A 72,089-nucleotide genomic window follows, 5' to 3' on the forward strand; every position below is an offset into this window, starting at 1 on the left:
CCCGGAGGCGCTCATCCCCGAGTTTTTGAATTTTTTTCACGACAGTCCTTTAGGTGGTCATCTTGGCCGGACAAAAACCCTTCTGAAGATTCTGGGGGTGGTGTGGTGGCCATCGGTCCGGACAGATGTTTGCCGCCACGTGAAGAACTGCCACATGTGTCAACAGCTGGAGAACCCACCTGGTAAACCATCAGGGATGTTACAATCGACTATCGCAGTTGGACCGGGAGAAACTTTGGATTCTAACTATCAAGTTACTTATGTTTTAGTGCTAATGACTAACAACAGAGATGCAGTATGTACAGTTAATCAGCAGCTCTAGTCAGGATATGCTAAACTGAAGTAGTGAGTCTTCAGCCGGGATTTAAAAGCTGGGACCAAAGGGGCATCTCTTATAGTAGCAGGCAGACCATTCTACTGTTTAGGGGCCCTGTAACTAAAAGCTCAACCTCTCATTATTTTATTAATCCTTGGAATCATAAGCAGACCAGCATCTTGAGATCTTAATGTGCTCTCTGGTTTGTAAGTCATGATAAGTTCAGACAAGTAAGCTGGACTTCGGCTATTTAATGCTTTATATGTTAAAAGAAGGATTTTGAAATCTGCCCTAAACTTAACCGGGAGCCAGTGTAAGGATTTAAGAACTGGAGTTATGTGTTTGTATGTTCTTGTTTTTGTAGTAATTCTTGCAGCCGCATTTTGTATTAACTGGAGGCTGTATAAAGAACAGTTTGAACATCCAGTGAACACTGCATTGCAGTAGTCAATCCTACTAGAGATAAATGCATGAATTAATTTCTCAGAAGCCTGTTTATTTAGAAAGTGCCTTAATTTCCTAACATTTTTAAGGTTCACTGTATTGTCTTTTTCATTGAACTCTTAACAATTAAAATCAAACTAAATGAGTAACAGTGAAACAATGACAGTATGTCTGTGGGAGCCCCTTTGTGCTAAATTTTTGTATGGTTAAACCAGATTATCGTATCTGATAATTAATCATATTATTGGAGTACTGGAACAATTTTGAAAAAAAAGAGGCCATTCCGCTTCAATCCTACTAATCGAATATGTATGCTAAATTTACTCATAACATGTTTCCATCTCTGTCTTTGTGCTCTTCTTGAAAAAACTTTAAAGCAAAATCCTGGATCCAGCATACGAATTTCCTTAATACTTTAATACAATTTAATAATGTCACCTCTTTATTTTTGTTTGCTTAAACAAAAATATTCAGCTCTTTCGGTCTTTGTTTATAGATTATACTATGCAGTCCTGCCTGCTCTACTGACTCTGTACTTTGTCTAGAACTGTTTTGTCTTTTTTGTAATGGAAATTCCAAGACTGCACACAATACTCCAGAAGAGACCTCACCATTGCATTATATACCATTTATGATGTCCCCTGACATGAACTTCTCGCATCAGGCCATATTGTTTAATTAGCAGTTAGCCATCTCAATTGCTTCTACACACTTTCTGGATGTAGAGATAGTGAGGAGTTCACTATGGCAACTAGGCCCTTCTCACGAAGTCTGTTTTCAGGTTTCAAACCTCACATTATGTATTAAAATGTAACATTTTTATTTTCTACATGTAATATGCAAAATCTCTAATTAGAAAAACAACTCTAATACTGCAAAGATAATTACACAGTTTTTAAAGGATCACAACTTATCAGACCCCTGGAGGTTTCTTAACCCAAACTCAAGAACATACTCGTTCTACTCACCAGTGCATTATAGCTACTCAAGAATTGATTATTTTTTTATAGATAATAATTTCCTGCCTACAATTAAATTATGCAAATATGACACAATTGTTATCTCTGACCATGCCCCTCTAGTCTTGGAGCTAAAATCAATAAGCCCCTCGTACTCACCTCGCAGATGGCGTCTTAACCCTCTTTTATTGGCAGACGAGAACTGCACAGAATTTATATCCAAACAAATCAGCTTCTTCCTAGAGACAAACATGTCTACAGAGGTTTCTGCAGGAACACTCTGGGAAACTCTAAAGGCCTTCCTAAGAGGCCAGATTATTTCATATCTTTCCCATAGAAATAAATTAGAAACCAAGAAAGTGTCAGAGCTAAGAAATGAAATTACTAGAATAGATGAAGAACAAGCCAGGCGTCCAAGTGAAGCTCTTCACAGGAAAAGGCAGGCCTTGCATACAGAACTTAACATCTTAACAACTAAAGAAACTGAACAACTTATTTATAAGTCTAGACAGCATTACTATGAACACGGAGAAAAAGCTAATAAGCTTTTAGCTCAACAAATTCATAAACAAGAAGTTCACAATGCAATACCAGTAATCACCAACAAGAATGGAGAAGAAATCATCGACCATAATAAAATAATGCACACATTTAGAGATTACTATAAGTCTTTATATTCCACTGAGCCCAAAGAAGACAACACGCAATCTAATGCATTTCTGGATAATTCACAAATACCACAAATAGATGCTTTAAGTGCTGAGGAACTAGATAAACCTCTAACGCTAACAGAATTACTAGACGCTATAAAGTCACTACAAAGCGGGAAATCATCAGGCCCTGATGGTTACCCCGTAGAGTTTTATAAGAAATTCTCCACTCAGCTAGCTCCACTCTTATTGGTAACATTTACAGAAGCTAAAGACCACCAAATACTACCTCAAACATTTCGACAAGCATTAATCACCGTCTTTCCTAAACAAAATAAGGACTTGTTACAATGTGCATCATATAGACCAATTTCACTCCTGAATAATGATGTTAAGATACTCTCAAAAATCCTAGCTAGAAGGATGGAGAAAGTGCTGCCCTCGGTAATATCAAAAGATCAAACTGGATTTATTAAAGGCCGACATCTATCTTCAAATCTCCGACGCTTGTTTAATGTTATATATTCACCAGCAAAATCAAACACCCCAGAGATATTACTATCATTAGACGCAGAAAAGGCATTTGACATGATCGAATGGAATTACCTTTTCACTGCATTGGAGAAATTTGGGTTTGGCCCGAATATTTGTGCTTGGATTAAACTACTGTATACCAGTCCAGAAGCTTCAGTTTGTATTAATAAAATTTGCTCAGACTACTTTAAACTAGAACGTGGTACCAGACAAGGATGTCCCTTGTCGCCACTGTTGTTTGCAATCGCTATTGAACCACTGGCGGTTCACTGCCGAAATTCTCATCAGATAAAGGGGATTGTCAGAGAAGGACTGGAACAGAAAATTTCTCTATATGCAGATGATATGGTCTTATATATATCGGACCCAGAAAACACTGTCCCTGCTGTTTTAACAGCACTAACAGAATTTCAAAAGATATCTGGTCTTAGAATTAATCTGAATAAAAGTATACTCTTTCCAGTGAACTCACAAGCATATAATATTAAATTAGACACCCTACCTTTTACCATAGCAGATCAGTTTAAATACCTAGGGGTAAATATCACAAGTAAACATAAAGCTCTTTATCAACAAAATTTTGGCGTCTGTATGGAAAAAATTAAGCAAGACTTGCATAGATGGTCAACCCTTCATCTCACTCTAGCCGGAAGAATTAACATTGTTAAGATGAATATCCTTCCTAAACTTCTCTTTTTATTTCAAAACATTTCAATATATATCAATAAATCGTTTTTTAAACAGTTAGATTCAATAATAACCTCATTCATTTGGAACTCAAAACACCCACGTATCCGAAGAGCGACCCTACAAAGACCTCAGGCAGAAGGTGGCATGGCTTTACCTAATTTTCAGTTTTATTACTGGGCAGCAAACATACAAGCCATAAAAACCTGGACACAAATAAATGCACATACACAGGCTTGGTCTGCAATAGAAGTAAAATCCTGTAGTACTTCTTTATACTCCCTGCTCTGCTCTCCAATAAATGAAAGTTATCGCAAATATACTAATAACCCAATTGTGCTTTACTCACTCAGAATATGGAACCAAATTAGGAAGCATTTTAAGATGGAAAATCTTTTATCAGTGGCACCTTTGCAAGGGAACCACCTCTTTCAACCTTCGCAAGTATATCCAGTTTTTAATACCTGGAAAAGTTTTGGGATTAAAATGCTCAGAGATCTTTATATAGACAACATATTTACATCTTTTGAACAATTACGTTCAAAATTTAACCTCCCAGCTACACATTTCTTTTACTATCTTCAAATTAGAAATTTTGTTAAACAGAAATTGCCCGATTTCCCCCACCTTGCACCCTCCACAATGCTGGAAAAAATACTGCTCAATTCCGAGGAAACAAACACTATTTCCGCAATATATAAAATCTTATTAGAGTCCCTACCTTTCAAAGATCCAAGAGAACATTGGGAAGAAGATCTCTTAATCAATATATCAGAAAAGGAGTGGAAGGTAGCAAAGCAGAGAATTCACTCAAGTTCTATATGCGCAAAGCATAGAATTATTCAACTAAAAATTATATATCGAGCTCATCTGTCTCGCTTAAAACTGTCCAAAATGTTTCCAGGCCAGGATCCGACCTGCGAGCGCTGCAACCAAGCTCCTGCCTCACTGGGTCACATGTTCTGGGCCTGCACCAAACTAACATCATTTTGGACAAAGATTTTTAAGTGCCTCTCAGACAGCCTTAGTATCACAATCCCTCCTAACCCACTAACAGCTGTGTTTGGTGTCCTTCCAGATGGACTTGAATTGGAGAAGGACAAACAAACGGTGATTGCATTCACTACACTCTTGGCACGCAGACTTATTTTGTTAAATTGGAAGAATCCTAATTCTCCTCTTATAAGTCAGTGGGAAACTGATGTTTTATATTATTTGAAATTGGAAAAAATCAAATTTTCAGTTAGAGGATCTGTACAAAATTTTTTCAAAACTTGGCAGGATTTAATCAATATTATTTTAGAATAAGAGAATTAACTATTATTGTATTTAACTCCCTTCTCCATCTCTTATTTATATAGATATTTACTTCTCCCCTTCTTTTGTCTAATGTTGCCTTATTAAAAAGCTTAAAGAAATTTTCCTTTAGCTAAGCTCTCCTTCTCAGGGATGGGGTTTGATTTGTTTTCAAATTTGTTGGGTTATAAATGGATCTGTTTGTATGGAATGATTACAATGAAAATTAATAAAATAAAAATATAAAAAAAAAAAAAAAAAAAAAGAAAAACAACTCTAGCATTAAATTAAAAATAAGCAGAAGAAAACATGTCTCCGTTTATTAACCATTTATTAACAGTGTTTATTAACAAATATAAAGAAAACATAACTGCAATTCCATCCATCCTTCCCTGTGACTGGCCAGGTTCTGCAATCCTGCAGTAAACCACCCATCACTTTACTTCCTACATTGTTCATTACAGAACCACAGGTTACCAGTGCCAACCCAGACATCTATTTAATACAAAATTGATGAGTGGAATCCTAGTTGATAGCATGACACACACTGACATAAACTCACAGATTGCCAGTTTATTCACCAATGAATAAAATAAAAACATTTCTGAGATGTGAAAGACCAGAGTAACTGGACTGAAACGAAGAAGAGAAAATCTTTAAAAATGTAAAATAAACAGCATAGACACACTTAGAATTTTCTGGTAATCTGTTTGTTCATAGAATTAATTTCTCCATACTAGTTGCAAATCAGCACCTTAGTGTACTTTTCATTTCCCATTAAATGTCGTAAATGAATTCTTAAATTTGAAATTATGAGCTATTGAGCAGGGCAGTCTATTCTCGATGTGTGATTGTTACTGAATCAATTCTTGGAGTGCTGGAAGGTTAACTGACTTCTTCAGGAGATGCAGTTGATCAGCGAATAAACTTGCTGAATTGTACATTACTTCTTTGTTCAAAGCCTTTTTTCACTGAGGGTCAATTTTATTCAGATTCATCCTGTCTATGAATAATGTACATTCATTTCCTAAACCCACTATGATAGCTCAATGAGAATCTTTTTTTTTTTCACACTAATTGCTGATAATCTTTTAAAACATTAAAGGAATAGTGCACCCCAAAACTATGTTTTTTATATGTTACTTATCCCACATAGTTTATAGAGATGGCTGAGAAAAAATTTTAATTTATTGATTTCATGCAAAACAGACATAAAAAAGTTTCTGACAATTTTGGCGTCAATAGACCAAACAATTACAAAACATTCATAATCCACATGCCAAGCTTACGTTTCCCCAATACATCTACTTTTATTACAATATTGTTCAATAAGTAACTATGGTAAAATGCACTTGTGAATTAAAACAGAATGTGCTCAAACTCTAGTGAACATTTCAACTGAACAGCAGCCTCCCATCATTCACTGGTCCCAAATCCGGATTAGTAACATCTTATTCATTGGCTGCACTTCACATGATATCAGCAATGCTAGTTTTCTAAGAGACATGTACAACTAAAGATTAACAATTAAAGAAAAGAGAGTGAAAACATTATTAGGAAGACAATATGCCTTGTATTTGCGCATGTCTTAGATGGTTCAATAAGCAATTCATGTGTTTAGTTTCAGAGAGCACATCTTAATCCACACATGCTCCAGTTGTGGATTATCAATATAAATGTAATGACTGGAGGAAAGCCTATAATTAGGAAGTCACTGCACACAGGGGAAATTGCGAAGGACTACAAAATGGAAAATATTATCCCGTTATATAAAAGGGGTGACCCGGCAGATTCAAGCAACTATAGGACAATAAGCTTGATGTTCATCACATAAAAATTAGTGGAAGGAATTATTACAGATAAAGTTGAGCAACACATGGCAAGAACAAGAGGTTTACTGAACAGTCAGCATAGGTTCAGAAGAGGGAGGTCATGTTTTACCAACATGCCGGAATTCTATGAGGAATCAACAGCAGGATATGATCAAAGTGGAGCATATGATATTATTCATCTAGACTTTCAGAAAGCATTTGATAAGGTGCCACATGAGAGGTTGGGCATCAAACTAAAAGAAGTGGGAGTTCAGGGTGATGTTTGTAGATGGGTGCAAAATGGGCTCAAACACAGGAAGCAGAGGGTGATGGTGCGAGGAAGAACCTTATCAGAATTGGCTGATGTTAAGAGTGGTGTTTGACAGGGGGCAGTGCTAAGGCCGCTGCTATTTTTAATTTACTGTATATAAATGATTTGGATAGGAATATAAGTAACAAGCTGGTTAACCATTTCGGCCCTGACATCCTATTGCTAGTACATAAATATGTAGCCATTTTTGTAAAGCACAGGTATGTTTGCAGCCGTTGGAACCAGGCGTGCTACTATTAGCACAGACTGGAGAGACTGGTATACAGTTCATGAAACACGGAAATGAAAATGGATGCTTCCGGACTGTGCGCACCACATAGTAAGTAGCTCCACTTTCAGTTTTATTTCATCAAGAAGATTGGAGTATTTGGCAGTTATTGTATTATAATAGCGATTTTTTTTTTTTCATTTTTGAGCTTCCTAGACACCCCAAAGTTAGAATATCTCACAAAATAATTTTTCAAATAAAAACAGAAAATCCAGGGCCGAAAGGGTTAAGTTTGCAGATAATACCAAGATAGGTGGATTGGCAGGTAATCTGGAATCCATTGAATTATTACAGAGGGACTTAGACAGCATACAGGCTTGGGCAGATTTGTGGCAGATAAAATTTAATGTCCATAAATGTAAAGTATTAAACGTAGGAAGTAAAAATGCTAGGTTTAAATGCACAATGGGAGGTCTGAAAATCAAAAGTACAACTTATGAGATGGATTTAGGAGTTGTAGTGGTCTCTACACAATCAACTTCCATACAGTGTTCAGAAGCCATTAAGAAGGCTAACAGAATGTTACTGTATGTTACATAGCACGATGTGTGGAGTACAAGCCCAAGAAGGTTTAGAAGCTTTATAATGGTGAGGTCTCATCTGGAGTACTGTGTACAATTTTGGTCTCCAGGCTACAAAAACAACATAACTGCACTAGAAAAAGCCCAGAGAAGAGCAACTAGGCTCATTCCAGGGTTACAGGGGATGAATTATGAGGAAAGATTAAAAGAGCTGAGCCTTTTCAGTTTAAGCAAAAGAAGATTAAGAGGAGACATAATTGAAGTGTTTAAAATTATGAAGGAAATCAGTACAGTGGATCGAGACTGTTATTTTAAAATGAGTTCATCAAAAACACAAGGATACCTTTGGAAACTTGTTAAGGGTAAATTTCACACAAACATTAGGAAGCTTTTCTTTATACAGAAAACCACAGATACATGGAATAAGCTACCAAGTAGTATGGTGGACAGTATGAGTAGGGGCTTTTAAAACTAGACTTGATTTTTTTTTTAGAGGAACTGAGTGGATAAGACTGGTGAGCTTTGTTAGAATGAATGGCCTTGTGTTGTTAAGATTGTTGTCATGTTCTTATTAAAATGTTCGCATTCCATTTTTGTTCACAAGAATGCTTTTTGGAAATAGTAAAAATTAATTTGTTATGAGCATGTTTGTATAACTGCGGTAGGTTGGCGCCCTGCCCGGGATTGGTTCCCTGCCTTGCGCCCTGTGTTGGCTGGGACTGGCTCCAGCGGACCCCCGTGACCCTGTGTTCGGATTCAGCGGGTTGGAAAATGGATGGATGGATGTTTCTATAACCCAACAGATGGATTATGCGACATGAACAATGCACAGATTTGTCCGTGGACAGTTTTGATATTATTTGCTGTTTCCCATGTTGGACACCAAAGACATTTATTCTATCAGAAACTGTTATCTCTATTCTACATGAAAACATTAGGTTTGAAACTTTTCTTCACCATTTTCAGGTTTCTTAAAAATAAATATAAAATTCCTTGTTCCTCTTTCTTTTTCTATTTAAAGATTAAAGTCATTCTCAGGAAGTGTGGAATAGGTTTTTCTGCCCCTGTTCCCAACCATCAATTATTTGACTATTCTTTTGTGTCTTCATTTTTCACTTAATGCATTTCCTCTTCATATGCCTGCCTCTGTGATTCTCCCTGTCAACACATTTTTTTAAAAACAAAACATTTCTTCCAAAATTCTAATCTTCAAGACATCCTATATAAAGTTTTTCATAGAGTTTATCCTTATCCTACCAAATGTTTCGTAATGGGTTTAGCTACTGACCCACTCTGCCACCACTATTCCCTTAATTCATTGGGTGCTTTTCTCCACACATTCTGGGAATGTCCCACTGTTGCAGTTCTTTGGGCCTCAATTGTTTTCATGCTCTTCCCCATTATAAGTCACTATTCCTTACTCTCCTATTACTCTACTCCTTTTAGGTTTCTCTACTCCTTCTCTCTGTTCATCAAAAGTGCATTATTTCAATAGCAATTTCAATAGTAGCGAAAGTTCTTACAGCTTCTCAATGGAAGAGTCCTGACCATTTTACTTTCTCTGGTTCTCTTTTAATAACCTAGTTCTGTCTGCAACATGGATCAATGGTGTAGCAGCTCAAACCATCAGCAGGTGGAAAGACTATATCCAATTGATTAAGTCATGGATGACAGCAAGCCTATGATCCAACTTAATTTGTAAATTTTATTTTTTTCTTGCTCAGCCTGATGTGTGGATATCTGGGCTTTATCAGTGACATGTGTCTTTTCTTAATTTAAATTTTACTCTTTTGCATAACTTTATGGGTGCCGGGGTTGGTTGGGATGATGAATTACTTGGGGTGGAAGGGGTACAGATTTATATATGAAAATGTTTTACTTTGTTACATTTTTCCTCTTTTTTGAAACCAAATGAAAACTGGTTTCAAAACAACAAAAATCTAAGAGATTACTACAAAATACACGAGGCTGAGTAACAAATTAAAAATATGTTTGGGTGGGGTATTCCTTTAAATGGGACTGTTAAAAAAATTGCTCTAAAAATTTGCATTGCAATACCCGCCAAGAAAAGTGCTTAAAGTAATGATTAGAAAAGCGAGATTTTAAAGAATTTTTGGAATAAAATAATTGTTGGTTATTTTAATGTGTTCTGCCACTGTAAATATATTAATCCTTTTAATCAATTTGAATTAATGCATTTAAGCAACATGTAATATTTTTTGCACATAATTCTTGCAGTGAACATATTCACATTTTTTACTTTGTCATGAAATCTAGAGTGATTTTCTGTGTCTTATCAGTATTCAGGTCAGTTGCTGTGGCCTTTATTTCGGTTAAACCAAAATTGATTTCCAATTTGATTCTGTGTTCTTTACTGGAAATGTTACCAGGTATCGGTACAATAATAGACCCAACTTCTTTTACTCCTTCATCATCTGTATATTGGGCATTTTCCTTTTCTGTAGAAAAGAAGGAAAATAAAACTTCTACTTGATCCCCATCTATCGGATTAAAGCAATACTCTGCTGCCTCATTTTGCTCAACACACTGACCCCTTTCAACTAATTTCATGAAGACATCCGTGCAATAAACAAATCCACTTGCGGCAACTCTGCGCTTTTTCCAATGATGTTTGTAAGCAACAAATTTTTCAGACACTCCCAGGCCATAAGTGAGAGCACTCACTCGAGATGTAATTATTTTGGGATCTACACCAAAGAGAATTGCTCCCTTTGCAATGGCCAGCTGGGAGTCAATGGGGCACATGATTTTACATTTTGTTCCAAACATTTCATTCACTTTATCTTGTAAAATCTTGCTGGCTGCATAGCCTCCTACCAGCAAAATATAATCTATGTGGACCTCTGGCTGTTTTATAATGTCTTCTATTACATCAATAATGCTTGTTAGACTGTCTTCAAAAAAGCTCTTCAGCTTTACATAGGCAATGTTAATATTTCCATCACACCACTTGACCCCATCTATACCTTCGAAAAATGATGATATCTCCTTTTTCTGCTCTGCCAATTTTGCTAAACTAAAAACACATGAGAAATAAATATCCGTCTTTTCAATACATTTCTGAATGGAGAAATTATACATCATCTTCTGTAGTTCAGAAGGATGCTGCTTTTCAAAGATGTCCCACACATCAGCTCCAAACAGCTCTCTCAGAAAGACAATAAAGTTTCTGTCTACAGATGATCCTCCCCAACCCCCACCAGAAGCTTTCTGAATCTCCTTCAGATGGTTGTTTTCCAGCACTTCGTGAACTGTAATGTCAATGGTGCCACCTGCAGAAAAGAGTGAAATTATAAAGTTGAGTTATCTGTATGTGAAAGAGGCTGGATAAAGTGGTAGACCAGGCCAATCCATCAAGGCTTTAGAGTAGAGGTTCCCATCCCACCCTAGGGTACAAATTGGTATTTTAGGTGGTGCAACAAAGAGAAAGGTTGTTGTCGCCTTTGCTAAAATTGAGTGAGGTGTGTTGTCCGACATTATCATGGTGCAATCAGTTTGTTGCAGTGTGCTGTCATTTGTAGTTCATTTATTAGTTAGTGATCCTGTCAATGAGATGAAAATAATCAAGCATTGCACACACACTTATCACCTTTAAATGAGCCGCAGAAATGTGTATTTTTGTGGGTTCCATGCTGCGGACAGAGCATTTGTAAAGTCAAATAACTGTTTTTAAGAGAATGGGATTTGGACCTTTCAATGATCCTCCAGTTAGCTGTGAGCCATCCAATCTCACTGAGATTGCACAGGTGGTGAACCAGCTGAGAGTAGGGAATGTTGCAGGGATCTGTGGTATCCGGGGTGAACTTCTCCAGGCAGGCTGTAAGGCTGTCCTTGTGGCATTGCCAATGATCTTTGTTTCCATTTGGGAGACTGACGTCATCCCAACTGACTGGAAAACAGAACTTGTTGCCCCTATCTGGAAAGGGAAGGGTGACCACCTGGATTGCGGCAACTACAGGGGGATAACATTGCTCTCTGTGCCGGATAAGGTCTTTGCTAGGGTTATCCTCAATAGGATCCATGATCACTTGCTCACCTATTAGTGACTGGAGTGGTCTGGTTTTATGCCTAAGATGTCTACCATCGACTGCATCCTGTCCCTGAGGGTTCTCATGGTGCTCAAACGTGAATATCAGCAGTGTTTCTTTGCAGCATTTGTTGATTTTCACAAAGCATTCAACTTAGTTGCCTGAGCTGCCCTGTTGGACATTCTGAGACTTCGCAGGATCATATCAAAGTTGATGGATATCATGGCCAGCCTGTACACTGGTACTGTGAGCGCTGCACAGAGTGGAGGCAGAACCTTTGCATTTTTCACAGTTGATTCTGGGGTTTGTCAGTTGTGTCTTCTTGCTCCTACTCTGTTTAATGCTTGCATGGACTGGATGTTGGGCAAGGTCATTGGTCCAGCGGCTGTGGGGCAGCTGTTGTTGAGGAGAGATTCACTGATCTTGACTTTGCCGACAATGCTATGATCTTCACTGACTCAATGTAGACTCTGATCAAGGCTCTCAAGAGACTGAGCGAGGAGTCTGAATATCTGGGCTTGCGGGTGTCCTGGATAAAAACCAAGATCCAAGCCTTTAATGACTTCTTGGGCACAGCCATCAGCAGTGTGTCATTCTGTGGAGAGAGTGCCAACCTTATTGAGAGGTTTACTTACCTGGGCTGTGACATTCATGTCTCTAGTGGCTCTTCCTATGAAGTGTGGTGTAGCAGGTCCACAGCTCAAGTCAAAAAGGCCACTTTTTAAATAAGTGATAGCCGCACTAGCAGCTTAGTGAGAGGGCGTGGTAGTGTGGCCGAGCGGTTCCCGGGTGATACGTGATGCGGATGTTCCTCACTTAAGTGCACAGGTGAGGAGTCGTCCACATCCGTAATTAATGCTGGGAGCTGCTAATTGCCACATCTGATCCACGTCCCCGTAATAAATAGAAGCACAAGGCAGCTGGAAGGGAGGAGAAACAAAGAACGGGAGGTTGCAGGAGAAGGCAGGAAGCAGGAGGAGAAAGGCGGTGCGTGAGCAAGCGAAGAGGGCAGCTGAGCAGTGAGCCTGGGTGCTTGGCCAGCACCTAAGGAACAGTAAATTGTGGTCGCTCCCGCTGAGCATTTTGTGAAGAGCAGGAGTGACCGGAAGAAGGATGGCTCGCCGCAGAAGACAGCAGGAATCGGGAGGCTTGAGAGGTGGATGCCCCAGCGTGAGCATCCTGTTCCCTTGGAAACCCAAGTCTCGGTCTGGGAAAGCAGAACCGAAGCCAGGGATTGGGAAGCCTCCAGACCAGAAGGTAGAATGAAGGTCAGCTGCAGGTAGGGTGGCTCCCCTGGTGCATACCTGGATGGGAGAAACAGGGGAATCACCAGTAAAAGAATGCTTTGTGTTTTTAAAAGGACAGCTTCCAGCCATTGTTTTAACCTCGTTGTTTTAAAGGATTTTTCTATTGTGTTTTTAGACTCCACGATTTCACCTTGTTTTATTGGATTATTTATTTGAAGAGTTTTTAATACACTGCACTATTTATTTGGACACTGTCTTGTTGTTGTTTATGTTAAAAATAAAAGCACTTTGCACTTTTTGCACCATCCCCTTGCTTTGTTGTGCGTCACTGTCTAGCTCATCGGTGACATTACCGACGGTGTAGGGTTCAAGAGCTCCCAGAGGTCTGATGGGAGCATGGAGTGAACCCGCATCGTGACTTGAAGTCAGTAGACGGATTGGGAAAACATGGGGGATCATGAGGTTGCTGGAAAGGGATGTGTGGTGCTCCCAATATCTATGCAAAAGGACACAGGTACAAGTCTTTAGAGTCCTGGTGCCTCCTCTTTTGCAATATGGTTGTGAGACATGGACGCTGTCCAGTGAACTGATACAAGGACTGTACTCCTTCGGTATTATGTGCCCTAGGAGAATCCTTGGGTACCGCTGGTTTGACTTTGTGTCCAATGAGCAGTTGCTCATGGAGTCCCGAATGAGGCATATTAAGTACATTGTGAGGGAGTGTCAGTTACGGCAGTACAGCCATGTAGGTGATCTGGCCCACAGGATCCTCATTGTTGAGGACCGAAACAGCTGGACCAAGCCAAGGGGATAACCACGTAACACCTTCCAGATAAATAGCCATTTCTGGAGGGTGGGACTAGACTACGTGTTGGCCTGGGAGGTTGCCAACCAGGATTCTGAGCTGTTATGTTATGTGGTGGGCGCAGCACCATGCTGTACCAGTGCATGCTCCCTGACCTGACCTGAATGATTCATATAGAAGGGTGAAGACTAGTATTGATTTCTGCACAAGCCCTTGTGAAATGTCAATGATTTTGAAGTTTCATTGACATTTTTGGCAGGGGGAGACAAGGGCGACTGAATTGAATGCAACACTTGCTGCTTACATTCAGCCTATCTCTCCTGGTGGCAGTCCTGGCAGTAATGCAGCATTTTTACCTGGATGGCACATATGTTTTTGAACTGCAGTGAAGGTGTTATCAGGGAACAAAGCTCGCTAACTGTTTTTTATTGGTTAGTGGCACACTGGCACCCATTGCTTCACAGGAGTCTCCCCCCAAACCTCTCAATAATTGATCCTATGTCATTTTCTTTCAGTGCTTGATGTTTTGTGAGATACTCCTACTCCCAGGTTGTTAATCAAGTGTCTAAACAGGCAGCTGTTGCTTCATTGGGGTCTCCAATCCACCAAACCTCTTGATAATTGATCATGTGTCATTTTTTTGAAGCACTTGATGCTTCACAGGACACCCCAACCCCCAGGTTGTTAGTTGAGTGTCTAAGCTTCATGGGGAACACATTTACAAGATCACTGAAATTTATTAAAGTTAATTGCTAAATTTATATTTAAATATTATGCACTGAGTTTAAAGCTTATTTTTTGAGTTAAATTTGTTCTTCCACGGTCCTGGATATGGTTCAAAAATAAGACTTGTTCGTCTTCACATGTGATATTTCTTTTGTAGGGAGTGCAAACAAAAAACATTTCCTAGGGGTACAGGGCACAGAAAATTGTTGGGAACCACTGCTCTAGATCAAATAATTGGACCACTGATTTCCTATTATTTATTAGGTACATCTATGTACCACAAACTGAATCACACTTCTCTCCCTTCCTCACTAAAGAACATCTCATTATCAAAATGAGAAAAAGACAAATTGTAAAAGACAAGTGCAAAGTAAATTATCTGAAAAAATGTATATATAACCAAAAATATTTCACTACAAATACATTAGAATAACATGAAACAATGAATAATACAGAATATTAGAGACTGAAGTGGAGCATTTATACTCTTCTGAACGTTGGGATTGTCTGTTCACGTCATCCAGTTCTGGGTAAGATAACTTACAAAGGACCACAAATTTCATTCAAACAAGTAGTCAGCTGCATTGCTTCTCTGAAACACCAATATCATCAACGGAAATTGGAAAAAAAACCCTGTAAACTTTCATCAGGCTGACACAGACCAGTTAGGGTTTCAGGATTCACTGCTGAGATTATTTTTAGTTGACTTTTTGGAATAGCCCTGTTTGAAGTGGTTCATTCATTTTCATTTACATCTCAGGAACTTTCTTCTCCATTATGTTCCACCTTCTACAGTAACTGTGCACTATTTTTGACTTTTTGGATGTTTAATTGCTTTCTTATTCATTTTGCAATTAACTGTAATATTAATTAGGACAAGGGAGAACAGGGATTTGGTAAGTTATTATTAGCACTGTATATATGTACTAGCAGTGTAAGAAATCAATATACACCTCAGCATTAACATTTGCAATGCACCATCTATTGGAATGTATTTTGTAATGCATGTAGTAATAAAACATATTGCATTTTTCACTCCAAAAGACAGCATACCACAAACATTTGTAGTAATGAAATGTGTTACAGAAAAGAGGACAAAACCTTCAGCAGCTGCAAAAATCACCTGCCTACACTCTTGATCCCGAAACTTTATTTTCTTAAGCAAAATGAGTTGTATGTCAATATTCTTTTGAAAGATGTGAAACTCTTCCAAATTGTTCTGCCTAGATTAAAAACAGAAGGCAGGTGGAAATGTATGATTGGTGGAAAAGATGAAACATAGCAAAGAAAACTAAGCCAAAAGTCTAAATCAGATATCTGTCCTATCTTATACCTAAGCCCAAATAGGAACCAAAATCTGTTATCAGCAGCCACAACTCAACATCAGTCTCTAACTCTGTAATCTGTAAACTCTTTTTTATTTGTAGTCCCATAAGCCCTGGAAGTGCAATATGTTTTCACATTAATCAGTTGCCAAGTCATATTGTAGTATCAGACATTTATATTGTTCAAGCTTACCTCCACAATCCACAACCACATACTGAGTTCCTGGGGCATTCTGAATGGTAGCACCACTGTTGTTTTCAGCTACAAATCCAGAGCTGGGTAACTGCCTGCACCACAGGGATGCTGCTTCAGGTTCAAGAGCTAGGAGGAGCTTTTCTGAATTGATTTCATTAACCAGTCCTGCCTGCAAAATAAAATAAAAAAATATTGTTGTGATAAGTGCATTTTTTAAATTACATACAATAACTGAAAAGTTATTTTGCATTTTCTAGCTTTAGATTGATGAAATTGAAACTCCACTCTATCATTTCAGTGAAACAAGAGTAAACTCATTGTAAGCAAGCAAACCATTAAGATTCTGTTCAAACAGTATGCCCTACCAGAAAATACATTTTGAACTGTAAATATTACATACACATCATGTGTCTAATTTACATACTGTCTTTAAAAATTGTAAGAAATATTTTATTTTAAAAGTTTCAAATATTTTAGAACTGCAATTCACACCACTTCACAACCTTTCAGGCTTCCAAGCATCAAACAGGACATATGTATTTCAAAGATGTCAGCAATTGACATAGTGCTCATGTTTCTGATTTTTCACATATACTTTTATGTATATACTGTGGTGGACAGCTGGCGATCCAGCCCAGCCAGGATGCCTGGAAGGATTGGGAGAAGGACAATACCTCCCCTGGACCGCGAGAGGGCAGCCTGTATCGGTGTCTGCATCAGAGCCACAGGATCAGAGCTTAGGCCCATGGCCATCACCAGGGGGCACCCAAATGATTACAGAGCTATGGACTGCAGCACTTAAGACACACCCAGAAGTGCTACCTGAAGTCAACCCGCAGGCACACCAGGAGTGCTTCCGGGTACTCATGCAGCACTTTCACCACACCAGGAAGTGCTGCCAGAAGATCATTACGGAGCACCTGGAGGCCGCCTCACTCCATTAGCCGAGCCGGAGTTGGGTGGAAAAGCACAGAGCTTGCATGTGGAGGAGTGAAGGTGGCAGAAAGAGAAGAAGACAGAGAGAAAGAAGAGACTGAGTATTTGGCTGGTTTGAGCATTGTGTGGTGAGTAATAAACATGTGTGTTTTTGGACATCTGGTGTGTGACTGTCTGTCATTGTCATTTTGTACATTTTTTTAAATTTGTGAAATATTATTATGGTGTCAGTCACAGGTACATTGTCTAGTAAAAGACCCATAAGTTTGTAATGTGCATATTCGGTTGGAAATGGTAGGCGTCTTTTAGGACAGAACTTTGAAACTGACAGGATATTTAGAGAAATGTGCAAAATGGGTGCAATACCCAAACCTTATTTCATGTTCAACTTCAAAATTGCAAAATGCAGTAAATATATATATTTGGGTTGTGGAAGCTCTGCCCCGGAACACAGACAGGTACACACCGATGGTTCCTAAAAGCACACGTTTATTTACAATTTGTCCACATAACGCACAGTGTCCCTGCACCAAACACCCTCTTTACAGATCCTCCAATGGTCCTGCACCGCCTCCACTCCTCTCCACCGGGCTCTGTCCCCTTCCTCCCAACTCCAGTTGTCGACTAAAGGGAGGTGGCTCCTTTTATATTCACCCAGATGTGCTCCAGGTGCTTCCTGATGTCCTTCCGGCAGAAGTGCCGCATGAGAACCCGGAAGCACTCCACAGTACCCCACCCTCCGCTGAAACCCGTAGGGCAGATCTTCCATGGTGGGGCGCTGACACACTCCTGTCCAGGGTCCGATCCTGTAAAAAACAATCTATGTCAAGGGGTGGAGACGTTGTCTTCTCTTGGTGTCTCTCGCTAGGTAACGCTCCCCCCTCTGCCCGGCACCCTGGCACTCGTAACTCTGGCACCTCCTTCGATCCTTTGTTGCCCCTACCACTGGGACATCCAGCGGGTCCACTTGCACCCCTGTCTTCTCAGCCGAGTTCGGGGCTCCCCTCTACACCCACAGAGGGCGGCCTGTCACCGGATGTGAGCTTCCAGCCTCACACCCTCCTTTGTCGCAGTAGCCGGCTTTCTTTCTCCAGGTCCTCCTCTTACATTGGGACGCCCTGATGGTCTGAGTCTCCTTATGGGAAAAAAGGAGAGCCCGTACCATCTGCATCCCTGTAGAGCTGCGTGAGACTGACTCTGGCTCTGGGAGCAGGGCCCCTAGACCCCCCAGCACACAACAGCCGGCGTCTTACCTGCCCTCTTGCTCGTTCCGCCCCTGCCACACAATCGGCCCTCGCCGCGTCCACTGTCGGAGGTACAGCTACTCGGTACCCAGAACCGACCGATACTGGGCCCCCTTCACACGACCTCCTTTTTCCCTTTACGGCAAAGGTGTCACTTACCTGCACCGCCGTGTCCCTCCAGCTGGAGAATCCAGTGTTGTGCCACTTCATCCACTGACGTAGTGTCTTCAGTGACGCAATCGCCTTTCCCTCCAGCTCCTCCATCACCTCACGCAGGACGTGCATGACCTGGAGCTACATCTCTGTGGGCTGAAAACAATCCTCCAGCTCGCGCAGAGACGCTAACAAAGACAGAACATCAGCCGGCGGAGGACTTGCTCTATGTTCAGCCCTATTAACCCGCTTCCGTTCCCGCATCGGGTAAAGATTACGTTTCCCAAAACCACAGGTGGTCTTTGGGTGAGTCGCCTTCTCGCGGTGTGTGTCTGTGCCGCTATCAATGGCGCATGTGCGCGGTGTCCTGCTGTTCTGGGCTGACCACAATATTTTTTTTTTTTCATGGGGTCCCCATCTTGCACCAGGCAGAGAGTCCCATCTGGGGTGCCAATTGTGGAAGCTCAGTCCCAGAACACAGACAGGCACACACAATTTTACAATTTGTCCACATAACACACAGTGTCCCTGCACCAAACACCCTCTTTACGGGCCCTCCAATGGTCCTGCACCACCTCCATTCCTCTCCACCGAGCTCTGTCCCCTTCCTCCCGACTCCAGCTGTCGACTAGAGGGAGGCAGCCCCTTTTACATTCACCCGGATGTACTCCAGGTGCTTCCTGACGTCCTTCCGGCGGCACTTCCTGGTGTGGCAGAAGTGCTGCATGATCACCTGGAAGCACTCCGGGTGTCCATGGAAGGTCTTCCACCAGCACTCCCAGGTGTGGCAGAAGTGCAGATATCCCGGGCTCTATGAAGCTCGGGGTTCCCCCTGGCGGTGGCCACGGGCCCCAGTGGGGTTGAGCCTTCATGCTCTGTTCCCGTGGTCCCCACACTAACCAGGGCGGTTGCCTCCTTATGGCCCGGTGGATGTATAGTCCTCCTCCCGGTCCTTCCAGGCGTCCCAGCTGGTTCTGATCCCCAGCCACCTGCCACAGGGTCAAACAAAAGTGATGAAGAATTTATGTGTTTATATCGTTTTGTAATGCCTATTTTGTTTTTTTTATTGATTTTAAACTAATCCTTTGCAATTTTTTTTACAAGAGTGCTGCAGATCAAGAGTTTTCTATATAAAACTAAAGTTGTTGGGATGAAAACTAGCTTCCCATCATTTAGGATTAATAGATACTCTAATGGCCCATGTTCTTGCTGCCTTATTTTTGTATTTTTGGTGACCTGGATTAGGGTTTTTAACTATCCTGATTAGAACAAGTATTTAAAAAATGGGGCCAGGTGCATGCTGCATCTTTGTTGTTAATCGTTAATACTAAAATATAAGTAATATATTTATAAACCATTACTAACCCTCGCCTATTCTGTTTCTCTTCTCAGTATCCTCATGTGGAACTTGGTGCTACTGCTCTACTGCCAAGTTGTTTGCCTGCCTATGGAAAAGTCATCTCAGATAAAGCAGCACTGGAATTATCGGGTAGAAGCGTCTTTTCATCAGACTGGCCGGCCCACCACTGACTCAGCTATAGAATGGCCAGTAGGGAGGTGGTTAGTTGGCCAAGGCCTCCAGGACTCTGGCTGTCTCTAGCTTGCCTGACTCTTATTCTACAATCTGGCCATGGTTCTGTAATTAGCTGGTAGACAGATATTGCTGTTTTTCATTTCTGTTAATTAGTTTCTACTTTGTTTTTGATGCATAGTTCTGTATTTTGTGAGTAGCATATTATTTTCTTGTATTTTGCCTTGTAGTTTGTACTAATGTATTATATTTTTGAGGTGACAATGATAGATTGGCCATCTAGCTCCGTGAAGAAGATTACTTGTATTTTGTTTTGTGGAGTGTATTTACCCCATTTTTTGATACCCATTGCAATGTGAGGAATTGCCGGCCATATATTCCGGCCAACACCTCCAAGCCGCCAGATGGAGCCCTCCTTGCAGCATGGAGGTGCCCTGAATGCCAGCAGGGAATTATGGACCTTGGAGTTTTTCTTCACAGCCCTGCTGGATACCATGGGGGCCGCCAAAAGTCGCTGCAGGGAGGCCCAGGGATTTATGCTTTCCGTATAGCCCGGAAGTATTTCCAAGTCACGGGAACGGAAGAAATGATATACTTCTGGGCTGAAGAAACGGAGAAGTTTTTACCTGACCCAGAACTGATAGAAAGTCACATGGACTGAGGGACAGAACCACTTCCGGGTCAAGGACTATAAGAGGATTGTGGGAAATCCCAGACGTTCAGCTGAGCTAGGTGGAAGGGTGGCAACGTGTCTGGGAGTGGAAGATTGATTATTGATTAGTTATTGTGTAGTTTATGAATATTGTGGAGAGAGGGTGCTTTGTGCACTTATTTGTTCAAAATAAATATTATTATTGGACTTTTATCTGGTGTCTGACGTCTGGTCTGAGGGTTCAAGGGGTCGACAGTGCCTCTATCAGTTACAGCACTAACTTACCTTGAAGGGTCTCTCACTCTGAATTGCTTTTCCCAAAGTTTTTTTGAGAGTTAAGTCTACAAGGGCCTGTCAAATACAGGGCATTTAAGCCCATTGAGGCATTCCTTGTGTGATTTTAGTCTATACAAGAAATAAATTGTTGCTTTTGTTGTTAACCTTCAAATCAGTTAATGAGTCACACTTGTCATGATCTGCCTTTTGTTTTTAATTTTTAACACTTCCTTGGTTTCTACAGCTATTTGAAACATTGTGTTGGGGGTTTTGGAAGCCCAGAAAACTAGTGGTTAAATTATTTTTTTTGTAACAATATTAATTTAAAATTCATTCTTCTGCTGCACTGCCTTTCTTATGGACAACAGCATTTTAAGACCTTTTCGTTTATGCTCACTATTCCTTTGCTTTAGAAATGTTGTATCTCAGCCACTGGGGTTCAAAGTCTTGTTTTCTGTCTTTTAATCAGGTTTGAGTCATTGAGGCATGTTAATGATACTTTTGTTTATTGTAAGTTTTGATTTCTCTGCCTGTGCTATATTTCATGTGTTTTGTGGGTGGTTTTCCAAGGGGTGGGTTCATCTGCCAATCACTGCTAGGAAGTGCCCTCAGCCCTGTAAATAAAGAGGGTCTTCCTCAGTTCCTGGCAATTCATTTCAAATGTGTTTGGGATGTTTTGACAAATTATTGTATTTCTGATGTGCCTGTTGTGATTTATTGGACTTTTCGACCTATTTACTCTGACCTTTGTCCACTCTTTGGATTCTTGTATTGGGACTTTTTTTGCAATGAATTGCCTTTTTGTTTAAGTCATCACCATTTTGCGATTTTGTGCTCTACAGAGATCCATTCATGTCTGAAGAGCATTTTTTGTGAGAATAACCCTTTATTTTCTAAAGATTCTTTTTGTATCTAGCTGGGTTATTGATGGGATTTCTCCCTCTGGTGGCCATTTTTGGAAGTATTTTTGGAACTTGCTTACTTTGACACTTATGTGCTTAGGAACTCAAATTCATAACAAACAAGAAGTGTGCAGCAAATCACATCACTGGGTCATAGGTATAAAGGTCAGCATCGTACACTTACTGGTTGTTCCAGTCTGGCTTCAGGGGCAGAACTGCTGTCTTTGTCTCAGTAGCTAATCTGACTGCAGTCTGGAAAGACCTAAAAACATTTTTGCCTTTGTTCTTTATTTTGGCTATCAAATATATACTGTTTAAGTTCGAGGTGCCCCAACTGTTTTTGATTGTGTTTTGCATTTCATTACACTATACTTATGGTAGCATATTATTATTATTATACTGTACATTTAATTTAATCACACTTTTCCAAACCTTGAATGATGATACAAATACTGTAGCTTAGAGATATCATTGAAATAACAGGAAAAAGTTAAACATACTGAAAAAACAAGATTAAAAATATACAAAAGCTTTTACATTGCTTCTTAAGCATTAAATTTTAATCTGAAGACCTAATATGTACAGGACGTTAATTCTAAAGTTTGAATGAAGCATAGCTAAAAGCGCACCTTCCTGCTGTACAAAGTCAGAAAAATGGGAGAATAGGAAAACCAGCTTTAGAGGTAAGAACCAAGTGAGAAAGGATATAATCCCAAAGAAAATCCAAGAAGTAGACTAGTTCCAAGTTATGGAGGGCTTTCTATGTAAACAGTTGAATAGTATAATTGAATTCAACATGGCAGTCAATGGAGTTAAAACCAAGGAAATGAGATTGTAGATTTTACTATATCTAAGGAAATCCGCTGCTACATTCTGAATCAAATGAAGCCTATTTAGTAGCTTGTTTGGAATATCAAACAAATGTGCACTGTAGTAATCTAATTTTAAAGTAATGCATACATGAATAAATATATCAGTCAAAGCATAAAATTAAAAGGAACATAATTGAGGAATGTTGTGAATATGATAATATGAAACCTGAAGTAATGAATTAATACAAGATTCAAAAGAAAATATAATAAAGTCCTTAATAAAGTCATAGATAAGAGCTGCTTTATAAGAAACAAACATTTGTCAGCTAATTTTCAGATTCCACTGGAAAACTGAACTAGAAATAGCCTCTACAAACTGGCATAGAATGACAAAGTTTGAACAACAGTTGACCTAAAACACTTACTACTCCTAATGGTATCATATGTTATTCAGCCGCAGTGGGAATTGTGATGAATATAACATGGTCATTGGAGAATATCTATTGTCTGGATTAGAGAGTAGGTAGACTAAGACTAAGATGTAGTTTCATCCTAATACCAGTACTTTGTGAGAAGAGTAACTCATGGAATAATTTATGGCTTAACAGTGATCAAACACCTGCACTCTTTCCAAGAGGTCAGCTCCCAGAAAAAAAGAAAATGGTTGGCCTACGCTGTGGTTTATTCTGAGAAGCTGGCTATCCAGAGATATAAACTGGCCAGATACTTCAGCGATTTCAGCACATTAAACTATTCAGATGGAGACACACATTCAAGTGTAAAGTTAAAATAGATGCAAAGTTGAACCCTGTGGAGTTTAAGCTGATTGTAGAGATCTGGCACTAGGTTGCAGAAAGTTAAAAAGGCTGATCCTAGAAGACAGATGAAGTAGGAAATCCTTAAAACTAAGGATCACACTATGAAATTAGACACAGCTCACAGATATAAATACAATTAAATCATCCAAGTAAGTATAACTGAACAAACATTCAGAAACATTAAAAAGAGTAATGAGAAGCAGCAGCCAGGCTGCTTCTGCCAGCCAGGGTGAAAAAAGTTACATATAGCAGAATGCAATTAACATTTTCTGACAACTCATGGGAGAGAGAGAGAGAGAGGGGTGGGCAGGACTAAGTGGGGATGAGGAGGTGGGGATCTATGTGAGTGTAATAAATAATGAAAGAAAAGAAAAGAGCCTTAGAATCAGGACCCCCCCATCAAATGCAATGATTAAGTGAAATGGAGATGATAAACTTAGGTAGCCATGCTGTACCTGCAAGAAAATCCCAACTGTTCTGTTCAAACTGATGTATATATCTGAATAGATGTATCTGAATGGATGTACAGTATATATCTAAACCATAAATCTATTTAAACCATATATATATATATATATATATATATATATATATATATATATATATATCTAAATCAATGTATATCAACCAATATATAGCTCAACTAATGTATAATCTGAATGGATATATTCAAACCAATGTATCTTAACCATATGTATCAGAACAGACCTATACAAGCCGTTCAGATGGAGAGACACATTCAAGTGTAAAGTTAAACAAGGTGCAAAGTTGAACCCGGTGCAGTTTAAGCTGATTATTGAGATCTGGCACTAGGTTGCAGCAAGTTAAAAAGGCCGATCCTAGAAGACATATATCTTAATCAATTTGTTTATTTATGAGCTATTCCTGAATGGACCCCCATAAAAAACACATTACATATGTATTTTTTCTAATTATCACTACATTTTTTTATCCATTCCTTGATCCATTTTAGAACCTGATTATTCCAATTCAGCATAGATGGGATGGGAGCAAACATTTTGTCATTTTAAATATATTAATATTTTTTTGGTTATGTCTGTACCATAGATCAGGTTTGATTGTCTCTGTTTTAGTTAAGTATATTACTGAGAAATATGCATGACTTTTATAGTTAGGTATGTTTTGAATACTTAACATTAATTCTTTGCATATGAAATGAGCTAAATGGCTCACCTGTTTAGCTGCTTGCCTCATGAACTGCTTGGCATCAGGTCTCCAGATAGCTGGCACAGTCAGGACCCACGTGATGTCCTCTTCAGAGAATGTAACCTCCAGACTGGACTCATTGATCAACTTCAGAGCATGGTCCTTCAGAAAGCGAAGGCTCTCAGAAATCACAATCAGTGCAGGAAGGGGTTTATTATTCTTAGCCTTGATTAAAAGGTTTTTTAAATGCATCTGAAAGGAAAATGGAATAAGGTATTAATCTAATTTTACAGGTTCAGATAATCCATAATCAATAATTAAGATTTATAAACCTTGGAGATTTGAAAATCTATGAAGAATTACAAATTAAGTTATAAAACATTTTTAAATAGCAATAAACATGTTTGTGAAGATCAGCAATATGTTAGTCCTTACTTAGTCCTGCTGAGTAAGATCAATTTTGAACTAAATATTTCATGCTGAATTTTGTTTATGGCTCAGTGCAGGTTTATTGTTATATGAAGAAATATGAAAAAAGGCGAAAGTCTTCCTAAATGTACTGTCTTCTACCGTCTTCTGTTTAATTTAAAATGATATAACATTTTCAAACCTGTGTATAGTGCCAGTTGATGGCCTTGTGGAGCCTCAGGCAAGGTTCATTGCTAGCGTCACCCACACCCAAAACAAAGAAAAAATGAAACACCATGCCAAAATAAATGCACAAGCAATAGATGTAAAATTGTAGGTTGCTTTTGATTAATACAATAAACCAAAGTAATGGCAAACTAACTAAAAATGCAAGGTTATTGTAAATAATGTTATAATAGTAATTACTAAATACTATATCTTAAACAGGTGCTTTGAGGCAAATGCACAATCGAAATATATGTAAATAAGAATAAATTGAGAAACACCACTATTACTGGAACTGTGTACATTGTATGTTATATCACTTAAACATAACACAACAGTTGCAGAGTTTTTAAAACTGACATTCAACAAAAAGTAAGGACTGACATCTGAAGTGACATAAATGACAATGCTAGAAAATTCACCTAAGCGTTTGCCCTAATTACCATGGTTGGACATTTGTGAGATTTTTGGCCCCTAAGTTTGAACCACCGTTTGATGCCCACCTAAGTGTTCTGAGGAAAACACAAACAAACTAGTATGTAATAGCAAAGTAAAATCACCTAATATGTAACATTAATACTAGGAGTTGACTAAGCTTGAAGAGTCGCTATACAAGAACAGCAAGTACTGAAGATTATGCAATAAGCGCATGGCTAACCAAAAAAATCTAGGAGCAACACATGAGATTATGAGTTTTAGAGTGCGAGAGACAAAGACAGAGTATGCAATGGCAAAATTTAGCATTATACTTGATAGCCATCTGAGCACAGTTTGGCATGTCAGATATTAAAAACAAAGAGATTTTGATCCATTTTAACTATCTATTGTAAGAGAGAGGGAGAGAGGGAGGAAAAATATTTAAAACCATTAAAAAACCTGGTTATTTTCCCAATGTCGTATTTTTTCAGCATTTACTAAAAAATGAAAACAAAAAATATTATAAAAATTAACACAAAAGTGGGTTTAGTTTTTTACATTTTCAAACCCTTTTTCAAACACTTTTTTTCCAGCTACCACTAAACAATACATGTTGTTCAGTAGAGATGCAGTCAACGTAGTAGATGTACGAGATACAGTTTGTGTTGCTTCATTGTCAACTGATCTTGTCAAACCTTATGATTTGTCAATAAAATTTTGCTCAGGCATGAAAAGTGTAGAAAATGATTTTATTTTCAAAACAGATTTATCACTACCATGCAAAGTAATAAGCAAGTTGTTGTCAACAAAATACAAACACCTTACAAGTAAGCTAAAACGTTTTATCACCGTGATGCATACCTAAAATGGTCCATATGGTGTTTCAGAAAATGGTTTTGTAGATCAATTCATTTCAACATTATACTTTTGAATTATTATACAGTATAAAATAAGTACAAAGAAAGCTAGCAGTTTGTCCTAACTGACATCTGACCACATATGCTTTGTCACAATTACAGCTAATAAGTCATATTATCAGCTTATTAACAGAATGAAAATCTGTAAGGGATCATCAATATCTGACACATTTCTTCTCACACCCTCTATATCTGTGAACGCAGCTTTGAAAGTTGTCCGGCACTTTTTTATGCAACATACATTCAAATATAGGCATCAGAGTTTATCGTTGATGCAAAATGATCACTTTTTCGTAAAGGTGCTGACAAGTTGCATCAGCCGGGGATGGGTCACTCAAATTTTGAGCTGGCATTCTATCACAAGATGCAGGGGTTCCAATAAAAATTAGATTTCACAAACAAAGTTCCTTCTAGTGCTGCAAAAATTAGTAGTTTTTTTAAGAATAGCTAGCCAAATAAAAGAGCCATATAAAGAACAAGATGATCCATTCCTGCAATCAGTATTGGTGTTAGAAGTGAATTGTAAAGAATACCTATTTTCCACTATTTTCCACTGACACTGCAGCATCAATAAGGGAGACAGTTGAGAGACTGCTTCCTCTGTGACTCCACCAATGCTTCTGCGTTGGCTAAGGTTCACTGGCCTGGGTGCTCAGATGTCAGTGGATCTTCTAGCTAATAGAGCTGGAAAAATCTGTAGCAGATTTAGTTGTCACTTAACCCAGGTGAGCCGTGTGAAGCAGGACCAGTGGTAAAACTGCTCAGGCAAAGGACAAAGCAGATTGTAGAGTCATTACAGAGCAGCAAAAGGAGGAGAGCCTCAAAGCTGAGCTCTGGACCTAGAATGGCATTTGCAGTGTCAGTTCAGTGATGCAAAACAGCTAAGAGACGTGTACATTTTCTGCTGCAGACAACATGACAGCGCAGCACCCAACATCCAACTGTGCCATCTGACACCACAACACTGAACATCCCTGCTACGCTGTTAGACAACAAAGTGGTCACAACCAACTGCCACTCTCTGTCACTACCTGCAAGTCACTTGAGACATGTAAACATGAGGATAATGAGCTACAAGCAACCAGAAGTGCCATGGATATTTCTTTTGAAAAACAAACAACAAATATTTTTTCCATGCATCTTCAGTAATTCTAATAATTAAATAATTAGTCTGTGGAGAAGTCTGGCGGTGCCAGTTACTTTTTATTATAATATTATTACTGATACATGTCACTGATTGCAGTTATTAAATGATCAGTAATATAAACATAGTTAAACCTTGTTGATGAGCCATGGAGGCATGCTTATATCATAGGATTAATTAGATGATTATTATATTACAATAACAATATCATAGTGAAATTGGCTTGCTAAATCAGCTCCATTAAGAATATGGTGCTCTAGATAATTGACCAGCACTGCCTGCTCAGTCCAATTTTGGTCAGGACGGTGGCTGTGCCTGTTCAGCTTGAATTGGACTCAAGGCAGGAAACAATACTGGACAATACAACAATCCAAGACATGTTCCACTCGTTAATGAAATTTAGAATTGTTAGTACAGTATTTCTGAGGGATGTGCAAGGAGAAAGTAGCATACCCTTGCAAGCATAGAGAAGACAGACAGACTCTGCATACATAACAACCAGCAGCTGGATTCATAACCACTGTTTCAACAAGGTAATAGGTACTTTTCATTATTTACAAATTAGCTTTTAATTGCCTTAAAGTCATTAATAGTTATAATGACTATTTAAATAAAATAGGTTGGATGTGTGTGTGTTGAAATTACAGGAACTAGTGGGTTCATGACATTGATAGATGAATAAACAATGAGTGCTTTATGTTTCATGAAAAGTGTGTGTTTGATTGGGATCAAAGCCAACATACAAACTTTTACAGCAGGGTAGTTATGTTTTGTTTGGAAACATGATAGAAATTATAGACATTAACTAAACAGAAGCCATTTAAATAAATACACTCTTTTTTGAAATTGAGTATGACATTTGTACCAGAAGTGATACTGTATATAAAATCTGTTTCCTGATATTTGATAATCTGCATGTTGGTTATTTTCATAAACTTGTCATTGGAAAGGAGCTACAAACCTCACAGGTGGCGCAGTGGTAGTGCTGCTGCTTTACAGTAAGGAGACTGTGGAAGATTGTGGGTTTGCTTCCCGGTTCCTCCCTGTGTGGATAGCGCTTTGAGTACTGAGAAAAGCGGTATATAAATGTAATGAATTATTATTATTATTAAGTGTGTTTTCTAAATGGAAGAAAAATATGCATAGTATATCACATCATGAGACACACCATTACTCATGCTAACTATAGCATATCTGAAATTGTTTTTATTGTGTGTATTTCATTTGGGATTAACTTGGGTTTATATAGTATTACATGTAGTACTAGGGTGTTGTACCGTGTTAGCCATTATGAATGTAGAGAAAAGCCAAGCAAAATGACAGCTTTTATTGGCTAACTAAAAAGATTACAATATGCAAGCTTTCGAGGCAACTCAGGCCCCTTCTTCACGGGGGCCTCAAGAACTCAAGAAGGGGCCTGAGTTGCCTCGAAAGCTTGCATATTGTAATCTTTTTAGTTAGCCAATAAAAGGTGTCATTTTGCTTGGCTTTTCTCTACAGTATTACATTAATAACATTTTTCTTTGTCCTTATCCTGCTTGTGAAACCCTACCATACACACTCCGGCTTCATTAGATCATGTAAATTGCAGATCTGCACAACTCCAAATCTTTACTCTATCTTGAGAAATACTGAAATCAGTCCCATTACACAATTCTGCACATGGCTTCTCTAAAAAGCTTGTGAAAAATGTTTTTGAAAAGGTGAAAAGATTTTTCCAGCAATAAAGTGTAGCAAGGAGGCTTGATAATATCAATTCATGGTAGCATTAGAGAAACCAATGAAAAATCAATGAAAAGGCATTACCTTGTTGTAGAGCTCCATCTTAAAATTTTCAAAAAAGTAGAAACGCAAAGCTTCTTTAGAAGGCATCTGCTTGTAGGTCATAACAGCATCAAAGCCAAACTTCACAAACTTTTGATCTTCATTGAACAAAATGCAAGTTGGAGTTTTCGGGAGTCTGAATCCATACTCCATACCCCAGTAAGGATTTCTGATGTTTGATACTTCATCCTTGATACAGAAGCAGTAGCCACTATATGCAGTTCCAAAGTCAATGGCCACCACAAAAAAAGTATCTTCCATTTCCAAAGACAGACAAGGCTAACCAGGACACAAGGAAAACTTAAATATCTATAATGATTTCACCCCAATGTCACTGCTGCTGTTATTCTATATATTCTATTTCTTTTTCTATTCTATTTTAATATCCCTGCTTCTTCTTCGCCTTGCAGGTATCAGCTGTGTTGCAATGTTATTCTTAAACAAAAACGAAACCAAGCTGCCTGCATTTCTGGTAAAACTATTTGGGCGAAGTTTAAATATCTCATCTTTGTTTTCTTAAAGTCAATCACATGACTAAAAGTTAAAAGTCCTTTCATAAGAATATTGAGATCTATCCAGCTGCACGGTTAGAACGAACGTTGACATTCAGCAGATAACAGGTGCAGCCAAATAACCTTACAGTTAAGTTTAACTCTTTTTTGTTACATCTCTATTTAATAAAGAAGCATAAGCATATTATTTTATAAGTAACACAGCACATTTCTGATGAACATATTTCATTCTTTCTACAGCATACAAAAATTAAACATATTTACTTGTGCATAGCTCAGCATAAGTGGAAAGCCAAATGACCATTTAAAAAATGTCTCTCAATGGATTTCAAATGTCTTGAAATATTTTATATCTTTAAATTTTTTTTATTAAAATATCTCTTGATTTAAGTGTAGTCAGTGCCTTTGCACAATTAATCTTTCTTAATTTCTTTTTAATGCTGTTGTCAGCAGCGGGTGATGAGAGGTAGGCAGTACCAAAGAAATGTTTCTATATACTAGATTTAAGGATATAATACTGTCATTTTCAGAGTTCTTTAAATAATTTTAAAAATATCTCAAGAAATCCATTTGGCTAAGAAAATGTATTTCAAAGTTTTACGGATAGGTGTATTACCATTTTAGCCATTTAAGGGACTCCTCAAATACACATTTATTACACACGTTAATTTACAGGTTGCATATTTACAGAAAGTGCTCCTCAGTCCCCAAGTCCCCAAAGTCCTGACCAACACACAATGCCTTCTCTCTCTTCAGGCCGCCTCCTTGCCTCCTCCCAGACCTCATCCTGCTTCCACCTAACTCCAGTCCTGAGTTAAGGGAGGTGGCCCCTTTTATAATCACCTGGATGTGCTCCAGGTGCTTACCGGCAATCTTTCACCGGCACTCCCCAGTGTGGCAGAAGTGCCGGCTGCGTACCTGGAAGCACTGCAGGTGTCCCCGATCCTCTTCCCACTAGCACTTCCGGGTGTGGCGGAAGTGCTGAGGTCCAGGGCTCCCAAGGCATTCGGGCGCCCCCTGGTGGTGACCATGGGCCCCTACAGGGATGAGCTTCTAAGCTCTGTACCCGTGATCCTCCACAGCTGCCAGGGCAGTCGCCCCCACATGGTCTGGGAAAGGCGTAAGTCCCAGCCGGGTCGCCCCCCCCAGCCACCTGCGACAATATATACATATATACATATATATATATATATATATATATATATATATATATATATATATATATATATACAGTGGTGTGAAAAACTATTTGCCCCCTTCCTGATTTCTTATTCTTTTGCATGTTTGTCACACAAAATGTTTCTGATCATCAAACACATTTAACCATTAGTCAAATATAACACAAGTAAACACAAAATGCAGTTTTTAAATGATGGTTTTTATTATTTAGGGAGAAAAAAAATCCAAACCTACATGGCCCTGTGTGAAAAAGTAATTGCCCCCTGAACCTAATAACTGGTTGGGCCACCCTTAGCAGCAATAACTGCAATCAAGCATTTGCGATAACTTGCAATGAGTCTTTTACAGCGCTCTGGAGGAATTTTGACCCACTCATCTTTGCAAAATTGTTGTAATTCAGCTTTATTTGAGGGTTTTCTAGCATGAACCGCCTTTTTAAGGTCATGCCATAGCATCTCAATTGGATTCAGGTCAGGACTTTGACTAGGCCACTCCAAAGTCTTCATTTTGTTTTTCTTCAGCCATTCAGAGGTGGATTTGCTGGTGTGTTTTGGGTCATTGTCCTGTTGCAGCACCCAAGATCGCTTCAGCTTGAGTTGACGAACAGATGGCCGGACATTCTCCTTCAGGATTTTTTGGTAGACAGTAGAATTCATGGTTCCATCTATCACAGCAAGCCTTCCAGGTCCTGAAGCAGCAAAACAACCCCAGACCATCACACTACCACCACCATATTTTACTGTTGGTATGATGTTCTTTTTCTGAAATGCTGTGTTCCTTTTACGCCAGATGTAACGGGACATTTGCCTTCCAAAAAGTTCAACTTTTGACTCATCAGTCCACAAGGTATTTTCCCAAAAGTCTTGGCAATCATTGAGATGTTTCTTAGCAAAATTGAGACGAGCCCTAATGTTCTTTTTGCTTAACAGTGGTTTGCGTCTTGGAAATCTGCCATGCAGGCCGTTTTTGCCCAGTCTCTTTCTTATGGTGGAGTCGTGAACACTGACCTTAATTGAGGCAAGTGAGGCCTGCAGTTCTTTAGACGTTGTCCTGGGGTCTTTTGTGACCTCTCGGATGAGTCGTCTCTGCGCTCTTGGGGTAATTTTGGTCGCCCGGCCACTCCTGGGAAGGTTCACCACTGTTCCATGTTTTTGCCATTTGTGGATAATGGCTCTCACTGTGGTTCGCTGGAGTCCCAAAGCTTTAGAAATGGCTTTATAACCTTTACCAGACTGATAGATCTCAATTACTTCTGTTCTCATTTGTTCCTGAATTTCTTTGGATCTTGGCATGATGTCTAGCTTTTGAGGTGCTTTTGGTCTACTTCTCTGTGTCAGGCAGCTCCTATTTAAGTGATTTCTTGATTGAAACAGGTGTGGCAGTAATCAGGCCTGGGGGTGGCTACAGAAATTGAACTCAGGTGTGATACACCACAGTTAGGTTATTTTTTAACAAGGGGGCAATTACTTTTTCACACAGGGCCATGTAGGTTTGGATTTTTTTTCTCCCTAAATAATAAACACCATCATTTAAAAACTGCATTTTGTGTTTACTTGTGTTATATTTGACTAATGGTTAAATGTGTTTGATGATCAGAAACATTTTGTGTGACAAACATGCAAAAGAATAAGAAATCAGGAAGGGGGCAAATAGTTTTTCACACCACTGTATATATATATATATATATATATATATATACAGTAATCCCTCCTCCATCGCGGGGGTTGCGTTCCAGAGCCACCCGCGAAATAAGAAAATCCACGAAGTAGAAACCATATGTTTATATGGTTATTTTTATATTGTCATGCTTGGGTCACAGATTTGCACAGAAACACAGGAGGTTGTAGAGAGACAGGAACGTTATTCAAACACTGCAAGCAAACATTTGTCTCTTTTTCAAAAGTTTAAACTGTGCTCCATGACAAGACAGAGATGACAGTTCCGTCTCACAATTAAAAGAATGCAAACATATCTTCCTTTTCAAAGGAGTGCGTGTCAGGAGCACAGAATGTCACATAGATAGAGAAAACAATCTCTGGCAAACAAATCAATAGGGCTGTTTGGCTTAAGTATGCGAAGCACCGCGGCACAAAGCTGTTGAAGGCGGCAGCTCACACCCCCTCCGTCAGGAGCAGACAAAGAGAGAGAGAGAGAGAGAGAGATACAGAGACAGAGACAGAGTTTGTTTTTCAAGCAAAAATCAATACGTGCCCTTCGAGCTTTTAAGTATGCGAAGCACCGTGCAGCTGCACAAAAGATAGCAACGTGAAGATAATCTTTCAGCATTTTTAGACGAGCGTCCGTATCGTCTAGGTGTGCGAACAGCCCCCCTGCTCAATCCCCCTACGTCAGGATCACAGAAAGTCAGCGCAAGAGAAAGAGAAAAGTAAGCTGGGTAGCTTCTCAGCCATCTGCCAATAGCGTCCCTTGTATGAAATCAACTGGGCAAACCAACTGAGGAAGCATGTACCAGAAATTAAAAGACCCATTGTCCTCAGAAACCCGCGAAGCAGCGAAAAATCCGCGATATATATTTAAATATGCTTACATATAAAATCCGCGATGGAGTGAAGCCGCGAAAGGCGAAGCGCGATATAGCGAGGGATTACTGTATATAGATATATATATATATATATATATATATATATATATATATATATATATATATATATATATATATATATATATATATATATATATATATATATATATATATATACTGTATATATATATATATTGTCACAAACGTGCGCATGGGAAACAGTTGAAGGGCCTAAACACTAGTAATTCTATGCCAGGCAAGAGGGCAGCAGAGTGTACTGACTATTTCTCTCAGTCCCTTGCAGACCTTTCCTGGGAAATCCTGCCTGTTGCTGGCCCCAAGGATGACGTCACTTCCAGGCATGATGACGCCACTCCCAGTTCCTTCACCGATGATGTAATTTCCCCTCCAGGCCTTTAAAACTGCCATATTGCCTCAGTACAGGCAGTTCTGTTATAGACTCTGACCTAAGCACATCGTGCTACCTAACAAAGCAACTTTTGCAGCTGAGAAAATATTATACGGGTGGCTGCCCCAACTCTTTATGATGTCTCTGACTCATTCTTATCACTATATATATATATACTGTATGTATATATATATATATGCAGATATATTTAAAGGAAGTATAGTTATCTTTAAATCACTGTCCCATTACTTAATTATTTAGGAAATTAGGGATGTGCATGAATATTCAAAGAATACTATGCAGGATATACTGTAAAAACAGTACTTGAATACTCAGTATAATCTGTCTTTAAATATGACCAGCAGCAAGCTGGTGAAACTAAACACAGAAAGACACCGTAAATGTTCCAGCCAAACTCACATTTTTGCTTTGCTAACTCATATAGTTGCAAGCCCCCAAAAAGATATACCACAGTGTTCCTGCTCTGAATCCATAAATTATCTTTACCAATAGAAATTCATCAGGCTAATACTGTAGAAGAATTTTAAAAGCTGCTAAAACCCATTATTTTAAAACTACTTTTTCATAGCTACATTTTAGTTGTATTCCTATTACACTGTATGAGTATTGAATTATCATTTTCCTCTGGGTTCTGCAAGTCTCTACTAATCTGTACTTTTCTCTGCTGTCTTTTCAGGTTCTTCTATGGTGGCGAAATGCGCCACCACCACCAGATCAAGGTACCTTGCTGCCCCAGCTTTTATTGACTGAATGGCAGCTGTCCCAGATGTGTACATGACCATCACCATGAAATTTTTACATGTGAAGTCTGAAAACCATGAGGACTGATTTAAAACATCTGATTTAAAACAACATTAGGTAGAATGCCCAGTGGGGGCTGGGTGGTCTTTTGCCATTGGAACCCCTGCAGATTTCATTTTATTTCTCCAGCCAAACTGGAGTTTTTTTTTTTTTGTTTGTTGGTTTGTTTTTTCTGCCCTCCTGGCCATCCAATCTTAACTTTTTCTTTGTTACATCCTGTATAATATTATTGCCTAATCTTGTTTGTTTATGTTTTATATTAACTTCATTTTTATTTAATCTCATAAAGCACTTTGAGCTACAATGTTTGTAAGAAAATGTACTATATAAATAAATGTTGTTGGTGTTGTTATCTAAAGACCGAGTGATCTGAAGACATGTGTTATTCAACTAAATATCCAAACTGTATGAAGTGATACGTGTAGACTCTAAACTAAAAATTGTGTAGGAATGAATCAGACATGTGTACTAATAAAAATCAACTAACCAAACAGGGGTGCTTCAGCCACCCAACCCCAACATAAACAGACACCTGGCATGAGTTTTGTAACACAGCACACATTTATTGAAGTGGAGAATACACTTTTCCCTCACTCCCCAGAGCAGCACAGTACAAAGCTGAGCGCACATTAAGATCTCAAGATGCCGGTCTGCTTATGATTCCAAGGATTAATAAAATAACAGTGGGAGGTCGAGCTTTTAGTTACAGGGCCCCTAAACTGTGGAATGATCTGCCTGCTACTATAAGAGATGCCCCTTCGGTCTCAGCTTTTAAATCCCGGCTGAAGACTCACTACTTCAATTTAGCATATCCTGACTAGAGCTGCTGATTAACTGTACAGACTGCATCTCTGCTGTTAGTCATTAGCACTAAAACATAAGTAACATGAGTTATAATTGGATACTAACCCTCACTTATTCTGTTTTTCTTCTCGGTACTCAAATGTGGCACTTGGTGCCATGGCCCACCTGCCAAGTTGTTTTGCCTGCCTAAGGTAAAGTCATCCCAGATGGAGGATCGCAGGAATCGTGGGAAAGAGGGGTCCTTTCATCGGATTGGCTGGCCCAGCACTGTTTCAGCCGTGGAATGGCCAAAGGGGGGAGGCAGCCTGAAGGATGAGGTCTCCAGGACTCTACACAAATCCAAATCTTATTATGGGATATATCATCTACTGTTAAATTCTGCTCTGTACTTCTAAAATTTATATTTTTTATTTCTTACTATATTGAGAAATTGTTCTGTTCTGTGTACTGCATTGTATTGTATTGACCCCCTTCTTTTGACACCCACTGCACGCCCAACCTACCTGGAAAGGGGTCTCTCTTTGAACTGCCTTTCCCAAGGTTTCTTCCATTTTTTCCCTACAAGGTTTTTTTTGGGAGTTTTTCCTTGTCTTCTTAGAGAGTCAAGGCTGGGGGGCTGTCAAGAGGCAGGGCCTGTTAAAGCCCATTGCGGCACTTCCTGTGTGATTTTGGGCTATACAAAAATAAACTGTATTGTATTGTATTGTACAAAGCACCACATAACACAAATAAACAGTCATTTCTCTTCTTTCTTCTTCTTCTTCCTCTTTCTTTCTCTATCTCTTTTTCTCTTGTCCTCCATTATTTCATTCAACAAGCTTTGTCCTCCTCCTCCTAACTCTGGCTCCCAGAGTAGTGGCAGCTGGCTCCCTTAATTCAAATACCCTGAATTACTTCTGGTGCCCCAATAGTGTGGTTGGGAAGCACTTCCAGATAAGGCGGAAGCCCAATGAAGTAGGGCTGTGCAGCCCTTGCAGCACCCCCTGGCAGAAACCCCAGAACCCAAAAGGACTGTCCCAAACTCCATCTTCCATGAATCCTTACGGGAATCCGTGGCACCACAGCAACCCAGGGCACTGCAGCCACCCAAGAGATATAATGCCCTGACCACTCTCTCTCTCTCTCTCTCCCGGTCCTTCCTTAACATCGCTGTCCCGGCCACGCAGTGTCCCTGGCCATCCGTGACACAATGTACGATATGTAGCAATCACAGCGGATCTGTAAGGAACATTGGTAATGTGATCTGTTTAAATTAAAAAAATCTGGAAGACACCAATTGAAAATTTAAAAAAAAAAAAAATTAAAAAATACTCTCATGCTTCCAGATAATAATATGATATAAAATAAAAATTGTATGCTTTTTAGGAAATTATAGCATTTCTTTAAAATATTATAATGAGTTACACTAAGATATAAAAAATATATTAATAAGGGATAGTTTAATTTAATTCATACTTTTAACTGAATATCCTTATATTTATGCACAGCTCTTTGATGACACTTTCATAACTTTGAATCTTGTGTGTAAATTTCCAAGAAGTATCTGGAATTTAATGCAGTGAATATGCAGAGGGAAATCTTACCTAGTACCTTTTCTCTTCCTTCCTCTGCAGAAGCAGTGATTGACTGTCAAGTCCGTAATAATGTCACTTCTGGTTCCCAACTGCCTGAATCCACTTCTTCTTGTCTTCCAGACTAAAAACGGTTCCTCCACCATCTCCAAAGATAGTCTCAGGTCTGAAAAGACCCAAAATTTGTTTTTTGTTGTTTGTTTTTCAAACTGCCAATTATACGAGGATCACTACAGTGGCCCAACACCTTTCTTTTGTCTTCATTACAACAGATAGAAAACACACTCCAGAAACTCCAGTTTGGATAACTGATGTAAAGTTTAAAAATTTGTGTAAAGAATTTGAATTATTTTATTTATTTCTAACAATTTTATCTGTATAAAGAATACAGACTGATGCAGATGTTTTATTTATAACTACAGTATATTACTGCATTCACTTTCATACTACATTTCGACATGCAAACACATGTGCCATTTCCATCATCTTCATTGTTTAGCACACTTTAGATGTTTTGTGTTTGTAGGCCAATTTTCAATCGTTTCTTACCTCAGTAGTCTCTTCCCTCATACTGCTTTCACCTGCTCTTCTTCCTCTGGCCCTTTTTCCTCTGACAAGTTGAGCACCTGCCAAAACCAAACAAACACAATTTCAAAACTAGTGGTCTGAAGACCAGGGATCTCATTTAGAAAATTTTGCACGGATTTCTTTTTGAAAATATGCACACGTCAAACAGGAAAATGCATACGCTAAAACAAAGTCAGATTTATAAAGGTGTGGTGTATGCACATGTCTATGCAATTTACACTTTTATAAATCACAATCACATTGTAAATGTGCATTTGTGAATGCACCTTGATGCTAATCAACCTCATACATATGCAATCACAATGCTGCAGATGTTCATTGGCATGTAGAGCTACCTCCCTCCTGATGTGCTAAAGCTCCACCACCAACACTGAGGAGCATCTGGCTATGCACCGAAACTGAGTGTGCAGGATCATGTGTGGTATTATAGCACCTCTCCTCTACATTCTGGGAGTCTGGGAAAGGTCTGAATTGGTAGCCACTATCACCTGGCACATGTAATGACTGTGACAGTGTGGGTCAGCCCCACGCTACCAGTCCCACCAGGAGCCTCTTGAACCCACCACCACCAATAACGTTCCCAAGTTATGAGCTGAACAAATGAGGACACCACATAAACCAAGGGGAAGGTGGAACAGTGCTTTTATTAAAAAACAAACAATTCCAAGAGTGTTAAAAAATTGTGCAGTGTAAAATGTTCAATAAATAAATAAATAATCCATAAAACAAAGTGATGTGGAGGTTAAAAACAATCCCATAAGTAATCAGTTAAAAAACGAGGTTAAAACAAAGCAGGAAAGAGTCTTTAAAGATGCACTCCTTTAAAACAGCTGTCTCCTCAGCTTGTCCAGACCAGACCTTGCAGCTGAAGAGACAGCTATTTGACGGGCGCCTCAATCCAGACCCAAAGTTCGGATCCCCAAAGACCATGGTGCTTACAATGGGGGTCCCCGTCCAATCCTTGCTGTCTCCCGCTGCCTGACTTGGTCATGCCAGTTCCCAAATCACTTAGCTGGAGTGATCTCCTCAACAGCCCCCTGTGCGGTGGCCACCTGCTCCCTAGCGGAGCTCTCATCATAGGTGCCTGCCTCCTAGTTCGCTCTCTCTCCCTTTCTTTCTTTCTTTCTTTCTTTCTTTCTTTCTTTCTTTCTTTCTTTCTTTCTTTCTTTCTTTCTTTTTCTTTCTTTCTTTCTTTCTTTTAACATCCACGCTGATGCTCTTTTGTCTCTCCCCACCGATCCCTTGCTCTCCCCTTTTATGTGCTGGGGAGCATTAGCAGGTGCGACCCCATGATTCCCGCCCCAGGCTGATAATGAGACAATCCGCACATGCCAGCAAGGCAATGCACGATCGGCTGACTGCCTCACAAGAAACCCGGAGACGAGGTGTCTTCTCAGCAGATCGATCACACCTGTTCCACTTCCCAGCCCGAGCCCTTCCAATTATTTATTTATTTAAAGTTGGCCACTGTTTCCTGAGCCGTGGACTCATATACCACAATGACATGATTGCTGATACTATGCATAGTATAGAACATATGAAACATATGAAAAGGTTAGCGTTCAATCAATTACCTTACCAACAATCCAGCCACTATATATAGTACAGTCTATCAAAGCTAGTTTGCCTCAAAATAAGTAAATCCCAGGTTGATGAAGGTCACGGAGGCATGATGTTTGTCAGTCTCATCTTGGCATCAAACATGACTTATGCATTAATGGAATAAGAGCTTGCATTTAACAAAAATAGCTTCACTATGCTCTTCTTGCAATAAGAGTACAGTAAAGTGAATCGATTACATTAGGAGAACTAGACACTCTTGCAATTTGCCTTTTAATGTTGGCAAAAACCTGTTATGTTTTATGTATGTATACCGACACCATATGAAAACTGGATATAGTGCCTAATCAACAAGCTAATGGTTTCCCGCACAGCAGGCATCATGGAGTAAGTTGGCCAGTTCCCTGAGAAGTGACAAAAAACAGCCTATATAAACTGATGAAAAACCAAAAAAGTTTTTCAGTGAAAATATGCAATATTGGCCTTCTTAAAAGGGGACAAAAAAGAATTTATACATCATATTCAACATTTTTGCGGTGTAACATCTTTGTCACATTAATGCTCATTATAATAACAACTCAAAGAAATAAATTATTATATGTGAGTCATCATTTAGCTTGTCTGGCTGCATTTCCCTACTTAATTAAGGGTGTTGTCATTTTCCAGTTTCTCCAAAATATTGCAGAAACTGGGGCCATAAATATACATGAACTTTCATGCCAAGTTTTCTTTTAGAAACCTCAGTGTTTGTGTGGGATGTTCTGTACACTCATTTCGAGCCTCTTTTTGTACATGAGTAGGCTTTAATAAATGGTGGCCCCAGAAGATGCAGTGTGATGTAGTGGTTAAGGCTTTGGACGTCAAACTGTGAGGTTGTGGGTTCAAATCCCACTACTGATACTGTGTGACCCTGAGCATGTCACTTGATCTCCCTGTGCTCCAATTAGATAAAACAAAAAAAAAAAACAAATGTAACCAATTGTACCATAAATGTTGTAAGTTGCCTTGGATAAAGGCATCAGCCAAATAAGTAAATGTAAAAGGCTTTTAAGCCCCAGCCACAGGAACCAATTAGGAGACGACCAGTGCATTTTTTCAGGGAGTTTGGAATGACCTATTGAACTCCTGAGGCTCTCCCTCTTCAGACTCTTCCTAAAGGGCCCAGGTACCCCATGCAAATCTAAATTCCAGCTTCTCCTAAACAGCCAAGCTTTCTTCTGGGAAACTTGTTCACAACAGATATAAGGTACACCAACTACGAGCTTGAGGAACTAATTACCTATATTCAGTTATCCCCTATTTTCTAATTCTGCTTATGTGCCTGGAATAGTTAAGACTGAAGCACCATCTGGGACACTGGGGCCTATAACTAGCCTGTTAATGTGTCACTGTGCCACTAACAGTGTTGGCATTGCTATTATAACAGTGCACAAGGGGACTAGAGAAGGTGTTACACCATCTATAATTCAATCCCTCAATTCACATTCCTAGGACATAGGAAGTCCCACCCTTAGATCATTAATGTAATTTCTGATGCTTCTTGGCTCTACTTTTTCCACCTCAGCCTCCATAAAAGAGTGCTGGACAATGGAGCTCTTAGAAGAGCAGCACTTCTCTTCATCTTGAGACTTGACGTCTAAATGATAGATAAGTCACACCTTATTTAGGGGCTCACCTTGATTTCATTTCTTTTGCCTCATTATTAAAGTAGTTCTCGAACAGCAAACTTTAAAGATGTGAAGATTTGTTGCTTTATTCAGTTTGTCTTTCTCTTCAATACATGATTTGAAATTTTTGGAGACAGCCTCAGAGTGCAAATTGCTGATTGCCTTCATATGTATTGTTGTTTGTAAACTTCTTTTTATCATCTCTTAAGTTTTGCTTTAGGCTACCATTGCTGCCTTCTGCAGCCATCAGTGGTCTCATTTATAAAACTGAATGGATTCAAGTGTAAAAATAAGTGTACATCAAAAAACAGGAAAATGTGTATGCCACAAAAACTAATTTATAAAACTTGACATATAAACATTTCTTGGCAATTTACCTTTATAAATCATATTCATTTTGCAAATGTGTGTACGTGAACATACATCAAAACACGCTAAGCTGTCACCCTGAAACAGTCATATATGGATTATGCTAATCAACCTCATAAATATGCAGTCGCATTGCTGCAGATCTGCATTGGCTGATACAGCAACATACCACATGACACATCGAGACACCACCACCTACATCTAGTATTTGCTCAGCATGGCATTGAAGTACAGGTTCAGGGAAAGGCATAAGGTGCCAGCGTCTGAGTGGGTAGCCACTAGTACCTAGCACATGTAATGACGTTATTGTTTTTACAATGAATAATATAGGCCATATGAAACACTGAGGGTTCAAATAGTTATCTTACCAAGAATGCTGATGAGGAGGTGAGATGGAATTTAAGGTAACCCAGCATTATAAATATTTTTGTAGGCTTCAGGGATTCTAGTGTTGATATGTTTGTCATGTCAACGAACATTATTATAAATACTCAGTGATATGGATTATTGTATGTACGAGTAAACATTGATCTTGTTTGTCAACATTTCTCTTGTCACACATATATGCATGGGAGAAGGTTGATGGGCTCAAAAGATGTCATTTCTTGGTTGGACCAGGGGTTGGAGCTGTCATCCAGTCCTTTCATCCCTCTGTAGACCAGCCAAAGAACATACTTCCCAATTATTTCACCACCAGCCTACCTTCTGATGACGTCCTATCCATTCCAGAACCCACCAACAGAACACCTCATTTCCCATTCTGGGCGCCCTGATCCATCCCCTTCCTGTTTCAGCAGTATTTAGAACCCAGTCTCACCCTGTTAATTAAATTTGTTTTGAACTTCAAGCTGTAAAGATGTTTTTGATTTCTGCCTTGCTATTTTTCAGTATAAGGGGTGGCCCTCCCCAAACCTTATTATGCCTTCTGCCTGCTTTCTTTTTACACCTACTTGATCAAAGGTGTCATCATTCTCACTTTCTTCGAAATGTTGCATATAGATGAGTCAAAGTTGCTGTAAATACAGGCATGTTCTCCCTGCATATTTTCCTTTACAAATCCCACCTTTTGTGTTGGGAGTTCTGGCCCCTTTTTGTGCGTGTGTAAGTTTACTAAATTTGATACTGTAACAAAAGAGCTCTATTGGCGCCGACCTGACACAGACTGACACGGAGGCATATATAAAATAACACAAACTGTTTATTTTTCTTCATCTGTGGGCTACGCCTTCCCCGTACCCACAGACACAACACAGTCCCAAGTACAAGCACACCCAAAACACGCCCTTCTGGCACCACCACTCCTCTTTAGCAACCTCGTCCTCTTCCTCCCGATTCTGGCCCTGAGTGGTGGTTACCGGTCCTTTTTTATAGCCCACCCGGAAGTGCTCCAGGTGCTGGATCACCTGTTCCTAATTGCACTTCTGGGCGGGGCTGTAGAATTGTCATGGTTGGCTCCGGGATCCATGCAGCACCCCCTGGCGGCCACCCCAGATCCCCACAGGGTTATGGAGAACTCCATCTCCCATGGAACCCTGCGGGAAACTGAGGCACCATCGTCAGCCAGGGAGGCTGCCACCAAGTGTCCCGGGGGAGGTACTGAGGAGCCCATGGCTGCTCCCCCGGAACATAAGTAGAAGGGGCGTCCCGGCCGGGCATGGGACCCGGTCGCCTGCCACAATACCTAATGATTGTGCTCTCTACCTTATCTATATATATAATTCACTAAGTCCATGGCAAGCAAGACGCACGCAAGACAGAGCCACGCCCGCCAACTCACAGAGCCCCGCCCACCAACAATTCACTAAGCAGCCGAAAAATGGCACATAAGACAGAGACCAGACCATGGCAAGCAAGACACACGCAAGTCCATGGCAAGCAAGACGCATGCAAGACAGAGCCATGCCTGCCAACTCACAGTTCACTAAGCAGCCGACCATGGCACGTAAGACAGAGACCAGACCATGGCAAGCAAGACGCACGCAAGTCCATGCCAAGCAAGACGCACGCAAGACAGAGCCATGCCTGCCAACTCACAGAGCCCCGCCCACCAACTCTAAGACCATGGGATACGCACGACAGAGCCCCGCCCACCAACTCTAACCCTCCTCCCGAGTCCACCCTCACTCTCAAGGCACATAGCACCTCACCAAACACCGCCTCAGTCGCTTCATCTCTGCTACAGTCCACATGCACCTCTGAGCCACGTCGCCCGACCATGGAATACACACGCACGCAAGACAGAGCCCCGCCCGCCAACTCTAACCCTCCTCCCCGAGGCATGCACACTTCCTGCTCATGTGCCTGCCCCCAACTCCTCACCTGAGTCGCTTTCATTTGTGTAGGCGCGTGAGAGAGAGCCACACACACAGGCGTGCGAGAGAGAGCACACACACACACACAAGCGTGCGAAAGAGACACACACACAGGCTCTCGAGGCATGCGCACTGTCTGCTCATGTGCCCGCCCCCAACTCCTCACCTGAGTCGCTTTCAACACACACACACAAGCGTGCGAAAGAGACACACACACAGGCTCTCGAGGCAGGCGCACTGTCTGCTCATGTGCCCGCCCCCAACTCCTCACCTGAGTCGCTTTCATCTGTGTAGGCGCGCGAGAGAGACACACACACACAAGCGCGAGAGAGAGACACACACACACAGGCACGCGAGAGAGAGACACACACACACACACAGGCGCGTGAGAGACACACACACACACAGGCGCACAAGAGAGAGACACACACACACAGGCACGCGAGAGAGAGCCACACACACACACACACACAGGCGCGTGAGAGAGAGACACACACATACAGGCACGTGAGGGAGAGGGGGCTGGACGCATAAGGCAGAGAAGGCAGTTAAAGAATGCACCGGGCTTGATTTTGTTTTCACTTCTGTTTACAGGGATCGGTTCGTAGCGTGCATTATTGCAATGTCACTTTTCTTGGTGGTTTATTAAATTACAGATTTTTCAAATGTTCATTTTTTCCCTGTGCTTAAAACTCATTAAAAAAGTGTTTTTAGCGAGCGGTTTGTAGCGCTATAGCGCGAACTCTTGCAGTGTTAAGTTTTCTCTGTTGTTCAAGGTTTTCTCAGTATTATTCAATGTTTTTACATTTAGTTTACTATTACACTGTGCATTCTGTAGTATAATTAACTATATTTGTGCTTAAAAACTTAAAAAAATATATATTTACATACAGTTCATACGGTCTGGAATGGATTAATTGTATTTACATACAATCCTATGGGGGAAACTACTTCGGTTCATGACCAAATCGGGTTACGACCAGAGTTTTGGAACGAATTATGGTCGTGAACCAAGGTTCCACTGTACTGGAATGTAAAACTATCGCAGCTCCTACCTCACAAACTGTCCTTATTCCCCGGATATCCCTGAGCCCATCAGATTCAAATTTGCCTTTTACTTTTACACGCAGACAATTTCCTGTTAGATTGGCCTTTGCAATGACAATTAATAAGGCACAGGGACAAACTTTCAAAACGATATGCCTGTATCTGCCAAACTCAGTTTTCAGTCACGGACAATTGTATGTGGCTTTCTCCAGAGTTCCATGTTTTCATTCACTGACAGTCGTATCATCAAACCCACTCCATTTGGACAACTGTGTCATTCAGGAAGTGTTCACCCATCAATAAATAATTATGCGGCGCAGGTTGGCTAGTAATAAATACAGTGGAACCTCGATTATCCGGTCTTCAATTAACCGTGCATTTGGTTATCCGGGATCGCCTAGAAAAAAAGTGTGAGACATCACAAGACCACCAAGATTTCGCCACCAAGAATTCCAACTACAGGAATGTACACTACGTGTGTCACAGCTTAAGTTTTCTTTGTCGATGGGTTTCTGAGAATTATTCTAAAAGGATTGAAAGTACAGTATAGCATCTGTGCACCAGCCAGGCGATCCCCTGCTATGAAAAACAATTAGACTTAATCCGATGCAGAGGACTCCTTCCAAACACTCTCCCTCCCCTTTTTCCAAATTCAGACGACTGCCATTCGTCAATAAGTTTTGTATGGGTAGCACGGTTCATGTACGGGTTCATTCAGTTGGCATCCACACCTCAAGGTTAGAAAGCGGTTTTGCTAACAGCACTAACAGAATTTCAAAAGATATCTGGTCTTAAAATTAATCTGAATAAAAGTATACTTTTTCCAGTGAATTCACAAGCATATAATATTAGATTGGACACCCTACCTTTTACCATAGCAGATCAGTTTAAATATCTAGGGGTAAATATCACAAGTAAACATAAAGCTCTTTATCAACAAAATTTTGCCGTCTGTATGGAAAAAATTAAGCAAGACCTAGATAGATGGTCAACCCTTCATCTCACTCTAGCCGGAAGAATTAACGTTGTTAAGATGAATATCCTTCCTAAACTTCTTTTTTATTTCAAAACATTCCAATAAATATCAATAAATCGTTTTTTAAACAGTTAGATTCAACAATAACCTCATTCATTTTGAACTCAAAACACCCACGTATCCGAAGAGCAACCTTACAAATACCTTAGGCAGAAGGTGGCATGGCTTTAGCTAATTTTCAGTTTTATTACTGGGCAGCAAACATACAAGCCATAAAAACCTGGACACAAAAAAATGAATATACACAGACTTGGTCTGCAATGGAAGTAAAATCCTGTAGTACTTCTTTATACTCCCTGCTCTGCTCTCCAATAAATGCAAGTTATCGCAAATATACTTATAACCCAATTGTGCTTTACTCACTCAGAATATGGAACCAAATTAGAAAGCATTTTAAGATGGAAAATCTTTTATCCGTGGCACCTCTGCAAGAGAACCACCTCTTTCAACCCTCGCAAACATATCCAGTTTTTAATACCTGGAAAAGTTTTGGGATTAAAATGCTCAGAGATCTTTATATAGACAACATATTTACATCTTTTGAACAATTACGTTCAAAATTCAACCTCCCAGCTACACATTTCTTTCACTATCTTCAAATTAGAAATTTTGTTAAACAGAAATTGCCCGATTTCCCCCACCTCGCACCCTCCACAATGCTGGAAAAAATACTGCTCAATTTCCAGGAATTAAACACCATTTCCGCATTATATAAAATCTTATTAGAGTCCCTACCTTTCAAAGATCCAAGAGGACATTGGGAAGAAGATCTCTTAATCAATATATCAGAAAAGGAGTGGAAGGTAGCAAAGCAGAGAATTCACTCGAGCTCCATATGCGCAAAGCATAGAATTATTCAACTAATAATTATATATCGAGCCCATCTGTCTCGCTTAAAACTGTCCAAAATGTTTCCAGGGCAAGATCCAACCTGTGAACGCTGCAACCAAGCTCCTGCCTCACTGGGTCACATGTTCTGGGCCTGCACCAAATTAACATCATTTTGGACCAAAATTTTTAAGTGCCTTTCAGACAGCCTTGGGGACACAATCCCTCCTAACCCACTAACAGCTGTGTTCGGTGTTCTTCCAGACGGACTTGAAGTGGAAAAAGACAAGCAAGCGGTGATTGCATTCACTACACTCTTGGCACGCAGACTTATTCTGTTAAATTGGAAGAATCCTAATTCTCCTCTTATAAGTCAGTGGGAAACCAATGTTTTATATTATTTGAAATTGGAAAAAATCAAATTCTCAGTTAGAGGATCTGTACAAAATTTTTTCAAAACCTGGCAGGATCTGATCAATATTATTTTAGAATAAGAGAAATAACTATTACCGCATTTAATTCCCTTCTCCATCTCTTATTTACATATATATTTATTTCTCCCTTTCTTTTGCTTACTGTTGTCTTATTAAAAAGCCCTAAGCAATTCTCCTTTAGCTAAGCTCTCCCTCTCAGGGGTGGGGTTTGATTTGTCTTCAATTTTGTTTGGTTATAAATTGATCTATTTGTATGGAATGATTACAATAAAAAATAATAAAAAAAAAAAAAAGAAAAAAAAAAAGAAAGCGGTTTTGCGTAAGTTCGTGCTGAAATGTCGGGGTCCAGTGCGGGAGCAAAAAGAAAAAGAGTTGTTTTGTCAATTGCTACGAAACTGCAAATTGTTGAACATGCTGAAAAGGGGGAATCAATTGCTAAGCTTTCATCAGAATTTAACATAGGAAATCAAACAGTGTGTGATATTGTTCGGAAGAAAGATGAACTCTACAAGTTTGTAACTTCATCCGATACATTTAACGGGACGAGTGCGTGCAAGACAACAAAGGGTTCAAAATTTGATGATCTGGATAGAGCTGTGTTCGAATGGTTCAAGCAAAAACGCACCGAGGGATGTCCTGCATCCGGGCCATTGCTGCTCAAAAAAGCGAAATGGTTTCACTGTGAGATGAAGATTCCTGAACCATTTGCTGCGTCTCAAGGATAGCTGCAATGTTTCAAATCTCGCCACGGAATTAGACAGTTGGATATCCAAGGTGAGAAACTAAGCGGTGATTCTGACGCTGCAGCACTATACGTAACGGAATTTAAACGTCTTGTCGAAGCTCATGATCTTTCACCTGACCAACTTTATAATGCTGACGAGACTGGTTTGTACTGGAAGGCTTTGCCGTCAAAAACGCTCGTATCAAAAGAAGAAAAGTCTGCTCCAGGTCACAAGTCCAGTAAGGAACGAATAACAGTGCTAGCATGCGCTAACGCCATTGGTTCGCACAAATTGAAACTCGTATGCATTGGAAAGTCTAAGAATCCACGATCATTTAAGGGAACACAAATGCACAATTTTCCTGTCCTTTACTACAATCAGACCAAAACATGGATGAACAGAGAGATTTTTAAAGATTGTTTTTTTTAAACATTTTGTTCCTGCTGTTCGAGATCATCTACGCTCCAAAAAATTGCCACAAAGAGCTGTGTTACTGTTGGACAACACACCTTCCCATCCTAGTGAAAATGTCCTGAAAACAAGCGATGACCAGATTTTCGTTGCATATCTTCCTCCAAACGTGACATCGCTTAAGCAACCTATGGACGAAGGGCATCTTAGAAGCATTCAAGCGTCGATACAGAAAATCTTTACTCCATCCAGTCTTGGAAGAAAATGGAGATCTCTGTGAGTTTTACAAGAAATGGACAATTAAGGACGCAATTTTCTCATGTTCAGAGAGTTGGGATGACATGCCGAACTTAACCTTTCGAAAGTCATGGTGAAAATTGTTCCCTGATGTAATGGATAGTGTTGAAAACGTCAATGACAGTGAAAGCCAAGAAATAACAGCGGCATCGCTTTGGAGGAAATTCAAAATGTAAATGGATTTGAAGATGTCGACAGAGAAAACATCGAAGAATGGCTACTCTCTGATAATGATCAGCCTGGATATCAAGTGAAAGACAACGCCGCCCTTGCTGCAGAAGCGAAGTCAAGTGCGGAATTGCCAGAAGAAAGCAAGTAGATATTGCTGCAGACCGGAGTAAAATGGGCGTGAATATCATTTTCGACTTCAGCCAATCATATATTAAATTTGCGAACGTCAGGCAGTGATCAGCCAATCGAAAATTGAAACGTCACGGTCAATCACCGTTTTATTTAACAAATCGCCAATCGGTGTTATTTGTCATTCATACTCCACTTTAGCCAATTGCCTTATGGATATGTAAAAAGAAAGGTGGGAGTAATTTCTAAAGGTGGACGTGTAAGATAATTTCTAAAGGTGGACGTGTAAGATAAAGTGACTGTAAGAGACAGAGTGTATACAGTATTTGTAAAATACATCTGCGACGATAGTCTACTAGTGCCACTATCTTACACTATAACACTCTGTCGAGTGCATTATTAAGACTGCAGTATATTTTTACCACCGTCATTTATGATTAGCGATTCTGAAAAAATAGTGATAATAAAAGTTTGGATATGAGATATTCATTGTTACTAAACAATGTCTGAAGAAAATTTAAATGAACATAACAATTAAAATTTGTGTCCGCCTAATTTTAATGGATTGACATGGACTTAAGTGTGGGCTCTACTTGATTGAGTCAGTCAGATTAAAACAAATATGTAACTGTTGCTGTTTACTCGAATGTCCAAATGAAATAGTCACCTACATTTAACAACTCACCTTAAAGACGGGCTATAAACGTATTACAATTTTAAACGTTGAATAAACTGTCAGAGTTAAATTTTTACTTTTATAATACACAATCCTAAAATGTGTTTTATTTCTTTCATTACTATTTATCAACGTTTATTTATTTAAGTATTCCTAATATTCCATTGTCCCCCCCTTCAGATCAGATCAGCCTCTGTTCTTTGTTTGCTGATGAGTGTCAAATATTCTGCGGTCTTCATGTCTGTTCTCAACACACCAGCAGCTCTAGTGAGTTTCTTGCCTGTGGATCTCGTATTCAAGTTTGTTTTTTTAGCTGTATTATGATTACAGAATATTACAAATCACATACTTGACACTCTCACGTTCATGTATCAGGGAAGAGACAATGTTAAAAAAGCTGGCAATAAAATTGTGACTTTAAAGAATCCATTGGCTGTCTCTACATGTTATCAATGTTAAATGTAAGAAACACAGTTATCATAGTGCTAATAGTCACATTTCAATTATTATTTTTATAATTAAGTTTACTATGTTAAACGATCTGTGAAGAGCAAATATTATGCCATAAAAAGAGTTTTGCAGATTCAGTATGGGGTAGGGGGTGGAGGTGACTAAGTCAGTATGATCAAGGGGGGATTTGGGTTGTATAGTTTAATCATTGTGTATATGTCCTTCTTAAGTTGGCATATGCTGGATTTATGTCCAAGTGTCTGTTGATGGCGTTTTCATCTGATAGCCAAGACTCGGCCAACTCTCTGGCGCTTTTTGTACTGGCCTTAAATTTTACTTTTACGTTGTCCCAGTTGAATGTGTGTCCTGTCGATTTAGTATGTGCATATATCAAAGATAGTGCGTCCTTTCTTCTGACGGCGTTGCGATGTTCCTGTACACGTGTTGAGATTTTTTTTGACGTTTGTCCTATGTATACAGCTGAGCAAGAATTGCATGGAATACTATAAACTGCGTTTTGTGTTTCGGCTGTCGATTTCTTGCTTTTAGCATTAAACAGGACCATGCGCAGATTGTTGGTGGGTTTATGTGCTATTCTGATGCCCCACTTGGTCAGGGTGCGTGCCGTGCCTTCTGACACATTATGGTGATACGGGAGTGAATGCCAGGTGGGGTGGGGGTTCTGATTTACGTCGCTTGTATGCTGATTCCTTTGGCGTCTGCTGTGTAGACTCCGATTAATGAATGATTTTGAGTATCCGTTCGAGGTGAAAAGTTGAAACAGATAGCGTCTCTCATTAATTTTTGTTTCCTTGGTATTACAATGCGTGTGGACTCGTTTAAATAGGGTTTTCACGCAGCTCCGTTTATGAGATACCGGGTGGTTGCTGGCGTAGTGTAGGATCTTGTCTGCGTAGCATTGTTTGCGGTAAACACTTGTGGTCAGGGTGGCGTCACTATTTCTTTTGATGTAAATGTCCAGGAAGTTGATGTGTCGATTGTTTTCTTTTTCCATTGTGAACTGGATTGCAGGGAATATTGTGTTAATATGATTGAAGAACTCATTCAGCTGGTTCTTTCTTAATATGACGAATGTGTCGTCTACATAGCGTATCCAAATTTTGGGTGTAATCTGGGATAAAGCTATGTTTTCAAATCGTTGCATTACCAGTTCAGCTAGGAGTCCCAGATAACGGTGATCCCATCGGCATGCCTTCTTTCTGTGTGTAATACTTGCCGTTGAAATGAAAGTGCGTTTTTTGGCAAAGTGATATTAGGTGCATTATGTCTTTGATGGACAGTTTGGTCCTTGTCTCTATGGTGGGGTCACTATCCAGTTTCATTAATAATGTTTCTGTGGCCAGTTGGGTCGGGATCATGGTGTATAGCGATATAACATCAAACGAGACCATGATCTCGTCCTCGGCGATGGATGCGTCATTAAAGCGCTGTAATGCCGACTCCGCGCTGTTGACGGAATAATCCGAGTCGTCCGTTAAATGTTTAAGTAGTTGGAAAAGTCTTTTTGACAAGTTGTATGATGGTCCGCCTATTAGGCTAACCACTGGTCTGTATTTCAGTGGTGTTTTGTGTATTTTTGGGAGTCCATAAAATTCCGGGCAGTTAGCATCATTGGATTTCATTTTGTGAAAGTTTTGTACATCCAGGCGGTTACCATTTCGGAGTTTGGTCAGAGTATAGTTTATTTTATTCTGTGTGGTTTTTGTTGGGTCGTTATTTAGCTGTTGATAAGTATTAGTGTCAGAAAGCATTTCTTCCATAGCTGTGGAGTATTGTTCTCTGTCTAGGATAACAGTTGCGCCTCCTTTGTCAGCTGGTGTAATAATAATGCTGTTGTCATTCCGTAAAGATCTTAGAGCTTTCTGTTCACTTGCCAGAATACGTGTGGTTGGTTGTCTTGTGTGTAGCTGGCTGGCGACGTTGCATCTTATTTCTTGTGCCTGTTCTGTTGGTATTTTTTCAGTTGCTAAGATATGTTCTAACGAACCGAGGAAGTTCATGTTAGATGTGTCCTTATAATTGAATTTTAATCCTCTGGAGAGAATATTGTGTTCTGTGGTGGAGAGCCGTCTTTTGGATAGGTTGTGTACTCCGGATTGGGGGTTGTTCATATGTTGATTTCCCGTGAGTTTACCCCATTTTTTGTTGAGTGTATTTCGTTTAGAAATACGGTTTTTGGAAGCGGTGTCCTGGATCCTTTAGGTCCATTCCTCTGTAACCGTTTGTCCACATGTTGTGATTAGTTTAGCGTGTTGCTCCATAATTACAGATCGGTAAAAGTTTCGTTGGCGGTGTGTTTCCGTGATAAGTTCATACAAAACTCGTTTAGTAAACTGTTGTATGATGGTTGACATTTTCGGGGTGTTCGTTGGTGGCTTGAATCGTAGGCATCTCGGAGTTACATCGTGCCTGATGCAACTGTGGAGGAAGAAGAGTTTTTCATAGCTGTGCACTTCACGGATTGCCGAAGTTTCCCATCGTCTAATGCATTGGGGGGCTTCATGCCCGAAGGTTGTACGAATGGAAGAGAAGGTCTGTGATACGGTTTGCATATTTGCAGTTGGAGATCCACAAAGGGAGAAAAAACGAATCACGTATCATAAAATAGTTTTATTCCTGAGCTTTCTGACTTAGTCACCTCCACCCACCCACCCCCATCCTGAATGTGTTGCTATATATTGCCTTTGATTCTTGTAAGTCTAAGCATTATCCTCTGATGAAGACCCCTGATAGGGGTTGAAAGCTCAGGAATAAAACTATTTTATGATGCGTGATTCGTTTTTTCTCCCTTTGTGGATCTCCAACTGCAAATATATATATATATATATATATATGTATATGTGTATGTATGTGATGTATGTGATTGCCAAGGAAAGAGAGGAGGTGGCTCGACAAACATTTACTCGAGCCGGTTAAAATGTAAAGATGTCAGTTTTGTCAAATTCAAGTCCTTTGAGTATTTCGCCGTTGTTATCCATGGAGATTCTCACGTTCTAGTATTATCCATGTATAGACCTCCAAAATTCAAAGCGTCTTTTTTTGAGGAATTCTCTGACTTAATGTCAATTTTAATTACGAACTATGACACACTCTTAATAGTTGGCGACTTTAATTTTCATATAGATAATCAGTGTGACCAAAAAGTAAAAGAATTTATGAACCTCCTGGACTCTTTTGATTTGAGACAGCTCGTTAATCAGCCTACACATAAAGCAGGTCATACGTTAGACTTAGTGATTACTAAAGGATTAAAAGTTGATGTAAATCAGGTCATTGATACTGGTCTATCAGACCATTTTCTTCTACTTTTTAATATAGAAATAATGATAGAAAACACTCATGAGAAGCATATTGTTAAAAAACACTTCTTTGACTCATCAGCAGCTTTAAAACTTATAAACATTCTAAGCAATCAGTCCGTTTATAGTGCCAACCATAATAGCGAGGAGAATGTAAATAGTAAGGTGGAAAGATTTAATACTAAAGTGAGAGCTGCTGTTGACTTAGTTGCACCTGAAAAGACAGTTAAAAAATCTTCTAGCATTGTTATACCATGGAAGACCCAAATTATGTGAAGCACTTTGAGCTACTTTTTGTATGAAAATGTGCTATATAAATAAATGTTGTTGTTGTATATATATATATATATATATATATATATATATATATATATATATGTGTGTGTATAAATATATATATGTGTGTGTATATATATATGGTGTGAAAAACTATTTGCCCCCTTCCTGATTTCTTATTCTTTTGCATATTTGTCACACAAAATGTTTCTGATCATCAAACACATTTAACCATTAGTCAAATATAACACAAGTAAACACAAAATGCAGTTTTTAAATGATGGTGTTTATTATTTAGGGAGAAAAAAAATCCAAACCTACATGGCCCTGTGTGAAAAAGTAATTGCCCCCTTGTTAAAAAATAACCTAACTGTGGTGTATCACACCTGAGTTCAATTTTCGTAGCCACCCCCAGGGCCTGATTACTGCCACACCTGTTTCAATCAAGAAATCACTTAAATAGGAGCTGCCTGACACAGAGAAGTAGACCAAAAGCACCTCAAAAGCTAGACATCATGCCAAGATCCAAAGAAATTCAGGAACAAATGAGAACAGAAGTAATTGAGATCTATCAGTCTGGTAAAGGTTATAAAGCCATTTCTAAAGCTTTGGGACTCCAGCGAACCACAGTGAGAGCCATTATCCACAAATGGCAAAAACATGGAACAGTGGTGAACCTTCCCAGGAGTGGCCGGCCGACCAAAATTACCCCAAGAGCGCAGAGACGACTCATCCGAGAGGTCACAAAAGACCCCAGGGACAACGTCTAAAGAACTGCAGGCCTCACTTGCCTCAATTAAGGTCAGTGTTCACGACTCCACCATAAGAAAGAGACTGGGCAAAAACGGCCTGCATGGCAGATTTCAAGACACGAACCACTGTTAAGCAAAAAGAACATTAGGGCTCGTCTCAATTTTGCTAAGAAACATCTCAATGATTGCCAAGACTTTTGGGAAAATACCTTGTGGACTGATGAGTCAAAAGTTGAACTTTTTGGAAGGCAAATGTCCCGTTACATCTGGCGTAAAAGGAACACAGCATTTCAGAAAAAGAACATCATACCAACAGTAAAATATGGTGGTGGTAGTGTGATGGTCTGGGATTGTTTTGCTGCTTCAGGACCTGGAAGGCTTGCGGTGATAGATGGAACCATGAATTCTACTGTCTACCAAAAAATCCTGAAGGAGAATGTCCGGCCATCTGTTCGTCAACTCAAGCTGAAGCGATCTTGGGTGCTGCAACAGGACAATGACCCAAAACACACCAGCAAATCCACCTCTGAATGGCTGAAGAAAAACAAAATGAAGACTTTGGAGTGGCCTAGTCAAAGTCCTGACCTGAATCCAATTGAGATGCTATGGCATGACCTTTAAAAGGCGGTTCATGCTAGAAAACCCTCAATAAAGCTGAATTACAACAATTTTGCAAAGATGAGTGGGCCAAAATTCCTCCAGAGCGCTGTAAAAGACTCATTGCAAGTTATCGCAAACGCTTGATTGCAGTTATTGCTGCTAAGGGTGGCCCAACCAGTTATTAGGTTCAGGGGGCAATTACTTTTTCACACAGGGCCATGTAGGTTTGGATTTTTTTTTCTCCCTAAATAATAAAAACCACCATTTACAAACTGCATTTTGTGTTTACTTGTGTTATATTTGACTAATGGTTAAATGTGTTTGATGATCAGAAACATTTTGTGTGACAAACATGCAAAAGAATAAGAAATCAGGAAGGGGGCAAATAGTTTTTCACACCACTGTATATATATATATATATATATATATATATATATATATATATATGTGTGTGTCTGTATATATATATATATATATACAGTATATATATATATATATATATATATATATATATATATACATTCACACACATATATGTATATATATGGTTTTGGCAGCCAAGCGCTTTTTTTCCAACCTAGAAGACGTCTCTCGAGATCCGTTTAATCGCCTCGTTGATTGCATGTCTTCCAAGGTAGTTTCAATCCCCATTTCCTGCACCGAGTCATCTCCCCTTTTATGAGTGACTGTGTTAGTGGCCGTACTTCGTACAGGTCTTTGAACGCACTGAATACTTGTAACTGGTGTCGCCCGTCGGCTACTTTCGACAGGGAATGGAAGCAATTGTCGAGTAACAAAAATTATTTGTAAGTGACTTCGCATTGAAGAAATAGTAAAAACTTGATCACTTGGGTCAATACCTAAAGAAATACACACAGCAAATGCAATTGAGAATACACCAGAATCTGTATGATTTAATTGTTGCTGTGCGTCTTCATAAACTATGGGAGGTTTGTAAGGAAACAAAGCATGAAGGAAACGAAGCTGCTCTTCAGTGAGGTTGAATTTTTTATCAGCGTTTAAACTGTCATAGACATGAATTACAGCAACCATCATAATAGGTACACACCCAGTAAGTCACTCGTTCAGTAGCTGCAGAAGGTAATATTTGAATATTGTTTTGCATTTTGTGGAATGGGCATTATAGGTATGTCAGGAGTCCACATTAGCAAAACCTTTTGAGGCTGGAAAATTGTATGCGCAGCTAAAATTTTCGTTGAATTTGCTCATGTGATCTGTTGATAAATAATCATTATTTACCAACTCATTCATTGCAAAATCTGACAGTGGTAAGATCACTCCTTCCATAACACTAAACACAAACACTAAGTAGACACTAACACTAAAAAACGGCAACACTGCCGGGAAGAACACTAAATGAGATAAAGTAAAAGTCTGCTAAACTTCTTTATTATAACTGCTTTATTATAGCAGGTGAGGGGACGCTGGCGCACGCTTGTTGTCGCCGCTCCTCCCTGTTAACAACACTTTTCGCAAAATGCGCCTTAATTCTGCACTTTACTTATGCTTGTTTTATTTCGTTTATTGTACGTATAGTTCGTGGATACAGCTGACTCGAATAGCATGGATTTGGCTTAATATTTACAGATTTTATGGAGTCCACTTTACTGGGAACAGCTGAGTCTGTGGATCACAGGACGAGACCTACGAACATTTCTTTGTACCTAGCGATCTAGCACCTCGGGATGATCTGTCTCCGTGATTATATTCGCTATGCTGATCTGCTCCCGTTTCATCTTACAGTACTCTATGACCCGGAACTGATCTGATGTTCATACTAACCTGGCTTATGGCTCCGGGGCGATCACGCCTGAAATTACCAAGCGGTACTGTTTATGGCTGTATATTGGAACATCCAAATCCTGCTTCCTCCTCCTGCTGTGCTTTCTGCTGCTTGCTATCGCCGCTCACCTACGCTACCACACCCGCCTGTCCTACCGGCTGTGTTGTGCTGTGCTGCTTCTACACTGCTTTCAGCTAAGTATCACTCACTATTTTAGCGCTTTGAGTACTGAGAAAAGCGCGATATAAATGTAATGAATTATTATTATTTATTATTAAACACTAAAGTACAAAAACAAAGTAGAAAGTAACACTAAACCGCAACACCACCGGGAACACCGGCACACCGCGTCTACTAAACACTAAGAAACACTAAAGGAAAAAATACTATCCAGTAAGTACCACGTCTACTAAACAGTAAATCAGTAAAGGAGAAAGGACTAACCGCGTCAGTTGCGGAGCTCAGCTTGGAGCAAAATGAAGTGAATGAAATCAGGTGAATGGGAGGGGAGATGATCATGTGACTCCCCCACCTGCCTTAACTCTCCATCCCTCCACAAACATAGTCTCTCGGATCCCAACTCTCCTTTTGCACACCGCGTCTACTATACACTAAGAAACACTAAAGGAAAAAATACTATTCAGTAAGCACCACGTCTACTAAACAGTAAAGGAGAAAGGACTAAACACTATGGAAAAAGAACGGCAAGAACGCGTCAGCTGCGGAGCTCAGCTCGGAGCGAAATGAGGTGAATGGGAGGGGAGATGATCACGTGACTCCAACACCTGCCTTAACTCTCCGTCCCTCCACAAACACACAAACACAGCCACACGGATCCCAACTCTCCTTTATATATATATATCATAATGCATATTATTTATGCAAATGTTTGTAGTTCATATCTCATTGAGCCTCCATTTGACTCCATCAGGTCCTAGTGGTGTGCTGAACACATCAGCCTGTCTTTAGGGTCTCTGAGACTGGAGAAGGTCAGGAGTCCAACTTTATAGCAGGCACTGATGTGTTTCAGCATCACGACTGGTAACAAGATAGAGATAGCAAATAGTTCAGCTGGGCATAATCCTATATGACTACCCAAGCAAACAGCATATTAAGAGCATACAAAGTCTGTATACTCCAGTATGGCCCTAACATAACAACCTGTACAGCTGTAAACAACTCCACTTTACTTGTCATTTTAGCACACACTACACTGAGTCTGTCAAGTCATAGCCATTAAATAATTCAGTCTGAACAGCTGGGAATTTATTTTGGCAATGATATTTCTGGTAAGGCATTTTATTTTCTTGTTTGTCATAAATTTAAACTGAAAAACTAGTTTACATCAATGTAGTTTTCCAAAGGATATATATATATATATATATATATATATATATATAGGGCGGCACGGTGGCGCAGTGGGTAGCGCTGCTGCCTCGCAGTTGGGAGACCTGGGGACCTGGGTTCGATTCCCGGGTCCTCCCTGCGTGGAGTTTGCATGTTCTCCCCGTGTCTGCGTGGGTTTCCTCCGGGCGCTCCGGTTTCCTCCCACAATCCAAAGACTTGCAGGTTAGGTGGATTGGCGATTCTAAATTGGCCCTAGTGTGTGCTTGGTGTGTGGGTGTGTTTGTGTGTGTCCTGCGGTGGGTTGGCACCCTGCCCGGGATTGGTTCCCTGCCTTGTGCCCTGTGTTGGCTGGGATTGGCTCCAGCGGACCCCCGTGACCCTGTTCGGATTCAGCGGGTTGGAAAATGGATGGATGGATGGATATATATATATATTGTAGCAGTTGGGGCTCGTGTCCACCTCTCGAACCCTCAGGTACCACTCTGATGACCAGGTGAAAGTATAATAATAATAACTTTTTATTTTGTTATTATAATGTGCACAAAGCACCCTCCACTCCACACTCATATAAACACAATACACTATTCTCTATAACCAATCCTCCACTCCCAGACACGTCGCCACCCTACCTCCCAGCTCAGCTCAATGTCTGGGCTTACCAGAGTTCTTTTATAGCCCCTGACCCGGAAGTGGCTCCAAGCCAAACCCACAAGTCCGTTTTCCTTCCGGGTCAGGGCAAAGTCCTTTTCTTCATCCCGGGAGCACATCGCTTCTTCCAGTCACGTGACTGGGATGCACTCCCGGGTTATAGGGCATGCCAGAGCCCACTAGCCCCCCTACAGCGACTCCTGGCGGCCCCCAAGGTATCCAGCAGGGCTGTGTCAAAACACTACAAAGTCCATGAGGCCCTGCTGGAACTCGGGGCACAAATATGCTGTCCGGAGGGCTCCTCCTAGCGGCCTGGGGGTGACGACCGGAGTCCATAGCCGGTCGTCTGTCACAGTCCCTCCCCCTTAGCGACGACCAGTGGGGCGGAGCGTTGATTCCCGCGAGGGACGTCTTCCTCCAGGAGAACGCTTTATCCGGACCGTGGCTCTGTTGTCGAGACCCCCCAGCGAACCTTGGGGAAACGGTGTATCTGGTATCCCACCGTTCCCCTGTCCTCCGGGGACAACTCCTCCACACATGGCCCGGTTGCCGGCAGTTATAGCACCGCCGACGTCCTCCTGGTGGCCTCTCTTCCCGAGACCTGAAGCACCTTGGGAATTCAGTGAGCTCCACCCTGTCCTCCGCCAAGGAGGGTTTAACGGCCGCTTTGTTGCTCTCAGCCCTTTTCTTTTCCCTGTTAGGAGACCCGCATTTCTGTGTGGGGATCTCCTGCTTTCTCTGGGGCTTGCGCACAACGTGAGGCTCTCTATGGAAAAGAGAGAGCCTCTTTGCTGTTTGCACGCCCGTTGTCCTATATGAACTCGGAGGCGGCATCATTAGTACCGCATCGCTCCGGGTAACAGCACTATTCAGCTGTCCCGGGACGATCGGTACTTCCCCCGCCCCTTCATTAACCAACGGCAACCCCTTTTCCACGCGGGTCGGGCTTTTACGGTCCGCGTTATCCCGGAGCGGCGTCTGATATCGCTGCCCTGCTTCTATCGGATCGCTGCCCAACCACTCCGTATTCGTACCACACTCTACTGTCGGGCACACAGCGCTTTGACAACCGCAACTTATTAAACGCGGTGCCGATTCACACTGCGTCCCCTTATTATATACGGCGCAGATTTCACTCACCTGCACCGCCGAATCAATCGAGGCCGGGGCTTCACGGCCTAACCGTCGCAGGTATACTTGCAGTTTCCTCAGCGGCGCTTCGACCGTGGCTCCCAGCTCCTCTACCCGTCTCCTCAGGTCCTCGATTCCCTGAAACAAACCCAGTACGGGCTCGAGTACCTCTTCGAGATCCCGTATCATATATTCAGTTAATTCGGCCGGAGGGACATACATTTCCTTTTTTAGGTCACCTACCGACCGGGAGCCAATGAGCAAGGTCTTCTGGGATTTGGAGTCTTCTGAGGGACGGGTGGCTGCAACAAGCCGACTGAGGTCTGCCTTTTTACTATTGATGTCAGACACTACAGTCACTTCCCGCCCCTCTTTCTTTTTATTCAAAGTCGGCGCTGCTTCGCTCGCCGCCCCCTTCCCCTTCAGGGAGCGCAGACGTGTTGGGGAATTACTGAGCTCACCGACGGCACCCAACTGACCTTCTTCCTGGTTGTCGTCGCGCGAGGTCACGTGGACATCGTCAGCCAATGGACTCCCTTTCTGCGGATGCCTAGACTGGCTTGTTTTCTTTCCTTCGCGGCCATCTTGTCTAGGTGTGAGGCGGGCGTGCTCTTTGTCCGCTTCGTGCAGACAAGCCTCTGTAAACAGAGAAAAACAAGCGCCCGGCGGTTCGTGTGTTTCCCCAGCACTTACCTCGGAACGTATGCAGTCACGCTCCAACTCCCTGTAATAATCTTCGGGAGTTGCAATCCTGCAACGTTCCGGCTGTCGTCCCGCACGGGTTTGCTCTGCATTGAGCTGCTCCCGATTGTCCTCACTGCCCGTCAGGTAAGTCCACAGCTTCTCCATGGGATCTGGGACCGAAGTCTTCTGGACAACCCCAGCTTTCTTCCCAGTTTTCTTCCCCATATTTGCCTGCTGAAGAGATTGGCACGTGACTGGGATGCACTCCCAGGTTATAGGGCATGCCAGAGCCCACTAGCCCCCCTACAGCGACTCCTGGCGGCCCCCAAGGTATCCAGCAGGGCTGTGTCAAAACACTACAAAGTCCATGAGGCCCTGCTGGAACTCGGGGCACGAATATGCTGTCCGGAGGGCTCCTCCTAGCGGCCTGGGGGTGACGACCGGAGTCCATAGCCGGTCGTCTGTCATAATATATATATATTTATTTATATATATATATATATATATTTATATATATATATATATATATTTATATATATATATATATATATATATATATATATATATATATATATATACATACATATATATATATATATATATATATATATATACATATATATATATATATATATACAATATATATATATACTGTATATACTGTATATATATATATATATATATATATATATATATATATATATATATATATATATATATATATATTGTGAAAGGGTGCTCCCGGACACAGGCAGGCAGACACATTTGAAGCCATCACCACACGTTTATTTATACAAAGTATTTACAAGTCTTAAGTGCACCACACAAACCCCAACCGTCACCCAAAGTCCTGGCTCTTCACAGCCGTCTCTTCTCTCTTCCAAACAACACTCAAGGCCTCTCCTGCCACCTCCTCTGACCTTGTCCACCTCCTCACCCGACTCCAGCCTTGATTGTAGGGAGGCGGCTCCTTAAAATAGGCAGGCGGCTGCGGACCACACCTGGCCACCTGCCACAATATATATATACTGTATATATACTGTATATATATATATATATATATATATATATATATATATATATATATATATATATATATATATATATATATATATATATATATATATATACTGCTCAAACAAATTAAAGGAACCCTTTTTAATGAGAGAATAGCATCAAGTCAATGAAACTTCTGGGCTATTGATCTGGTCAGTGAAGTAGCAGAGAGGCTTGTTCATCAGTTTCAGTTGCTTTGGTGCACTAGAGGGGGCAACAATGAGATGACCCCCAGAGCAGGAATGAATGGTTTAACAGGTGGAGGGAGGCCACTGACATTTTTCCCTCCTCATCTGTTTTGTCACTCATTTTGCATTTTGGCTATGGTCAGTGTCACTATTGGTAGCATGAGGCCATACTTGGACCTTACAGAGGTGGCACAGGTAGTCCAACTTCTCCAGGATGGTGGATACATCAATATGTGCCATTGCCAGAAGGTTTGCTGTGTCTCCCAGCACAGTCTCAAGGGCATGGAGGAGATTCCAGGAGACAGATATGCAGTTCCTCTAGGAGGGCTGGACATGGCCCCTTGTAGAAGGTCCTTTACCCATCAACAGGACCCACTGGTATTTTTGGCAAGGAGGAACAGGATGGGCACTGCCAGAGCCTACAAAATGACCTCCAGCAGGCAGGCCACTGGTATGAATGTCTCTGAGCAAACAATCAGAAACAGACTTCATGAGGGTGGCCTGAGGGCCCAATGTCCTCTAGTGGGCACTGTGGAGCTCAATTGGCATTTTCCAAAATTGGCAAGTCCACCACTGGCACCCTGTGCTTTTCACAGATGATAGCAGGTTCACCCTGAGCACGTGTGACAGACGTGAAAGGGTCTGGAGAAGCCATGGAGAACTGGTTTGGTGGTGGGTCAGTGATGGTATATCTGGGGAAGGCATATCCATGGAGGGACATACAGACCTCTACAAGCTAGACAACGGCACCGTGACTGCTGTTAGCATTGGGATGAAATCCTTGGACAAATTGTCAAACCCTATGCTGGTTCCTCTTGGTGCATGACAATGTCCGGCCTCATGTGGCAAGAGGATGAAGGAATTGATCCCATTGGACTTGCCCGTCACCCCCCCCCCCCCCCCCCCCCCAGCAAGTCCAGCAAAGTGCCATTTGTAGATGGTGTTGATACGAGAGGAGGCTCTGCTCACATCTATCAGTTCTAGTTGTGTTAATACACGAGTTGATTGGGCCAGCACAAATTAAAATACTCAGTATTGTCACTACCAAAAACAAAATGTTAATTATTCAGAATGAATTGTACGACCATTTCAAGAAATACTTACAAGTAACAATAATGATGGGTCAGCTGAACCGAAAGAAAAATTAATCTTCTTTGTGCATTCTAACAAACAGACTGATCAGGGAATAAACTGAAGCAGGGCTTATAATGTTTGCTTGTAATGTTCAAAAAAGTAATAAAACTGTACAATACAGTTATAAAAATTAAAGAAAAAATGCAGATGGCATGAATTGGCAGACAATTTCAAATATACAGAACTTAAATCAACAAAGTGTCCTTTATTATTTACATCAATAGTTAAATCAAATATACACAACTCTATTATGTACGGTCAGTTTAACACTCAGAAATAAAAAGGCCAAAAACCAGTAAAGCCAGTGACTCGTTTATTAGAGGAGGCACTGAGATGGAATCCCAAGTTGAAAAGCCTCAGTGATGCTGTCTGTCCTCGTATTCCAACAGTTGAAGCACAAGTGTGTCAAACTCTTCACTCACTTTAAAAAAAAAAAAAAAAAAAAAGATTTACTTTCACCAATACTAAAAGTGTATTAATGTGTATTTTAAATTTCACTTTAAACATATTTACATTTATATGTATTTAGTTTATATTCTTGTCTAAATTCACTACAAGTAAAATGGTATTCTGATTAACACAATAATGGCGCTGAAGATAAAAAGAAAGGACCGCCTGATCCCCAACACCACATGACATCCCACTCACTGTCTGCTGGTCCATCAATGAGCAGACCTTCTGCTTCTTACTCATGGAGACACTTTCTGTACTCATCACAGATTCACTGAAGCCAAATGAGCCTCTGGCATCAGCACAACCAGAATGATGTGAACTCGGGGTGTTGATCTTTTCAAAAGTGCCTACAGTTCTTCACATCACTTCATCAGGTAGTTGTAGAGGCTATCTGTCAGCTCCTCATCTTCTACTGTATAGAGGTCATTACCCGGTGACCTTTAGGATCTTCATCTTTTTTAAACCATTTGGATGACATCTTTGAGATACAACAGCCTGTTGGACAAGAAAATACAAGAGTTTGGTGCTATAAAGTCATCATAGCTCTCTACTACTACATAGATTACAATAACAAAGTTTTACTTGTTATCTGAACTAAGTTACTAGTAAGTGATCATCTGCTCCATGGCCCTTTATGATGAACTTCAACAGTTTTTCATGCAAAGCCCTCCTGGAGGCCATGTTGATCTCTGCAGCCTCATAAACCTGAGCCCCTTGTTCTCGAGTCAGCCGCCCCTCTGCAGTCACACAGCCAGCCTGCTCTCCTACACGGTGGACACACACAAATAAATACATCAAATTGTCACATGTAGTATTTGTCTTATGCTGGCTGTCTGGTTTTGGTCTGAACACTCCTGTTTTCTCAGAAAAGTGGACACTTTGGAATAAAGTTCAAACTGTGAGAATTACTCTGTGGTTCATTACAAAAACTCTCATTCATGGTTATCTCAATAGTTTGTTAGAATACATCAATTATTTCAGAGTATTATAAATACACCAATCTGGACACTACCTAAAGTAATATGCAAGTCACAGGCATGTCATCCTAAGATAAAAAGGATAAATACAGTGCTCTCCATTATTACTGGCAACCCTTGTAAAAATTAGTAAGAAGGGTTACAAAAAAAAATCCCTGTTTGCCCTAGAAATGTCACCTTGCACTGAAAAAATTATAAACATCTGACTTTTAATTGAAACAATTTCATTCAAAGAAAAACAAAGCCCTCATCAAGAAATAAATATTTTTAAAATTAACATTTTTATAAGGGGTGTCATTAATAGTGGAGGGCACATTAAATGAATGCCACAATTAAAGGTATGCCACACATGAAGAAAAAAAAAATATATAGTATATTGTCAGCATCTTTAAAAGACTGAGAGCAGTAAAATCAAAGGGTCCGTCCTGGTCAGATAAAGAGCAGACTGAGAGAGGATAAGAGATAAAGTACTGAAATCCTAAACAATCTAAACACAAATGTAAAGTTACATAAAGCTTAAAGTTAATATTCCAGTACCATCAACATGTCTATTCCACAGTCTGAACCAGCAGGGATGTCCTAGGAAGAGAAGGAAATAAAAAAAGACACACTTGAAAGTCAAACACTACAAGTGAATTACAAGTTTTAAGATATGGGTGTTTGCAATTTACCTTATTTTTCATTAACATCCAATTTCCATAAGATTTTCTTGTAGCAAGCTGGCTGAAAGGAAAAAAAATTTAAATGTCACTTGTAATCAAACGGAAAGGCTCTGTGAACATTGCGACTGTCAGTCTGAGTCGCATACAATTTAGTGGTGCAATGCCCATTGTAGGAAAGTGTTTTAACAATTTAGAAATTGCAGGCATCATCTGCACAAAACTACCATGAAATTCTATTAAAATGGACGGTACAAAACATCGCAGATTACTTGGTATTACAATTTAGACACATTACTCCAACATAAGGAACTAAACTGAAAAGTAAAAAGGTAACATGGTGCACCACTGTAGTCAATCTGAACTTTGTCAAAAGCCTACTTCACGACAGAATAACTGATCAAGCGTTTCCTAGATGCTTGTATAAGTTTTTTTTTTCGTTTTCCATGCACAGTCAAGGAGTTCTAGTGAAACTTGCCTTGTGGAATTTGAAGAGTTGCCGGTACCGCTGAGTTCGGGTCCACTTGAGGCACTGAATATAAATCAATTACTACAGCGAAAATGATTATTAATACAAACGTAAAGGTTCATGGTACAAATATAACCATGCAAAACAAAGTTATTAAAAATACAAAAAAAATGCAAATTTCACGTTTTAATTTCGAAGCACACTTACTTCCATTGTCAAAAATACGAGCAATTAGTTTTGTCGCTTCTCCTTCTTTTGTCCAATGGAGTTTCATCGCCGCAGCTTCTTCTTTTTTGTCTCCTTTTGTTTAATGGCGAATTGTGAATCGACTGGTTAAAGTTACACTTGGTACAACTTCAGGTGAGTTTTTGATTGTCATAGAGTAACAACAATCTCATTCGTTGAAACTCTGACTTAGCCAATACAATCTATCCATCCATTTTCCAACCCGCTGAATCCGAACACAGGGTCATGGGGGTGCGCTGGAGCCAATCCCAGCCAACACAGGGCACAAGGCAGGAACCAATCCCGGGCAGGGTGCCAACCCACCGCAGGACACACACAAACACACCCATACACAAAGCCAATTTAGAATCGCCAATCCACCTAACCTGCATGTCTTTGGACTGTGGAAGGAAACCGGAGCGCCCGAAGGGAACCCACGTAGACACGGGGAGAACATGCAGGGAGGACCCGGGAAGAGAACCCAGGTCCTCAGATCTCCCAACTGCGAGGCAGCAGCGCTACCCACTGCGCCACCGTGCCGCCCTAGCCAATACTATCCACTTGCATTTACAGTTATCCCGCCTGCAGATCCGCCCATAATGTCTCCGGTCTGCAGCAATACCCTTCTCGAAAAAAGCGACGATGACGCAGTTGAAGACGAACCTTCAGAAAAGAAAGTTTGAATTGCAGAAGCGCTAAATTGTGCCGAAACATTGCTAGACTTTCTTGAGCAGGAAGCGGATTCAAATTTTAGTGACATCCTAACACTTCGCAAGCTGCGGAGCGCACGTCAATAAAACTGAAGCGCTGCAAGAACACAAAGCTGCGTCTCCTGTCTGATTTTGTCAAGAAAACTTCATAAACAACACAAGAAAGGTAAGAATTGCACTGTACAGCACCTATTCTAGCATTTGCGAATTTTTAGAATTATTTTCGATTATCAGTGATTTTTGATTATCCAGATGACGGGCGCCGGTCATTAAACCGGATAATTGAGGCTGTACTGTAAATATTAAAAGATATCAGTTAAGTAAAGAAAAAGTAAATATCTAAGTAAATTAAGGGGATACTACTTAAAGTGACATTAATACCCAACATTTCTTAAAAAAAACGTTAGTGAAGCAAAGTTTTATCTGCAATTGCAAAGTTATATTAAAGAACCTGAGTTGTGCTTTTACAAGAAATGAATGATAGTAATTTTCTGATTAAATTAAGTAATGGGGTTTGGCCACTTCACTGTTCACATTTGAAGACCATTTAATGAGAGACTAGCAAAATACCCACGCTTCGCAGCGGTGAAGTACTGCTTTAAAATTTTAAATAATAAACTGAGGGAAAATGTACCAATAATTATTTGTTAAGGATCTCTTTGTATATCACGGTGTCAGTTCGCCCCTCTGGTTGTAATATGACCAAGCTGTGTGGTAGCTTACTGTTGAGCATGTAACGTACAGTTGGCCATGTGAAAAGCAGTCCTGCCTCAAATCAATGCCAACCTTTTGTAGGGTCTGTCCCTGAGACTTATTAATTGTCATTGCGAAGCAGAGCCTTACTGGAAATTGGAGGCGTTTGAATTGAAATGGGAGATCAGAGGGTATAACGGGGATGCGAGGAATAAAAACTTTCTCCCCTGAGCCACTGTAAAGCGGCATGATCCGTCACGAGAGTAAACTCACGTCCCAATAGATAGTACCTTAAAGATGTTATAGCCCACTTAATCGCCAAGGCTTCCCTCTCCACTGCAGCATACTTGGTCTCCCGGTCCAGCAGTTTCCGGCTAAGGTACATAACGGGGTGTTCAGCACCATCGACGCATTGGCTCAGCACGGCACCCAATCCTGTGGCCGATGCGTCGGTCTGGAGGATGAAAGGAAGAGAAAAGTTAGGAGATCTCAAAACAGGTGCTGACGTAAGGGCCAATTTTAAGTCACTGAATGCTTTATCAGCCGAGCTATCCCATATCACTTTTAAAGGTGCTCTTTTCTTTGTGAGACTAGATAAGGGCGCAGCAATTTCGGAGAAATGAGGTACAAAACGGCGATAGTAGCCAAGCTTGCCTCTTAGATATCGGACGGGGCCAATTAATGATGGCATCTATTTTCTTACATTGTGGTTTAACAGTACCCCCACCCACCAGGTAGCCTAAATATTTGGCTTCAGAAAATCCAAAAAAACATTTCTTTGGATTAATACGAAGCCCAGCTAACGCTAGTGTGGAGAGAACCGTTTTTAACCTGCAGTACATGATCCTTCCATGTGCTGGAATAAATGATTACATCATCCAGGTAGGCGGCACTAAATGAATTGTGGGGCCGTAGCAGTGTGTCTACCAGACGTTGGAAGGTAGCTGGCGCCCCGTGCAAACCAAAAGGAAGAACCCTGTACTGCCAATGTCCACTCAGTGTACTAAATGCGTTTTTTTCTTTAGCGGAAGCCGTTAAGGGAATTTGCCAATACCCTTTCGTCATATCAAGAGTAGTTAGGAAGTGCGCGTTCCCCAGTAGATCGAGTAAATCATCCACTCGCGGCATGGGATACGCGTCAAACTTAGAGACCTGATTAAGTCGACGAAAGTCGTTGCAAAACCTCCATGACCCGTCAGGCTTAGAAATTAAGACAATTAGACTAGACCAAGGGCTATAGTTTTCTTCAATAATCCCTAATTCTAGCATTCGTCTAATTTCCAACTCTACTTCCACTTTCTTTGCCTCCGGGAGCCTATAGGGTTTCTTTCTGACAATTACTCCAGGGTCAGTAATGATGTCATGCACAATCAACGCAGTACGCCCAGGAGTTTCATCCACAACTTTGGGGACAGACAAGATAGCATTTTTGAGATCTTGTCGTTGTTCTGGCGTCAAGTCGGGGCCGAAATTAAGGTGGGGATGAGACATAAACAGGGAACGAGGCTGACCGGAGGAGGGATCTAGTTCCCTATCCTTCCACGGCTTCAGCAAGTTAATATGATATACACGTTCGGTCAGTCGACGATTGGGTTGTTTAACCAAATAATCGACAAGACCTTTCCTTTCTTTAATTTCATAGGGACCTTGCCAATGGGCTAATAATTTGGAATGAGAAGTTGGGACGAGAACCATAACACGATCACCCAGGACAAATTCCCGGAGGGTGGAGTTACGGTTATAATAACGCGACTGCGCTGCTTGGGCTCTTTCCAAATTTTCTTTTAGAATAGGTCTAATTTTCTCCAATCTATCGCGTAATTGCGCGATGCATTCGAGAATATTTGAAGTAGGAAGGACCTCCTCTTCCCAACCTTCTTTTAGCATATCCAATAGACCTCTGGGTTGTCTTCCATATAATAATTCAAAAGGAGAAAAACCCGTAGAGGACTGTGGGACTTCCCGGTATGCAAACAAAACGAGAGGGAGTAACTGATCCCAGTTTCTCCCATCCTTGTTAACCACCTTGTGTAGCATCTGCTTTAACGTCTGATTAAAACGTTCCACCAATCCATCAGTTTGCGGGTGATAGACTGACATTTTCAGATGTTTGATCTGGAGTAATTTAGCCACTTCCCTGAACATCTCCGAAGTGAAGGGAGTTCCTTGATCCGTGAGAATCTCTTTGGGGATCCCAACACAAGCGAATATCCCTACTAGTTCCCGTGCGATATTTTTTGTATTAGCTGAGCGCAACGGAACAGCTTCGGGGAATCGAGTGGTATAATCTACTAGGACTAATATATATTTAAAGCCCTTTATCGAGGGTTCTAAAGGTCCCACGAGATCAACTCCGACTCTTTCAAACGGAATATCAATAAGGGGTAGAGGAACGAGAGGAGCTTTAGTCCGTCTGGGAATCTGGCGAAGTTGACACTCCGGACAAGAAGCGCAAAATCGTCTGACCTCCTCATTAATTCCTGGCCAATAAAATCGGAGCTTTATTCTCTCCAATGTTTTTTCGGAGCCTAAATGGGCTCCTAGAAGGTGAGCATGCGCTAACTCACACACTTGTCGACGAAAAGTGTGTGGGACTAGCAGCAATGTTCGCACTTCGCCCCCGTGTTCTGCCACTCTATATAACAATTCATTTTTTAATACAAAGAACGGCATCGGTGGTATGGGATCTAGGGTATTATCACCCTCGGCAGATACAATTGCATTTCTTGCAAACTTTAGGGAATCATCATTCCATTGTTCTCGTTTGAACGAGGGAGAGGTTAATATAATTTGGGAAGGTAAATCTTGTATTGGGTCTCTATCGACCTCAATGGGCGGAGTATCTGTCACCACGTTCCCCTCGTTAGCTGTACTAACTCCCGCAGAGGATGATGGGACATCAAATTCTTCACATTGGGTACCCGTGTGGGTCCGTGCTACTGAGGGACACGGCGTGGAGACAGTCGGAGCATCATTCTCCATGACTAAGCCTAAATTCCTTTCTGGTACAGTTACGTTATTACCGCTGTTAATTTTATTCCAATCTCTACCCAGTATGACTGGAAAAGGGGGATCTGGTAATACAGCCATGGCCATTCCCACTACATTGTGATTTACCGAGACTACACATCGGGCTGTTTTGTAAAACTGGATGTCCCCATGAATACATTTCAGACTAGTTTTGATTTTAGTCCATTATTGCGGTAAAACGAAACGGGCAGCAACAATAGAGATGTTACTCCGGGAATCAAACATCACCCTTACTTTCCTACCATTTATAAGAACTGCACCTGTACATGGGAGAGATAACGGGTTAGTCACCATGGCACAATACCTTTCTCCCTTCACCAAAGAACAATCCATGAGCTCCGTGGTGCAATTGGGGGACAAATGACCAAGTTCCCCACACTTGAAATAGCGCGGGGGTTGTATGGTTTGTCTCTTTTGTGAATGGTAGGCACGGGAGATTGTCGGGTGGGCTCAGGAGCTGCCCCACGTGCCTGTTGGGTGCGACGAGAAAACCGTTCTGATCGCCCTGATTTGCAAGCCGCCCAGTGACGCTCCGCAATCTTGCTCAGTGTATCCATATCTTCAAAGTTATGCTTACGGACCTGCTGGGCGATCTGTTCAGGGAGGGCATGGACAAACGTTTCACAGACCAGTAGCTCGGCCATTTTGTGTGAGCTGTTGATATCTGGCCTTAACCAGCGACACACTTTACCCCAAGCCTCAAAAGCCTGGGTTCTCAGAGGCCTCTCGGGGTCAAATTGCCACTCCCTCCATTCGCTCGCCTGCTGCTCCGCTGATATGCCGTAGCGTTTAAACACCTCAAGTTTTAGAGCATCATAATCGGCAGCCTGCTCCTCAGTTAAATCATAATAGGCTCTCTGCGCCGCCCCCTTCAGGTAGGGAGCCAGTAGGTACGCCCATTCCAACCTCGGCCATGCGTTCCGCTTAGCGGTACGCTCAAAAATCAAAAATATGTTTCTATATCGTCCTCCTCAGTTAGGGTCGTTAATTGAGTGGGTAATGACCGAGCGGCCTCCGTTCAAACTGATGCAGCGGCACAGGCTTCAGATTCCGCTAGCTGGGTCCTGGTCTCCCCCATCTGTACTTTTAAAGTACGGAGTTCGCCCATAATGGTGGTTAGCACGGTATTTAGGTCCTGTTCTTCTGTCATTTTTTTGAAGAAAAAAGAACAATCCTGTCGGCTATGCCAATTGTAAAGTTTTTTCAAAAATAAGTCCAAAAGACACAAAAAAAAGGTTTGGGGACCGTCCCCATATATTGCCCTAAGACAATATCAAAAGGAAGAAGTGATCACAAGTCTTTTTAAATTCAGAACAAGTGACAGTTTTACTATTGAAACATGGTTGTTTAAATACAGAAAGGATTATGGGAAAAGGAAATGGTTGGCATCAAAACAGGAACCGGAAATAACATCATCAGGAGGAGTCGGAAGTGATGTGATATTGCAGAGTCGGAAGTGAGGTTAGTGGAGATGGCCGGAAGTGATGTAATCGGCGGCCATCTTGAACCCGGAATCGGGACAATTATTTTTCCTCTGGTTTTCTGTAAAGAGAAGAGATTTAGGTAAGCACCATGTGACACCCATATCTCGCAATATTTCACTCACCTTTAAGCTCTTTGACTGCCTCCTAATCGCACGTGTGTGACAATATATATATATATATATATACACACACATATATGTATATATATGGTTTTGGCAGCCAAGCGCTTTTTTCCAACCTAGAAGACGTCTCTTGAGCTGTAGCGCTTTGAGTACTAAGAAAAAAAAAGCGCTATATAAATGTAATGAATTATTATTAT

The 72,089-nt window shown here is 40.6% G+C and overlaps 1 protein-coding gene across 1 annotated transcript; it reads right to left on the minus strand.

The window, feature by feature from the left end:
• Positions 1–5,213: 5,213 nt before the first annotated feature.
• LOC114663631 (heat shock 70 kDa protein 12A-like) lies at positions 5,214–30,070 on the minus strand. The gene is made up of 4 exons (XM_028817499.2): positions 29,574–30,070; positions 24,684–24,908; positions 16,163–16,334; positions 5,214–11,110 (listed from the first exon to the last, which is right to left on the minus strand). The coding sequence occupies exons 1-4, from the start codon at positions 29,850–29,852 to the stop codon at positions 10,074–10,076; spliced, it is 1,713 nt and encodes a 570-aa protein (XP_028673332.1). The 5' UTR covers positions 29,853–30,070; the 3' UTR covers positions 5,214–10,073.
• Positions 30,071–72,089: the final 42,019 nt, after the last annotated feature.

The sequence above is a fragment of the Erpetoichthys calabaricus genome, chromosome 13, assembly GCF_900747795.2.
Source record: "Erpetoichthys calabaricus chromosome 13, fErpCal1.3, whole genome shotgun sequence".
Taxonomy (NCBI): Eukaryota; Metazoa; Chordata; class Cladistia; order Polypteriformes; family Polypteridae; genus Erpetoichthys; species Erpetoichthys calabaricus.

Excerpts from the sequence above, each read along its gene's own strand:
- LOC114663631 (XM_028817499.2), bottom strand. The coding sequence starts at position 29,852 with ATGGAAGATACTTTTTTTGTGGTGGCCATTGACTTTGGAACTGCATAT. Across the intron at positions 24,909-29,573 it reads AGATGGAGCTCTACAACAAG|ATGCATTTAAAAAACCTTTT; the intron begins GTAATGCCTTTT and ends TTTTCCTTTCAG. Across the intron at positions 16,335-24,683 it reads TGAGGCAAGCAGCTAAACAG|GCAGGACTGGTTAATGAAAT; the intron begins GTGAGCCATTTA and ends TTTATTTTGCAG.